This window comes from Nicotiana sylvestris, chromosome 7 (assembly GCF_000393655.2).
Source record: "Nicotiana sylvestris chromosome 7, ASM39365v2, whole genome shotgun sequence".
NCBI lineage: Eukaryota > Viridiplantae > Streptophyta > Magnoliopsida > Solanales > Solanaceae > Nicotiana > Nicotiana sylvestris.
Genome location: NC_091063.1, coordinates 90,875,908 through 90,947,996, shown reverse-complemented (window position 1 = coordinate 90,947,996; position 72,089 = coordinate 90,875,908). Strand labels below are relative to the sequence as shown.

At 38.8% G+C, this 72,089-nt stretch overlaps 1 protein-coding gene across 2 annotated transcripts; it reads left to right on the top strand.

The window, feature by feature from the left end:
- Window positions 1-54,416: 54,416 nt before the first annotated feature.
- Window positions 54,417-69,643, top strand: LOC104210247 (potassium transporter 7-like). Of its 2 annotated transcripts, none has more exons than XM_009759100.2 (10): window positions 54,417-55,033; window positions 61,960-62,188; window positions 62,287-62,535; window positions 62,689-62,739; window positions 63,625-63,885; window positions 65,578-65,630; window positions 65,788-65,902; window positions 66,096-66,350; window positions 67,641-68,163; window positions 68,604-69,643. In XM_009759100.2, the coding sequence occupies exons 1-10, from the start codon at window positions 54,743-54,745 to the stop codon at window positions 69,139-69,141; spliced, it is 2,565 nt and encodes an 854-aa protein (XP_009757402.1). In that variant the 5' UTR covers window positions 54,417-54,742; the 3' UTR covers window positions 69,142-69,643. The 2 variants fall into 2 exon arrangements, with proteins under 2 accessions (XP_009757402.1, XP_070006690.1); XM_070150589.1 differs by lacking the exon at window positions 54,417-55,033 and adding an exon at window positions 55,255-55,432.
- Window positions 69,644-72,089: the final 2,446 nt, after the last annotated feature.

The window sequence follows — 72,089 nt, the reverse complement described above, 5'->3', positions numbered from 1 at the left end:
AACTTACGTTTAAAGAAAGCTAAGAAGGAACAAGAGGGATTACTCTATCAATGATCCAGAGTTAGTCATGTTAAGAACACACTTAAGACTTCAGAATATTATCCATGCAACATATATGTTGACAATACTGCCGTAGAAGACTTGGGTATAAGTTAAAAGAAAGAACTGAGTCCAGGTCATAGATAAAGGATTGAATTGTTAGAAGATTATATCATGAATATTCCCTGACGCCCATGAAAGGCTAAGATAATGACCAATACCAGGAGCCGCAGATTGAAAGATAACTTAAGCCTACAAAAAGGATGACCAAAAGGAAGAGGAAACTAAAGAGTTACATCAACCAAGTAAATTAGGAGTCTGACTATTGGCCCCAGATAGTTATAGAAATCGTGATTGAGAACATTGCAGAATCATCCTTAATATCATAGGCACAAGAGAGATAGTACAACAAAACCACTGTCACACCTCCTTTTTACACACCTTAGGGTATACAAGAGAGTTTTTCCAATTAAAGTGACATTATTCGAAATGGAATTATTTATTTATTTTTAGAGTCGCCCTTTGAAATATTTTAATTGGTTTCCCAAGTCACCAATTTATTTTAAATCCCAAATTGAGGAAATTCGACTTTCCTTTTGACGTCTGCGAACCAGAAATTCTAAGTAAGGAATTCTGTTAACCCGGGAGAAGGTGTTAGTCATTTTCGGGTTCCGTGATTCTAGCACGGTCACTTAAACTATTATAATTGGCCTAATTATCTGATTAGTTACATGTTTTAAACCTATTGTGCATTTTAGCTTATTAACCGCTTTTAGGAAGATTCAACGTTATTTAAAACATGCCTTGAACCATGCCACATGAAATGCACCCGCGATTCACGACACGTTCTATTTAAAATTGTTAGGAATTGAAATTGGGTCACATGAAATGTACACCCGAATTTAGTAATTAAAAGAAAATCAATTTAAAGAACGCGCCTAAAGCAACTACGAAGGTTCAAATTAATAACAATGTTTGAGAGGGCCATGGAAAATTCAATTGATGGTGCACCTCAATTTATTACAAGGTTTGAATTAATTACATGAGGGTCATGGGTTATTTAATAAAAATGGCATACCTCAAATTTTCTATAAAAAAAACTAATTAGCTTTGTGAGGGCCATGGGCTTAGGGATTTTATTTGGCATGGCACGTCTTAATTTATTTCAAAAGCTTTTATTATTCGAAGTTGTTATAATCGGGTTACATGAAATGCACCCCCAAATTTGAGAATTAGGTATCCTGACTATGTCATGGGAACCGTACCCATAGTCACGATGGTTTATTAATCGCGCCTAAAGCAAGCTACGATGTTCATGATTTATTGGTTTTACTAAATTTGACATCGTTTGTAAGGTCGTAAACTATGGAGTTATTCGTAGAAGAAAATGGGAATTTGATCACTATGAATACATCTAACACTTGATAACAGAAGTAATCATACTATGGCTAAAGAGTAAATCAACATCGGTAATCATACTAGAGCAAAGATTAAACAAGAAACCAAAATCTGTTATTCTATAAAGTCTTTTTAATAATGATATCCCATCTTATAGAAATCAAGAAACCAAAATATCTGCAGAGTAAGGCTTATGGATACAAATTCATTAACGAATAACTAATTAGAGCCACAGTTAATTCTTTTTCCGATAAGCTCAGAAGCTACATCTATTTTTGTATGCAACATCATATTCGTATTAGAGGGATAAAATAAATCCTACAGCATTTCATTCGGACCTTTAGTATTTTACAGTACAATCACAATATTAGAGTTGGAACTTATGTGCAAAACCGCAAATTCCCTTTACCAGCGATAACATAAAAGATACAATTAATTGTCAAAACAAGATGTCAAATAAGAAATAAAAACTTTAATATAGAATCAAATTAATAAGATCTATTGTCCAGCATTCTCTTTCTCCATGGTGTAACTAATCAGAACACCAGCACCATATAATAAGATAAGAATAGTAAAGTTTAGATTCTAAATATGCAGATAGCAACAAGTGATTATAAATCATATCAAATTCTGCTCCATACAAGAAAATATTTTACTTGCACGATAGAAAAAGTACCCGTTTCTGTATGTCTGCAATCAAATGATGCTGCGACATCTCAATTCTTACATGAACCGAAGCACCTCTAATGAACGACAACTATTTGAGCAACAAATACAACGTCTAAGCTGACGATGGAAGCAACAGGAACCAAATAAATGCTTTTATATATGAAAATTTCTGGATTACAAAGAGGGAAATTCGACGAGCAAACTCGAGCAAGCTAAACCAGCAACAAAGAACTCCTCAACAACCTCTAATTGCTGTAAATCCAGAAATGGAAGATGAACCTCGAAATCCTATAACAACAGAAATCAATAGAAGAACTCGACCAAATAAAGGTCAAAAATGGAAATGAGAGTTCATCTGCTAGTCAGAAGATTCAACAGCAGGAAACCAGCAACCAAACTTCAATTTCAAATCCAGATAGCAAAAATGAAAACCCAACAGTTATGAACACAGAAGAATCGGAATTTTAGTTTTTCTAGAGCTTTTCAGAGGGGAACGACGTTGTTGTTCTGCTAGGTTGGAGTGTATGATTTTGTTTATGGTTTTTAGAAAAAATCGAGAAGAAGAAGAAGGGAGCTCCAGTGTAAAATGCCCCGTTTATTCTCTGTGTGTAAGTGCCTTAGGTGTAGGAGATGCTTGGTTATTTTATGTAGAGGGGGGTCTTGGGCTAGGCGGGTCAGGTCAGGCGGGTTTGGGTAGGGAGATTGGGCTTGGGTTAAGGGAAGTTTTGGATCAGATCTGGGCTGGGTGAGAATTGGCCCAATTTCACAAGACAAACCTTTTTTCCAATTCTTTCTTTTATTTTCTAATTTATCATTTTCTTTTAATTAAGATCCTAAAAATTAAAAATCCTAAATTATCCAAAAGTATGAAATTAAACTAAATAGCTAATTATAAAAATTATAAATAATACTTAATTCTAAATTAAAAGAGAAAAATCGATAAGCTAAAAATTAAAAGACAAAAAATGTAAAAAAAGAGCTATTTTTTGTGATTTTCGAATTTCTATAAAACACATAATTAATGGTTAATTTAAAAAAATATAAAAACAAATCTTAAATGCAATGCATGATATTTTGGTATTTTTTCATGATTAAAATAAAAATTAAACGTGCACAAAAATGCAAATAATTAATAAAAATCCTACAAAATCCTATAAAATGGCAAATAATTGGAAAAAATCTATTTTCTTTGATTTTATAGGAGCAATTTATATAGGGAAAAAATCACGTGTTCACACCACCATATTCCATAACGGCTCTACGGTAGAGACAGTTAGAAGAGTATCAGTATGGAGCTGCCACCAGATTGTGTATGCACTAGAGATGCAAGTATTATAAGAGAGTTTCAAGTTGTGGGTGTGAATTATACCTATGTGGAAGGGAGGTCATGAAAGAAATAGAAGATATGATGTGAGACTTTAAGATAAGTAAGGTAAAGGTAAACAACATGTGAGATACTCAAATTCAAAAGGGTGTTTATAGTCCATACTTCGGATAGAAGGCTAGAAGCACGAGGATTTAATTTCCAGGAATGATAGCGGCATCGTCAGTGGCATACTTTCCAGCCTATGGTTTCTAAGTACCGAAAAGTCTAATTAGAGAGTAAAAAAAGAGTTAGAGACGATGCGATATCTAGCTTGATGTCCCAGAAAAGCATAAGGAAATTAGTCGCAAGCTAAAGTATGGTAAAACGACAGGTTTTAGGAAGATAGAAGTAAGGATAAGAAAGGGCGAGTGAGGAGGTGACAAGATTATAAGTCCTCGGAATTAACCCCAGGAAAACAAGGGAGCTTATGGTTCCTTTAAGTTATAGAAAGCTCAGTATAGCCTGAACGAACTCAAAGGAGTCTAAGATTAGTAGCATTTAGAAGAGATGGAATGCTGCCATGGTAGTAGAGTGAGGGTGTGGTTATGATAGATAAAGAATGACGATTGAGCCTTAGATTGAGTAATGACTTGAAGAGGATCTCATGAATTGTAAGGGACTAAAATACCCATATAAGGTGAGTCACATTGGGATTCTATAAAGTACGGTTATGGAAGTATAGTATCACCCCTAGGTGGGTCAATCTAATTACTCCAGATGTCCCCGATGAGACGTAAGCCTTAGTGCCAATGTATTACGTAAGAGGTTTCAAGTTATCTGTAGTAGATTGCGGATCAATATTAAGGTGAATCAACAATGGATGGACAAAAGTCACAAAGTATAAGATGCGACTAGGCCGTCATTCTTAAACAATAATGAAGAAACATTAAAGGACTTAGATTTATACATATGGGATAAGCAACAAAAGTAACCTGGAGTTCGATAGAAGACCTCAATAACGATAAATCGAAGTAAGAGTTATGGTGTAGTATGACCTACCTAGATGCAGTAAAGTCAAACGAACGAATAACCGGGTCTATAAAATAAAATATAGCAATATTCGTAAGTTCAATGAAGTATCGGGCAAAGAACTTCAATATACCTATAAATGCCCAAAGAGACATATTTTCAAGCTCCGTATATGCTTACAAAGTGATGCTTAGAGATTGGCTAAAAACTATAGGAAAAAAAGAGAGAAGAGTCGCATAGGCGCATATACAAAAAAAAAGGCGTACATGCTGCATGACAGAAGGTAGCAAGAGTTACAAAATTGAAAAGATTCTGACCATAAGTCGTGGTGTGAGAAAGAGGCCTAAAGAGGTGAATGCCCTGGCCTTTGGAATTATTCACAGAATAGTTGCCTAGATGGCAAGGAGAGTTCTAAAGTATTCACAAGAACTATAGGTTATGATAATGATAAGTGCATCAGCCAACATTTGAGGACGAATGTTTCAAAGGGGGAAATGATGTTACATCCTGCATTTTTGTACGTTAAAGTTTCGTCGTAAGTTAATCGACGTAAGTGAAGGAATGAGATTATTTTGGAATTATAAGTATTATGCTATTTCAAATAAGGGATAAGTAAATTCGTGAAGGTGAGAGGGCAAGGAAATCGAAGAAAACGAGTTTCATCGAAGTTTGTCAATTTCGAATAAAATACGATCCGAGCTATAATACTCGGTATTTAAGGACTAGTGTCATACAAGTCACCACATGACCAAGATAGTAAAGTGTATGAAGTATGTTGAAAGTGAGTAGTATTTTAAGTAATTTGAGATAATTCTTAATTATGTGGATAATTGGTTAATTAATAATTTTTAGTATAAGATTAACTAATTTATTATAATCTTTGGATAAAGTTAGCAAGTGCCCCAACGTGGAAACAAACTAAAGTCTTGATCGAAGTCAGTTAGTGACTCTTTACACATGTAATAGGTGGCACCTTTAGAAGATTGTGTAGCTTAGTCATAACCTAGTGGGTCCCACACCCACCATGGTTAAAAACTTTCATTTAAATCACTTAAAGAGATTCTATATCTCTGCAAAATGAGCCATTTAGGATTCAGCCAAGCCATGAAAAGATTCATGTGATAGTAACGCTAATATATTGAAACAAAAATTCAAACGAGATTTCTTAGTACCATAGCAACGTGAGATTTTGCAATTTTAAGGGAATACAGTGTAATCTTCCTCAAGAATATCATACGAATTTTTTCCTACTTCAATTCGCCGTTACGTGTTGTTGCAATTGACATGTGTTAGAGGGATTGCCAAGAGAATCAGCTCAGGTATGATAAGGATATCACTTCTTTCTTTTGCATGATCTATACAATACAAACGAAACGAGCAAATGCATAATTTCTATAAATTACTCTATTCATAGAAATACTAGAGATGTTTATGTTCTTGATTCCTCATGTGTCATATTATTCTATCATCTGTTCATGGGTTTCAAAAATATGTAAATTGGTAAACTTTATTTCATGATATTAATCAGAGGCAAAATGGTCTTATGACACTCCGAAAGCCTTTATTGACGTACTTTTCATGCATTGCATTCATTTACACTGACCCATGACCATATGGCATTATATACGCATATATATGTATATTATATGTATATGGGATATGGGAAAAAGTTACGGCGTTATATACGCACCACCACCTGATCAGCTGGTATACGTTGATGATTTACCACAGTAGCCGAGATGATATGATGGGATGCCCTCAGAGGCTTGATGAAGTTATGAACACATATACCCATGCATGGTATGACATTTATACGTATACGCATGACATTTTAAATATTAAAGGATTTCACAGAGCTATTCAGATTTACATGTTCAGTCTTTTACTCCATGTTTCTCTCATGTCTGTTGTTTACTAATTTTTATTCCTTACATACTCGGTAAATTATTTGTACTGATGTCCCTTTTTCCTAGGGACGCTGTGTTTCATGCCCGCATGTCCCGATAGACAGGTCAGGAGTCCTTCAAGTAGGCTATCAGCTTAACGGAAGATGTTGATGCGCTTCATTTGCTCTGGAGTTGCTTATTTGGTCAGTATGATTAGTTCATGCATTGATTGGTTTGGCGGGGCTCTATCCTGACCTTTACAATATTGTCACACCTCCTTCTTCCGCGCCCGCGGGGGCGCAGGGGAGTTTTTTCCAATTAAAGGACAATCGAAACGGGATTGGTTTATTTATTTCAGAGTCGCCACTTGGAAGATTTAGGGTGTCCCAAGTCACCAATTTTAATCCCGAATCGAGGAAAAGAATGACTCTATATTACAGTCTGCGTACCAGAAATCCGGATAAGGAATTCTGTTAACCCGGGAGAAGGTGTTAGGCATTCCCGAGTTCCGTGGTTCTAGCACGGTCGCTCAACTGTTATATTTGGCTTATTTATCTGATTTTAAATACAATATGAACTTATGTGCAAATTTTATCTTTCAACCGCTTTTATCATTTACCGTTACTTTTATCAAGAATTGCAACGTTATAAAATATATCTCGAACCACGTTACAATCAATGTACCCGTGGTCGTCGACACACTTTGACTCCGTTGAGATTTGGATTTGGGTCACATCAATGTGCACCCGAGTTTAAGGAAATTAAATTATTAAAGGCGCGCCTAAAGCGACTAGCGTGTTTAATTTGGGTAAGACCGTGGAATTTTACTAAACGGTCCATCCCGAAGTCCAAATAATTTTTAAAGCAAATATTTACTGAGGGCCCCGCAATTTGTATTTTATTCGGCGAGGCTCATCTCATTCTTATTTTTTAACATGAATTTGCAACGTCATGGACATGCATCTCGAACCACGTCACAATCAATGTACCCGTGATTAGAAATACATTTCGAATCCGTCGAGATTTGGATTTGGGTCACATAAATGTGCACCCAAGTTTAGGAAGGTAAGGTTTATTAAAGCGTGTCCTAAAGAGACTAACGTGTTGTTATTTTAGGAGGGTTGTGAGATTTGCTAAACAACCCGTCCTGGAAACTAAATGCTTCAATAATTTACATTTAACAAGGGCCCCGCATCTGCGTGTTTTGTTTATTTTCATCGAGGCTCATCTCGTTCTTATTTTAAAAGGATATCCTATAGCAACTACGTTTCTTGTCGTGTTCGTCTCTATCAATTGAAAACGGTAGATAGTCCTAATTAATTACACGCTTGCAGGTTATTCATAACGGAATTCCGAGTGCCTTTGCAGAATAAGAAAACATGGCCATGCACGTGGGCAGCTAATCGGACATTATGGGCCCAAACCCAGCCAACATAGTATCGGCTGGGCCTGGGCCACTGCCTTTCTGATGAAAGCCTGCTGGGTTCGTTTGATTCGGGCTCGACCTTCGTGAGGTTGAGAAGTGCAGACTTGCGCTGTTTGTTTTAAAGCAATGGTTTGCCAATTATAAGGAGGCAATTTATCAAAAGGAAATGAAATTAACTAACATGGACGGTTTTATGCATTTAAAGACATGTTAAACGTAATTAGATAAAGTCTAAGATACAACCTATTGCATTGGGAATACTTTTATCTATCAACCCACATATACAAACTAACATTCTATCACCACACATTGATATCTACTAGGCATGCAGGCTAGCTTCAGTATCTAGACAAGAAAGTAAACTATTATACATTACATGAAGTTTAATATAACAGTCTATGTATGAAATAAACATCTTCAGCTCTTCTCTTTTATATTCATGCTCAACTTTCAAGTTACATTGACACTATTAATCGTGTACCTGGTATAGCAAAGAAAAAGAAGAAGGAGAATGGTCAGCTGAGTAGTATGCAGCAAATACAGCAACAGCAGATAAACATCAACAACACAGCAACAACAACCAGCCACAATGATGAAGCTCACAAGTGGTCGAGCAACAAACAAGCAGTCCCAGAAACAGAATGATGAACCAACAGAAAACCAGAGTATTCAATATAACAGCACCAGCAGTTCAACAATCACAAACAGCTCGGCAAATAACCAACAACAATTAGCAAAGACAGCTTGGCCAACTTGAACTCCTAAGCAGTTTTCAGACAGTGTTTGGTTACAATATTCTGAAAATTTCTTTATGTTTCTTTCTTTCTCTCAAGACTAAAAAATGTCCAGCCCTTTCTTAACTAAAAATAACTCTATTTATAAGCCAATGTAGGTCAGTCATACTGCCCGGATCTCCCCCAGGTTGTAACCTGCCCATACCCCTTAACTCCCCATGCCTAAGTGCACTTTCTTGAAGTGAATGGCATCTGCTCCCCATGCCTGTCCTATTGCTCTAATCAAGAGTTATGGGTGCATTAAAGTATTCATTTGACCCCCATACTCTTATGCTTTGTTCCCCACTGTTATTAGGCTAATGGTATTTTAATTACCACTTGACATATTCTTAAATTAAATCCCTAATCAGACCCTGTCTTATGCCAAGACTACCCCTAAACCTTTGCATATTACTGTATTGCCCTAACTCCTAACAGTTAGTATATAAATCCTTCTGATTTTAGCTAATTACTGACTACTAATTACCTAACTGAAACTCAATGCTCACTTCAGGTGGATCTGTTAGTTTTCCATAGCTAACAATCAATTTTCAGCCTAAATTCAGCCAATGATTCCAATTCAATCAAACAAGGGTGCCAATTAAAGGGTACGGGTTGGTCATGCTGATACAAGTAATACCAAACAGAAACAGTCATAGTAATCAATACTGAAATTCAACTCCTGATTCTCTAATCTTTTAATTGGAATTTAGGTGACGACACCTATTTAGACGACTATACGAACTATAATATACAACAAACAATCATCAAAACTGTAAAACAAACTAAACATTTAACTCAAAACTCACAGACATGGACAGACACAAAACAAACCAGAACATGAACGATGGATAGAATTTAGGAGGACGAAAGAAAAAAGGAAAAATACCTCAGGGAAATGAAACTAAGACTGAAAAAGCTTGGACTCGAACTAGATAATTTGGGGTCGAATGGACTTTAATCGAAGTGTTCTCAACTGAGAACACCTCGGCAAAAGTCTATTGGACCCTGATCCTGTTGCTGATTCGGACAGAACCCATAGACCTGAATCCTAGGGTTTTTGAGGTTCGATTTAGGATCTGTTTAGTTCCAGTCAAATTTGAACGAAACCAAAGTCATTCAGGGGGTGAGGGAGGTCAGGAGGGGCTGTGGTGTGAGTTTGGGGTCAGTCAGTGTAGATCTGGTTTTTGCTCGAATCTTCAATTGACGATTCGAGAAGCTACGGGGTGATTCGAGGTGAACGGTTAACAGATTCGTGTTCAGGGTGGTTGGGTGCATCGGGGGTGTTATTTTGGTGGTCATCGGAACTGTGGTTGCCAGGCTTATGGTGGGAAACCTAGGCTGCTAGGGTTTGAGAGGAAAGGGATCCTGGGACGATGGTGAATAGTGGCCGAGGAGGGGGGTGTGGCTTGGGGTGTGGGGTGTTAGGTTAGGTTTATATATGGGGGAGGGTGGTTCAATCCTGACCGTTGGATCGATTACAGTTGATGGCCAGGATTTGGGGAAGCTTAACAATACGGTACCGTTTGGTTAAGTAAGGGGTCGGTTTAAATGGGAATGGGTCGGGTCATGAGGGAAAACAAAGGCCATTGGATCAATATAGATGAATGGCTCAGATTAACTGTCCCTGAAACGACGTCGTTTCGACTTAGCAGGGGCTGCATTGGACCGTTTGATTGCCATGAATCAACGGCTCAGATTGAGGCGCTGATACGACGTCGTTTGGGACGTGTCCGGGCAGCCTGTGTTCGGACTGGATCTGTGTCCTGGTCTTGGGCCTATTTTTGTTTCATTTCTTGGCCCAAACCGATTTTCCCTACTCTTTGCTTTTGTTTTCTAATAAGAAATGAAATTAAAACAACCATTAATCTTACACTTTAACACAATTATCACACACACATTAAAATATTTAAATAGGTTAAATCACCACCTAAAAGATGCATATATATTTTTTGTGAATTTTTCTTTTAATGACCGAATTACGGTTTAATTACCATGACATACATATTTTGTATTTCGTTTGATAAGATTAAATGAAAAATGGACATAACCACAAATGACTACCAGCACATGTAACGTAAAATCGAAATAATGTACAGCGAGGTCATTTGTCATTTATTTTTTTGATTTGTTTTGGAGTGATTGTCCGTGAAGCAAAAATCACGTGCTTACAGCTGCCCCTCTTTGCCCGAAGACACGAAGGGTTTTCGCGCAAAGATAAGCGAGCGATTTTTGCCCGTCCGAATACTCCGTGTGAAGCATTTTTTGAAAAAGATTTGACCGAACCTTTGCTTCAGAGGTTTCCTACATATCCTGGGCTGAAACAGGAATCAGGTCAATGTAGTTCGGGAAATTTTTTGGTAGCTGGGACTACCGTGTGACTGTAGTGTTTGTTGTTGTTGTGCGTTGTTGCATGCTGCTGTAGGATGCTACCGCTCAACCGATCTCCCTATTACATTGCTCTAAAAGGAAAACAAGAAGCTAAGTTAAACTGAGGATCCTGAAATTTCATCCATCTTCAACTTGTTCTTGTTGCCTTGCTTTCTTGTCGGCTAATGCTTTCCTCCGACGCCTTTATTTTTGTGAACTTGGAGATGATGCTGGTCCTTCACCTTTTCTGAATGTCAGTTCTCATCAATTTGCTTGATTTGCTGGGGACACGGCTTTCTTCTTTAGATCTTCCAATGGTTTCTTCAGTGGTACGGCTTTTCATCAGAATTGCTATACTGGCATGCTACAACGTTCCCAAACTACTTCTTATGAGACGCGTTCCTTCTTCCCTTTGAATGTGCGCTTGCTTTTGCAGTTGTCTGCTTCTTGGTGCTGGGGATTTTATTGTTTCCCGTTTGGGGATCTCTGTTGTAACCTTCTGTCTTCAGGTGGGGTGACTGATTCCAAAATCTAGAACTTTAAAAGTATTCCCGCATTATACTGGTGGGCGACCTAGAACTTAAAAGTATTCCCGCATTATACTGGTGGGTGACCTAGAACTTAAAAGTATTCCCGCATTATACTGGTGGGTGACCTAGAACTTAAAAGTATTCCCGCATTATACTGGTGGGCGACCTAGGACTTAAAAGTATTCCCGCATTATACTGGTGGGCGACCTAGAACTTAAATGTATTCCCGCATTATACTGGTGGGCGACCTAGAACTCAAAAGTATTCCCGCATTATACTGGTGGGCGACCTAGAGCTTAAATGTATTCCCGCATTATACTGGTGGGCGACCTAGAACTTAAAAGCATTCCCGCATTATACTGGTGGGCGACCTAGAACTTAAAAGCATTCCCGCATTATACTGGTGGGTGACCTAGAACTTAAAATGCATTCCCGCATTATACTGGTGGGCGACCTAGAACTTAAAAGCATTCCCGCATTATACTGGTGGGCGACCTAGAACTTAAAAGCATTCCCGCATTATACTGGTGGGCGACCTAGAACTTAAAAGCATTCCCGCATTATACTGGTGGGCGACCTAGAGCTTAAATGTATTCCCGCATTATACTGGTGGGCGACCTAGAACTTAAAAGTATTCCCGCATTATACTGGTGGGCGACCTAGAGCTTAAATGTATTCCCGCATTATACTGGTGGGCGACCTAGAACTTAAAAGTATTCCCGCATTATACTGGTGGGCGACCTAGAACTCAAAAGTATTCCCGCATTATACTGGTGGGCGACCTAGAGCTTAAATGTATTCCCGCATTATACTGGTGGGCGACCTAGAACTTAAAATGCATTCCCGCATTATACTGGTGGGCGACCTAGAACTTAAAAGCATTCCCGCATTATACTGGTGGGCGACCTAGAACTTAAAAGCATTCCCGCATTATACTGGTGGGCGACCTAGAGCTTAAATGTATTCCCGCATTATACTGGTGGGCGACCTAGAACTTAAAAGTATTCCCGCATTATACTGGTGGGCGACCTAGAACTTAAAAGCATTCCCGCATTATACTGGTGGGCGACCTAGAACTTAAAAGCATTCCCGCATTATACTGGTGGGCGACCTAGAGCTTAAATGTATTCCCGCATTATACTGGTGGGCGACCTAGAACTTAAAAGTATTCCCGCATTATACTGGTGGGCGACCTAGAGCTTAAATGTATTCCCGCATTATACTGGTGGGCGACCTAGAACTTAAAAGTATTCCCGCATTATACTGGTGGGCGACCTAGAACTCAAAAGTATTCCCGCATTATACTGGTGGGCGACCTAGAGCTTAAATGTATTCCCGCATTATACTGGTGGGCGACCTAGAACTTAAAATGCATTCCCGCATTATACTGGTGGGCGACCTAGAACTTAAAAGCATTCCCGCATTATACTGGTGGGCGACCTAGAACTTAAAAGCATTCCCGCATTATACTGGTGGGCGACCTAGAGCTTAAATGTATTCCCGCATTATACTGGTGGGCGACCTAGAACTTAAATGTATTCCCGCATTATACTGGTGGGCGACCTAGAACTTAAAAGTATTCCCGCATTATACTGGTGGGCGACCTAGAACTTAAAAGTATTCCCGCATTATACTGGTGGGCGACCTAGAACTTAAAAGTATTCCCGCATTATACTGGTGGGCGACCTAGAACTTAAATGTATTCCCGCATTATACTGGTGGGCGACCTAGAACTTGAAAGTATTCCCGCATTATACTGGTGGGCGACCTAGAACTTAAAAGTATTCCCGCATTATACTGGTGGGCGACCTAGAACTTAAATGTATTCCCGCATTATACTGGTGGGCGACCTAGAACTTAAAAGTATTCCCGCATTATACTGGTGGGCGACCTAGAACTTAAATGTATTCAAATTGCTTTCCCGTTCTTCCGAGAAAATTTCGACAATTGGCAGAAAATTTTCTGCCCCGGTTTTTGGTGACTTCCATGGCGGTGCATCTTGCTGCCATCATCAATCCTTTGTTTTCCTGCAGCAGACAAAAGGATTTAATCAGTTTTAATCGTGGTGGTAGAGGGTGCCTTTCTGGCGAGCCATTTTTCTCTCTTCCCCTTCTCTTGCTCTTTGTCCCCATAATTGGTTGGCGGGCAAAGTTGCCTGTTGGGGGGGTTTCTAGCCTGCTGGGGATCGGTTTTCAGTTTATCCCCTTTTCTGCTTTCTCTTTAAGCATATTCTGTGGGAGTCCACTTCTACCTCCCGAAACCACTCCCTTTTGGAGCTTACTTCTTTCAAAATTTCCGAGCACATGTCCCTGCATTGCCTGGGGCCGGCTTTTAGGACTGTTTGTATTCTCCTGAATTGGATGAATTCCCCTTCGATTTCTGGTAGTAAGCTTTGAAAAATCCTTTAACGACACATTTTAGGAAAAGAAAATAAAGATATGGAAAAGAGAAAAACTTTGTGAACCAATATTTTGTGGGAGGAGCTAATCAAAAGAACTTATCTGGATGACACAACTGGTCCCCGTGATCATGACATGCACCATAGATTCCCGACCCAGTCTATTTGTATCAATCGATTTGTCCGACGGTCTGACTTGCTGGGGATGATAAATGGATGTTCATCTTGTTGCGAATGTGGTAGCTTTGCTGATCTGTTTCGTCGCCTCATAGTGCCCTTCGAGGGGTTTTCACTAATGAGACTCTCTCTTTTCTCTCATCTCCCGGCGCCTTATGGTGCCTGTGAAGGTTTTCACCAATAAGACTCTCTCATTTCATATCCCTCATCTTACATCGCCTCTCGGTGCCTGCGAAGGTTTTCACCGATGAGACTCTCTCATTTTATTTCTTTTCGAGGAATCGGGGTGTTGTAGATATGACCCTCTCTTCTGGAGATTCTTTTGACTATCAACTCATTCCCAGTCTTACGATCCTTTTCTTTGCTGGGGATCGGTGTATTATTCTCGGCCTTATTTGCCAGATTTGGCATCTCTCGAACATTGATCGGGAGGTCTTTTGGATGTCGATGTTGGTTTTGGTGTGGGATTGAAGGAAGGCTAAAAAATGAAAACAACTTGGAGGGTGATGTGCTACAACTTTTGGAATCAAACCTTTGTTGGAACTTAAAACATAACTTCTGCCCCAGTTTTCTTGCTTGGGGAATTTATTTATTTTTTTACTCTTATGTTGTGCTACGTGCGTTACGCACGCTGTGTCTATTATGCACACTATGTACATTATGCATCCTATATTTATTATGATGCATACTATGACCGAGCCGTGAGGCGCCTACGTATCCTCTTCGAGGAATCAGGTCAAACGTAGTTCCCACGGTTTTGTATTTCTTTATGATTTCATCTTCTTTTTCTTCTTTTTTTTTTTTTTTTCATGTCCTTTCCATTAGTGATTCCAAAAGAGGGGTATGAAAGAATTACTTAAGGCTCAAAGGGGGAAGCAAGGGTTAAACAGTGTTTGGATAGAAGAAAGAATTGCCTCCGTCATCTCATTATCCATCAAATGCCAAATACAAACAAATAAACCAAAAATTGCCATAATTAAAGAAATTACGCATAATATCTCTTGACTGCATCTGAATTGATAGCCATGTCGACACATCTACCCTCGATATCTGTCAAACACAGAGCGCCGTTGGACAATACTCTGGTCACGATATAAGGCCCTTGCCAATTTGGGGCGAATTTGCCTTTTGCTTCGACCTGATGTGGGAGGATCTTCTTTAACACCTGCTGCCCTACCTCAAACTTCCTGGGGCGCACCTTCTTGTTATATGCTCTTGCCATTCTCTTCTGATACAGTTGACCATGGCACACTGCTGCCAATCTTTTCTCATCTATCAGGCTCAACTGTTCCAATCGAGCTTTTACCCATTCATCATCATCAATCCCGGCTTCAGTGATAATTCGGAGAGACGGAATTTCGACCTCCGCTGGTATCACGGCCTCAGTCCCATATACCAACAAATAAGGAGTTGTGCCTATGGAGGTCCGGACGGTAGTGCGGTAACCCAACAAAGCAAAGGGCAATTTCTCGTGCCACTGTCTGGACCCTTCTACCATTTTTCGCAGTATCTTCTTGATATTCTTATTGGCTGCTTCGACTGCTCCATTTGCCTTAGGACGATATGGGGTGGAATTGCGGTGTGTAATCTTGAATTGTTGGCATACCTCTCTCATCAAGCTGCTATTAAGATTCGCACCGTTATCCGTGATGATCACTTTTGGGATCCCAAATCTGCAGATGATATGGGAGTGAACAAAGTCCACCACTGCTTTCTTAGTTACTGATTTGAAGGTTTTAGCCTCAACCCATTTGGTGAAGTAATCAATGGTCACTAGAATGAACCTATGACCGTTGGACGCTGCTGGCTCGATGGGCCCAATGACATCCATGCCCCATGCTACAAACGGCCAGGGTGCTGACATCGTATGTAACTCTGTTGGCGGAGAATGAATCAAATCTCCATGTATCTGGCACTGATGGCATTTCCTTACGAAAGTGATACAGTCGTGTTCCATGGTTAGCCAATAACACCCTGTTCGAAGGATCTTTCTTGCCAATATATATCCGCTCATGTGTGGCCCACAAACTCCGGCATGTACTTCCGCCATAACCGTCGTTGCCTGCCCGGCATCTATGCATCTCAACAATCCCAAATCCGGGGTTCTTTTGTACAATACTCCTCCACTGAGGAAGAAACCATTCGACAAACGCCGAAGGGCTCTTTTTTGGTCTCCAGAGGCATGTTCTGGATATATCCCCATTCTGAGGTATTCCTTGATATCATGAAACCAGGGTTCGCCATCTGCTTCTTCTTCTATGGTATTGCAGTAGGCGTGCTGATCACGGACTTGGATATGCAGAGGATCAACATACATTTTGTCAGGGTGGTGCAGCATTGATGCTAAGGTGGCTAAGGCATCTGCAACCTCATTGTGAACTCTCGGGATGTGTTTGAACTTCACCGATCGAAATTGCTTGCTCAGATCATGCAAGCATTGTCGGTATGGTATGAGCTTTAGATCTCGTGTTTCCCATTCACCCTGAATTTGATGTACCAAGAGGTCCGAGTCTCCCAAGACCAAGACGTCTTGGACGTCCATGTCAGCAGCCAAGCGCAGACCCAGAATGCAAGCCTCATATTCGGCCATATTGTTAGTGCAGTAGAAACGCAGTTGGGCCGTAACAGGATAATGCCGTCCTGTTTCAGAAATGAGTACTGCCCCTATTCCAACCCCTTTTGCGTTTGCCGCTCCATCAAAGAAAAGCTTCCAACCCGGTTCCTCGGGTAATTCCAACTCATTTGTATGCATCACCTCTTCGTCAGGAAAATACGTTCTTAAGGGCTCGTATTTTTCATCAACGGGATTCTCTGCCAAATGGTCTGCCAGTGCCTGGGCTTTCATGGCCGTCCTTGTCACGTAGATGATATCAAATTCTGTGAGCAGAATTTGCCATTTTGCCAACCTCCCCGTGGGCATAGGTTTCTGAAAGATATACTTCAATGGGTCCAAGCGGGATATGAGATAAGTAGTATATGAAGACAGGTAGTGCTTCAACTTCTGAGCTACCCAAGTCAGGGCGCAGCACGTTTTCTCGAGTTGAGTGTACTTGACCTCATGCACTGTGAATTTCTTGCTAAGATAGTAGATGGCCTGCTCCTTCCTCCCTGTGTCATCATGTTGCCCCAGTACACAACCAAATGAATTTTCCAAGACCGTCAGGTAAAGGATTAGGGGTTTCCCGGGCTTAGGCGGGACCAATACGGGTGGATTAGATAGATACCCTTTGATTTGGTCGAAAGCCTCCTGACACTCTGTCGTCCAACCTACTGCAGCATCCTTTCTCAGTAGCCGAAATATGGGTTCACAAGTTGCTGTGAGTTGAGCGATGAACCTGCTGATGTAATTGAGTCTACCCAGCAAACTCATTACCTCTGTTTTGTTCCTTGGCGGTGGCAAGTCTCGGATGGATTCAATTTTGGATGGGTCTAACTCAATCCCCCGTCGACTGACGATGAATCCTAGCAACTTTCCTGATGGAACCCCGAATGCGCATTTGGCCGGGTTAAGCTTGATATCATACCTTCGGAGTCTTTGGAAAAATCTCCTTAGGTCTGCTACATGGTCCTCCTGACGCCAAGATTTGATGATCACATCATCGACGTACACTTCTATTTCTTTGTGTATCATGTCATGAAACACAGCAGTCATTGCTCGCATGTACGTTGCCCCAGCGTTCTTTAAACCGAACGGCATTACCCGATAGCAGTAGGTTCCCCATGGCGTAATAAATGCTGTCTTCTCAGCATCCTCCTCATCCATTAGGATCTGATGATAACCCGCATAGCAATCCACAAAGGATCCGATCTCGCGCCCAGCGCAATTATCGATCAGGATATGAATGTTGGGTAACGGGAAATTGTCCTTGGGACTTGCTTTGTTGAGGTTGCGGTAGTCGACGCACACCCTGATTTTTCCATCCTTCTTTGGGACTGGTACCACATTGGCCAACCATTCGGGATACCGAGTGACCCGAATGACCTTCGATTGTAACTGCTTAATCACTTCTTCTTTGATCTTTACACTCATTTCTGTTTTAAATTTCCTTAGTTTTTGCTTGACCGGAGGGTATGCCGGGTCAGTGGGCAATTTGTGAACCACTAAATTGGTGCTCAATCCAGGCATATCATCATATGACCATGCAAAAACATCTTTGAATTCCCTGAGAGTTTTGATCAATTCTGCTTTGACATTCGGCTCAATGTGGATGCTAATTTTGGTCTCTTGGATGATATCAGCGTCTCCTAGGTTCACAGCCTCAGTGTCGTTTAGGTTAGGCTTGGGTTTCTCTTCAAATTGGCACAGTTCTCGGTTTATTTCTTCGAAGGCTTCCCCTTCGTCACATTCGGATTCATCATCACAAAAGACCTCTTGTATCATTGAGTCAGATTCAGATTGATTTATTAGACTAGGTCGAAGATCCGCTGTGCATGCCATGTCATTAGGACCAGTAAAAAGAGAACTGTTCAGAAAGAAAAAGAACAAAACAAGAAATTAAAATGGGACAAAAGAAAAGAACTTTATTAAATTCGCAGGATAAAAAGGGTTCACACTTTTACAAAACGAAAGTAAAGTTGGGATTACACCCTTGAATAATCCGATCAAACAAACAAACAAACAAAACATTAATCAAAGCCTACTACCAAGACTCCCCTCGGACAGGAAGAGGAGTAACCGTCCAATTGTTGATCTTGGCCTCAGGCCCCACAAATTGTATCTCTGCTCTGCTGGAACCTTCTCCAGCTTCCACCATACTGACATCCGCAAATAGCCTCTCAAAACTCTGATTGAGGTCTTCATTTATACCGATCAAAGGTCCTCGAATCTTTGGGATCGCTGACCCCTTGGCACTAGCTTTAACAAAAGACCTTGAGAGGCGTGGCACTGGTTTAGGCAGAAACCAGACCTTCTTCTTCATTTTTCGCGCTTGCTTCCTGTCTGCTGCGGTTGGTTTGAACCCCAACCCGAAAGTTTCCAGATTCTTAGGAAGGGAGACAGGTTGGACTATCCCTTGAAGTTCAACTCCCAGGCCTTTTCCCGGCACAAACCCATTACCCAGCATCTCCGATACCATCATGACTGTTGCGGCAGCTACCCTAGGGTGCGGGATGATTTCTCCTTCAGAGATTTTGTTGGCCGACCCTGTATCGAGAATCTGGTAGACCCAAGGACCCTTGTCATCAGTGGTCTCTATGAAAGGCACAATGGTTCCGCCCATGGTGCATGTTGTATCCTCACCGTGCAACACGACCTCTTGTCTTTCCCACTCGAACTTCACTGCCTGATGTAGGGTGGAAGGCACCGCTTTAGCTGCATGAATCCAAGGTCGTCCTAACAGCAAGTTGTAAGATACCGTGGCGTCCAACACCTGGAATTCCATGGTAAATAGGACCGGGCCAATGGTTAGTTCAAGTACAACATCCCCCACAGTGGCTGTTCCGTTTCCGTCAAACCCTCGGACACAGATGCTATTCTCCCGGATTCTTCCACGGTCAATCTTTAACTGGTCCAGGGTGGATAATGGACAAATATTGGCGCTTGAGCCGTTATCCACCAATACTCGGGTTACCACCGAGTCTTCACATTTGACAGCTAGGTATAGAGCTTTGTTATGCTCCGTACCCTCCACCGGCAGGTCATCATCTGAGAATGTCACTCTGTTCACCTCGAAAATCTTGCTAGCAATGGTTTCCAGGTGGTTTACAGAAATCTCACTGGGTACATGAGCCTCGTTCAATATCTTTAACAGGGCCCGACGATGTTCCTCGGAATGGAGGAGTAATGACAATAGTGAGATCTGGGCAGGTGTTTTTCTCAGCTGCTCAACCACAGAATAGTCTTGTACCTTCATCTTCCTCAGGAAGTCTTCAGCCTCTTCTTCTGACACTGGCTTCTTGGTTGCCACTGGGTTTGTTTTTCTTAACTCCACCGGGGCAAAGCATCGACCTGATCGAGTCAGCCCTTGCGCTTCACAACTGACTTCTTCCACCTGTTTTCCTTGGTACGTTACCACTGCCTTTTCGTATTTCCAGGGCACAGCCCTGCTGTCAAGCATAGGCAATTGGACCACCGGCTTTATGGTCACCCGTTCTCTACATACCCCTCTCAACATGACTGCCGGTGTGGGCAGGATCCCTGGTATTACCAATTTGCTTGGCTCGGGTTTGCTTGTTATGACGGACGGGTTCTTCCCCCATATTACTACCGGCTTGACGCCTTCTCCCTGCGACTGTATATTTGTTCCTCCCCTGGTTAAGACTTCTTTTGGGGCAGCTTGGATCATCATCACTGTTTGTGAGGGTTTTCTTAATTCGCCTCCCTCACACACCAACTCAATCATGTGAGCTTCGTGGTGCGCTGGCAGTGGGTTTTGGTTGATGTTAGGAGCCTCCGGTGTCTGGACCTCGATCTTATTGGTGTCAATAAGATCCTGTATGGCATGCCTTAACTTCCAACACTTCTCGGTATCGTGCCCGAGCATCCCTGAACAGTATTCACAACTGATTGAACGGTCCAAATTCTGAGGCGGGGGATTTGGTTCCCGGGTATGGACGGGACTAACCAAACCCAATTGCCGCAGCTTGTGGAACACAGCGGTGTAGGTTTCTCCCAGTTCGGTGAAGGTTCTTTGCTTCCGCAACCTGTCATTTCTGGCATCTGGATTTCCCCGGAAACCTGCCCCTGAAGGATTTCTATATGCCCTTGGTGGAGGGTAAGTGTTTTGTGGTGGTGCATATATGTTCTGGGGAGCCGGTGCGCGCCATTGTGGGCGAACCGGAGGCTGAGTGTATACCTGGGCTTGGTGTACGGAACAATGTGGTTCTCGAGGTGGATAGAAATTTTGTGGTGGGTTGTATGGGTAGTTTGACCTGTGAGGCCTGGGTTGGTTGTAGTGCGGCCTGCCAGCCCTGGACCAACTGCCTGCCTCGATCGTGGCAACCTCTTCTTTCTTTCTTCTTAGCGCACCTCCCGTGCCGCTTTGAATAGCCTGGGTTGTGGCCTTAAGTGCCGAATAGTTTAAGATCTTGTCCGACCTCAAACCTTCTTCTATCATGACCCCTATTTTGACCACCTCGTTGAAAGATTTTCCAACCGTTGTCACCAAGTGACCAAAGTAGGTTGGATCCAATGTCTGCAAAAAGTAGTCTACCATTTCTCCCTCTCTCATGGGAGGATCGACCCTAGCTGCTTGTTCTCTCCAGCGGAACCCGAACTCGCGAAAACTTTCCCCGGGTTTCTTCCCAGTTCTCAATAACGTGAGACGGTCAGGGACTATCTCTAGATTGTACTGGAAATGACCTGCAAAAGCCTGTGCCAGATCATCCCACGTGTACCACCTGCTGAAATCCTGCCTGGTATACCATTCCAGTGCAGATCCGCTCAGACTTTGGCCGAAGTAAGCTATCAAAAGCTCATCCTTGCCTCCTGCCCCTCTCATTTTGCTACAGAATCCCCGCAAATGTGCCATGGGATCACCGTGCCCTTCATATAAATCAAACTTGGGCATCTTGAACCCAGCCGGGAGTTGGACATCTGGGAAAGGGCACAGATCTTTGTATGCCACGCTGACTTGATTGCCCAGCCCGTGCAAGTTTCTGAAGGATTGCTCCAGGCTTTTGAACTTTCTTAACACTTCATCCTGTTCAGGGGCCTTAACCGGCTTCTCAACCTCTGCCGGTACTTCCAAATGGGGATTGTAAACCTGTGGTTCCGGTGCGTGGAAGGTAGGCTCAGGGGGATAGTATTGTGTATCGTGAGCCTGGAACAATGGCTCACTGGTCGTTCGCTGCAAAGGGGCTGATGCAGGTCCCACAAAAATGGGAATATTGGATGTTGGGAGAGGTTGATGGGGTGGTGGAGCTTGGGAATCATGAGGGCTTCTTTCTTGTTGATAGAGGGGGTTTGGGCGGCTTGTGGAAGGGCCAGAGTGAGGGTACTCCGGCACCTGCCCCAGTGTCTCAGGGCTCTTTTGCGTTTTGGCCAGGGCTAGCTGCATTGCATGCATCTCTAGTCCCATCCTTTCAATCTTTTCCATTGCCTCTTTTAGCAACTGGCTCATTGGCCTTTCTTCCTCATTACTATTCTCAGAAGTGGTCATGCTTGTTGCTACCGGTCCTTTGGATCTGGTTTGGTATGAATGTGTTGCCAGAATTCTTTAACAACTAACTGTCTGGTATCAGACAACAACAAACTTTGTTAGTGTTAGAGCTTAACAGATTTGATCATAACACATAGAGGATGCAATGCACCTAGGCAGTTAACCGTTTCTACATGCTTTGCTTCAAACCACATGCGTCATCCCGGTTTGTTCATTCGTCTCTTTTTTAGAGTATTATGCGAAACCCCGCGTTTTTATTTTATTTACATTTTCTTTTCTTTATTTATTAAAAGCGGTCGAATCTTATGGGGATTGCCTACGTATCACGTCCCCGCGTGAATCAGACCAGGCGTAGTTCTGCCCCAAAGTAAAGACACATAGAAATTCTTCCGGAGTCACTTAATTTCATTATCAAAATTTGCTATTACACATTGCTTCAAACAACATAGCAACAGTACAGACTCCACGGTTCTTTGACCCTATTTGATTGAAGGAAAAATGGAAAACAACATATGGGAAAACATCAAAGCTTAACTAAAACAAGACTCGACCAGAGGTTAATTTTCCAACTTAGGGACTCGCGAGGCATCGTTCGGCCTTTTCGCGGTTCTAGGTGCGAGATCCCTTTCGAGCTGCTCCAACTCGTGCATGGTCTGTTTGACATAACCCATCACTACTGGGAGAACGGTAACGCAGGTCATGTTTTCACACCGTCGACACCTTCTGATGATGGCATGGGCAATGGCCCTGATCTTGTCTCTGGTTTTTTTCTTCTCTATGAGTAGGTGTCTTATCTGATCACTGCACATCTTGAATACCTGTGAGTCCTGTATATGCTGATCCCTCAGCTGCCGCACTTCTTCCTTCATTTGGGCCAACAAGTCGTAACAGTATCTACTCTCCGATTGGAAATCCCCGGCCTGCTTAACTGCTTTAAACTCGAGTGTAGCCATCTCCCTCTTTATTTTGGCCACAGTCTTCTCGTGGTCACGTTTCAATTGGTTCAAACACCGGCGATGCTTATCTACTCTTGTTCCCCACCGTGCCTTGAACTCTGTCATGACCTTTTCGGATTCTTCTAACCTGTCTCGCCATTCCGCGATCTCCCTTTTCAAACCCTTTATCAACCGCTGGTCTGATCGACTTCTGGGCTGCTCGTCGAGAGACAATCTCAATTTTTGGATTTGGGCCTTAAGCTCTTCGTTCTCTTGGATCAATCTATTCTTTTCGCTTCGATCCGCCGCGACTTGTACGCTATTATCGAATTTCAGACTATCCATTTGTAGCTTCAAATCGCCAATCTCTGCCCGATAACCCTTCTCTTTTGCTAACCAGTTCCATTGCCCTTGGGATGATTCTACGAAATCTTTGAGATGCGGCCTCTTAGCCGGTCTTTCGTAGGACAGGCTACCTCTAAACCAAGCGTGATATTCTGGGGCGACTTCCCCTTGTGCCGTATTAATCACACAAGTGTTTGCTGTCAGATGTTGGCATTCACTCCATATTTGGCGGACTTCTTCTTCAGGGAAATGACCGTTCGGACTGATTTCAATCACTTGGGTACTCAAATCTTCATCTTTCGGTACCACTTGGTACCTCCCAAGTTGCCTCAAAACCCGATATGGTGCATAGGGTTGGATACTTTTCAGTCCCATCAACAGAAAGTGAGGCCGGGTTGCCGGCATGTATATGATTTCCTCGATAGGTGACCATCCGAGCGTCCACTGGACTTGGCTGGCAGTGAGAGTTCGGAGAAATGCGGTCCATGATGTGACTCCCTCAGGTAAATTGAACCCTTTGATTCTCGTGTAGAATTCTCCAATACAAGTTTTCTCTGGCGAACCATAACCCAAAAGTGAGGAGCGATGGCATAAATGATCGGTCATCCACATTTGCAACAGTAGGTTACATCCTTCGAAAAAGTCGCCCCTGGCTCGACAAGCAGTGAGAGCCCGGAAAATGTCAGCCATAATCATAGGCGCCAGAGTACTTTTATCTTGGGTAAGCAAAGTATTGACAACCCCGGCTATCCTTAGATCAATGTTTCCATCTTTCCTAGGGAACACTATAAGTCCCAGAAAGGCTGTCATAAAAGCCACTAGCCTGTGTTCGTCCCACTTTTGTCGGTTGCCTCTACTGCATAGCTTGAAATCCGGCTTATTGAACCCGCCCACGTGACCGGTATCTAGCATATATGAGGTGGAGACTGCAGAATCCTTTGGCAAGATCTGGATGGTGGAATGTCCGAGGTATTTTTAGGAAATCCAGAAACCTGTGTACCGTGACAGCTCTAGGTGCAATCAAGTATTTGAACCTAAAAGGGGCTTCATCAATCCCGATGTACCCTGCTATTTCTTCCAACGTCGGGGTGAGCTCGAAGTCCGAAAAATGGAACACGTTGTGTGCGGAATCCCAACAAGTGACCAATGATCTGATGATATCACCCCGAGGCTGAATGTTTAGTAGGTCCGGGAGACCTTTCAGATATTTCCTTACTTTGTCTTGCCCTTCTTTGCCTAAGTCGTTCCACCATAACCGCAACTCAAACGGGACCCTGGTCATTACTGAAAAGGGTTCGTTTTGTACCGTGCTCATCCTGCACATTTATTGGGGTGATTATGCCTAAGTGAATAATAAAAAATAAAAAAATAATAAAACTTTATTTAGACGTATACTTTTTATAAAACTTTATGAAAAACCCTGCACATTTATTACTTTCATGACTTTTGGCAAACCCAGTAATTTTGCCACAAATAAAGACATATATTTATATTTGTATATATATATGTAGAGATATATATATATATCAAAAATAAGACTCTTTTCCATCTTCATTTTTTGTGACAGGACAAACCATATATATATATATTTAAAAGTATATAAAAGTAGAACGACGACCCCTTTTTTTCTTCTTTTCTATTTTTCCTTTGCAATTAATAAAACAAAACTAATAAGACATTTTCCTTTCATTTTCTCAAAATTTCGGCAGAGTTTTGACGGTATTTTGGCATTGGCTTTTTTTCAAAAATAAACAATTAACTCCTTAACCGCTATTCCTTCCCCTTTTTTTTCGATTTCCATTATTCAAACACTGGTCAGCATGCGGGCTCGAGACAAATAGATGCACGGAAAATAAATGGGATGCATTAGGATGGTCCTTTCATACCAGGTTGCTAGTCCTAGACGGACCCAACCCCTGTGTTGAGTCCCCTAAGTCATATGCAACATGATGCAAATAAGCGCTCCTACTAGGGATCCGGCATGAAGTCACGTTATTCTATGTTCAAAACCTGGGTCAGTGTTCTAGACAGTGTACCCGAGCAGACAACTCGGGCCGAGGAGGGGCAACTTACCGGGAACCAAAAGGCCGTCCGGCTTCGTAACTTATCCGTCCTCTTTCTTATTTCGGGTATTGACACTAACAGAATAGGGAGTCTCGACCAGCGAGCTTCTCCCCGGAGGTAAGAAGAGAAGGGTTTCGGCACAGTTTATATACAGTCCAAATAATATCAAAGCGGTAAAAGCAGCATTTAGCACATTAGGCTCAAACATGTAAAAATCAGATAATAAATAAAGCCAAATAATAACAATTATTTTAAGCTCGAATTCTTAACCCTGAACCAGTGGTTCTGGGCACTAGGTCCCCAGCAGAGTCGCCAGAGCTGTCACACCTCCTTCTTCCGCGCCCGCGGGGGCGCAGGGGAGTTTTTTCCAATTAAAGGACAATCGAAACGGGATTGGTTTATTTATTTCAGAGTCGCCACTTGGAAGATTTAGGGTGTCCCAAGTCACCAATTTTAATCCCGAATCGAGGAAAAGAATGACTCTATATTACAGTCTGCGTACCAGAAATCCGGATAAGGAATTCTGTTAACCCGGGAGAAGGTGTTAGGCATTCCCGAGTTCCGTGGTTCTAGCACGGTCGCTCAACTGTTATATTTGGCTTATTTATCTGATTTTAAATACAATATGAACTTATGTGCAAATTTTATCTTTCAACCGCTTTTATCATTTACCGTTACTTTTATCAAGAATTGCAACGTTATAAAATATATCTCGAACCACGTTACAATCAATGTACCCGTGGTCGTCGACACACTTTGACTCCGTTGAGATTTGGATTTGGGTCACATCAATGTGCACCCGAGTTTAAGGAAATTAAATTATTAAAGGCGCGCCTAAAGCGACTAGCGTGTTTAATTTGGGTAAGACCGTGGAATTTTACTAAACGGTCCATCCCGAAGTCCAAATAATTTTTAAAGCAAATATTTACTGAGGGCCCCGCAATTTGTATTTTATTCGGCGAGGCTCATCTCATTCTTATTTTTTAACATGAATTTGCAACGTCATGGACATGCATCTCGAACCACGTCACAATCAATGTACCCGTGATTAGAAATACATTTCGAATCCGTCGAGATTTGGATTTGGGTCACATAAATGTGCACCCAAGTTTAGGAAGGTAAGGTTTATTAAAGCGTGTCCTAAAGAGACTAACGTGTTGTTATTTTAGGAGGGTTGTGAGATTTGCTAAACAACCCGTCCTGGAAACTAAATGCTTCAATAATTTACATTTAACAAGGGCCCCGCATCTGCGTGTTTTGTTTATTTTCATCGAGGCTCATCTCGTTCTTATTTTAAAAGGATATCCTATAGCAACTACGTTTCTTGTCGTGTTCGTCTCTATCAATTGAAAACGGTAGATAGTCCTAATTAATTACACGCTTGCAGGTTATTCATAACGGAATTCCGAGTGCCTTTGCAGAATAAGAAAACATGGCCATGCACGTGGGCAGCTAATCGGACATTATGGGCCCAAACCCAGCCAACATAGTATCGGCTGGGCCTGGGCCACTGCCTTTCTGATGAAAGCCTGCTGGGTTCGTTTGATTCGGGCTCGACCTTCGTGAGGTTGAGAAGTGCAGACTTGCGCTGTTTGTTTTAAAGCAATGGTTTGCCAATTATAAGGAGGCAATTTATCAAAAGGAAATGAAATTAACTAACATGGACGGTTTTATGCATTTAAAGACATGTTAAACGTAATTAGATAAAGTCTAAGATACAACCTATTGCATTGGGAATACTTTTATCTATCAACCCACATATACAAACTAACATTCTATCACCACACATTGATATCTACTAGGCATGCAGGCTAGCTTCAGTATCTAGACAAGAAAGTAAACTATTATACATTACATGAAGTTTAATATAACAGTCTATGTATGAAATAAACATCTTCAGCTCTTCTCTTTTATATTCATGCTCAACTTTCAAGTTACATTGACACTATTAATCGTGTACCTGGTATAGCAAAGAAAAAGAAGAAGGAGAATGGTCAGCTGAGTAGTATGCAGCAAATACAGCAACAGCAGATAAACATCAACAACACAGCAACAACAACCAGCCACAATGATGAAGCTCACAAGTGGTCGAGCAACAAACAAGCAGTCCCAGAAACAGAATGATGAACCAACAGAAAACCAGAGTATTCAATATAACAGCACCAGCAGTTCAACAATCACAAACAGCTCGGCAAATAACCAACAACAATTAGCAAAGACAGCTTGGCCAACTTGAACTCCTAAGCAGTTTTCAGACAGTGTTTGGTTACAATATTCTGAAAATTTCTTTATGTTTCTTTCTTTCTCTCAAGACTAAAAAATGTCCAGCCCTTTCTTAACTAAAAATAACTCTATTTATAAGCCAATGTAGGTCAGTCATACTGCCCGGATCTCCCCCAGGTTGTAACCTGCCCATACCCCTTAACTCCCCATGCCTAAGTGCACTTTCTTGAAGTGAATGGCATCTGCTCCCCATGCCTGTCCTATTGCTCTAATCAAGAGTTATGGGTGCATTAAAGTATTCATTTGACCCCCATACTCTTATGCTTTGTTCCCCACTGTTATTAGGCTAATGGTATTTTAATTACCACTTGACATATTCTTAAATTAAATCCCTAATCAGACCCTGTCTTATGCCAAGACTACCCCTAAACCTTTGCATATTACTGTATTGCCCTAACTCCTAACAGTTAGTATATAAATCCTTCTGATTTTAGCTAATTACTGACTACTAATTACCTAACTGAAACTCAATGCTCACTTCAGGTGGATCTGTTAGTTTTCCATAGCTAACAATCAATTTTCAGCCTAAATTCAGCCAATGATTCCAATTCAATCAAACAAGGGTGCCAATTAAAGGGTACGGGTTGGTCATGCTGATACAAGTAATACCAAACAGAAACAGTCATAGTAATCAATACTGAAATTCAACTCCTGATTCTCTAATCTTTTAATTGGAATTTAGGTGACGACACCTATTTAGACGACTATACGAACTATAATATACAACAAACAATCATCAAAACTGTAAAACAAACTAAACATTTAACTCAAAACTCACAGACATGGACAGACACAAAACAAACCAGAACATGAACGATGGATAGAATTTAGGAGGACGAAAGAAAAAAGGAAAAATACCTCAGGGAAATGAAACTAAGACTGAAAAAGCTTGGACTCGAACTAGATAATTTGGGGTCGAATGGACTTTAATCGAAGTGTTCTCAACTGAGAACACCTCGGCAAAAGTCTATTGGACCCTGATCCTGTTGCTGATTCGGACAGAACCCATAGACCTGAATCCTAGGGTTTTTGAGGTTCGATTTAGGATCTGTTTAGTTCCAGTCAAATTTGAACGAAACCAAAGTCATTCAGGGGGTGAGGGAGGTCAGGAGGGGCTGTGGTGTGAGTTTGGGGTCAGTCAGTGTAGATCTGGTTTTTGCTCGAATCTTCAATTGACGATTCGAGAAGCTACGGGGTGATTCGAGGTGAACGGTTAACAGATTCGTGTTCAGGGTGGTTGGGTGCATCGGGGGTGTTATTTTGGTGGTCATCGGAACTGTGGTTGCCAGGCTTATGGTGGGAAACCTAGGCTGCTAGGGTTTGAGAGGAAAGGGATCCTGGGACGATGGTGAATAGTGGCCGAGGAGGGGGGTGTGGCTTGGGGTGTGGGGTGTTAGGTTAGGTTTATATATGGGGGAGGGTGGTTCAATCCTGACCGTTGGATCGATTACAGTTGATGGCCAGGATTTGGGGAAGCTTAACAATACGGTACCGTTTGGTTAAGTAAGGGGTCGGTTTAAATGGGAATGGGTCGGGTCATGAGGGAAAACAAAGGCCATTGGATCAATATAGATGAATGGCTCAGATTAACTGTCCCTGAAACGACGTCGTTTCGACTTAGCAGGGGCTGCATTGGACCGTTTGATTGCCATGAATCAACGGCTCAGATTGAGGCGCTGATACGACGTCGTTTGGGACGTGTCCGGGCAGCCTGTGTTCGGACTGGATCTGTGTCCTGGTCTTGGGCCTATTTTTGTTTCATTTCTTGGCCCAAACCGATTTTCCCTACTCTTTGCTTTTGTTTTCTAATAAGAAATGAAATTAAAACAACCATTAATCTTACACTTTAACACAATTATCACACACACATTAAAATATTTAAATAGGTTAAATCACCACCTAAAAGATGCATATATATTTTTTGTGAATTTTTCTTTTAATGACCGAATTACGGTTTAATTACCATGACATACATATTTTGTATTTCGTTTGATAAGATTAAATGAAAAATGGACATAACCACAAATGACTACCAGCACATGTAACGTAAAATCGAAATAATGTACAGCGAGGTCATTTGTCATTTATTTTTTGATTTGTTTTGGAGTGATTGTCCGTGAAGCAAAAATCACGTGCTTACAAATATTATGTATTCTTAGAAGCTTGTAGACATATGTCATATATACAGATTTTTGTATGGCCTTGTCAGTCTATGTTCTGAGTATATAAAGTATCATGCCGGCCTTATAGGCCTGTACGTCATATGTATAAGTTTGGATTACATGTTGGATCGTCCAATGTCGAGTATTTCTCTATGTTTTATTCTACTTATCTTACGATAACCTCTCTGGCTCATTTACCTATGATAGTATGATACGAAACATACGTCACGTAGGTACTCGATTGAGTAAGATACCGGGTGCCCGTCGCGGCCCATAAGTTTGGGTCGTGACATGTGTGCCCAATATAGACGGGCTTCGGGAGTTGATTCTGGAGGAAGCCCATATCTCACGGTATTCCATCCATTTGGGTGCTGCGAAGATGTATCAGGATTTGAGACAGCACTATTGGTAGAGGAGAATGAAGATGGATATTATGGGATTTGTAGCTCGATGTCTCAATTGTTAGTAGGTGAAATATGAGCATCAGAGACCGGGTGGCTTGCTTTAGCATTAGATATTCCAGAGTGGAAGTGGGAACGGATCACCATGGATTTTGTAGTTGGACTCCCACGAAATTTGAGGAAGTTCGATGCTATTCGGGTGATTGTGGATTGGCTGACCAAGTCCGCGCACTTCATTCATGTGTGTACTACCTATTCTTCAAAGTGGTTAGCTGAGATTTATATCCGAGAGATTGTTCGCCTATATGGGGTTCTAGTTTCCATCATTTCAGACAGTGGTACTCGGTTCACTTTGCAGTTTTGGAGAGCCGTGTAGAGAGAGTTGGGTACTCAGGTTGAGTTGAGCACAGGTTTTCACCCTCAGACGAGCGGGCAGTCCGAGTGCACTATTCAGATATTGGAGGACATGTTACGCGCTTGTGTCATTGATTTTGGGGGTTCATGGGATCAATTTCTATCGCTCGCGAAATTTGCATATAATAACAGTTATCAGTCGAGTATTCAAATGACTCCATATGAGGCTTTATATGGAGACGGTATAGATCTCTAGTAGGATGGTTTGAGCCTGGCGAGGCTAGGCTTTTGGGGACAGACTTAGTGTAGGATCCTTTAGACAACGTGAAAGTGATTCAGGAGCGGCTTCGTACATCGCAGTCGAGACAAAAGAGTTATGCTGATAGGAAGGTTCAAAATGTGTCTTATATGGTTGGGGAGAAGGTTCTACTAAATTTTTCACCCATGAAGGGTCTTATGAGATTTTGGAAGAAGGATAAATTGAGTCCTCGGTTCGTTGGGCCTTTTGAGGTGCTTCGTAGGATTGGGGAGGTGGCTTATGAGCTTGCTTTGCCACCTAGCTTGTCGAGTGTGCATCCGATATTTCATGTTTCTATGCTCCGGAAGTATATTGGCGATCCATCTCATGTTTTGGATTTCAGCACTGTTAAGTTAGACGGTGATTTGACTTATGATGTAGAGCCAGTGGCTATTTTGGAGCGGCATGTCCAAAAGTTGAGATCAAATGATATAGCTTCAGTGAAAGTGTAGTGGAGAGGTCGGCTCGTGGAGAAATCTACCTAGGAGAACGAGCGGGAGATGCGGAGAAGATATCCTCACATATTTTAGGCTTCAGGTATGTTTCTTGACTCGTTCGAGGATGAATGTTTGTTTAAGAGGGGGAGGATGTAACGACTCGCCAGTCATTTCATGAGTTACAATCCCATTCTCCCCATTTCTACTTCTTTATGTGTTGTTCAGCTGTATTTCATCATATTGTGTTGGTTGTTCTATGTTCGGAATGTAATTTGGAGGTCTGTGGTAGATTTAAGCTTGAATTGGCGAAAATGGAAAATTGGCATTTTTCGGTCGGTAGTGGAAATCTTGATATCGGGGTCAGAATGGAATTTCGGAAATTAGAGTAGGTCCGTTGCGTCATTTGTGACGTGTGTGTAAAATTTTAGGTCATTCGGATAAGGTTTGATAGGTTTTTGGATCGATTGCGGAACTCAGAAGTTTGGAAATCCTTAGGTTTGAATCCGAGGGTGATTCGATGTTTTGATGTTATTTTGAGTGTTCCGAAGGTTGGTGTCAGTTTGAATGTTGATATGTGACTTATTGGTATTTTTGGTCGGGGCCCCGAGGGCCTCGGGATGAATTCGGAAGGTTGTCAGAATGATTGGACTTGAATTGGAGCAGCTGAAGCTGCTGCTGTCATATCCGCACCTGCGGATTGGGGACCGCAGGTGCGAGAGCAAGGTCACAGATGCGGAAGATTTGGAACTCAGGCAAGGCCGCAGTTGCACACTAAGGGACCGCAGAAGCGGAATTTTCAGGGTTAAGTGAAAACCGCACCTACGATGGTTTTTCCGCAGGTGCGGCATCATATAAGCGACTTGGAAACCACAGGTGCGGAAATCACTGGGCAGCAACTATATAAGCATCACTTCGCGAATTTCAGTCTTTTATCAACCATTTTTGGTCGAGTTGGAGCTTGGGGACCTCGATTTCAAGGGAGAATTTATGTGTTTTCAGTGAGGTAAGCTACTTTGGCTTTGTATCTTGTGTTTATGGTGATTATTCCATTATTTAGTCATGAAAATAGTGGGAAAATTAGAGAAGAAATTGAGAGATTAGGGCTTGAAGTTGGAGAGTTTAAATTGGGGATTTGAGGGGCCATTGAGGTCCGATTTTGATAATCTTGATATGTATAGACTCGTGGGAGGATAAGGATTCTAGTGATATAATTTTTATCGAATTCCGAGATGTGGGGTTGGGTTTGACCAATTTCGGATTTTTTGAGTTAATTTGATAATTTTCTATTGGTCTTTGTCCCTTAGCATGTATTGATATTATGATTCTGATTTTTGGATAGATTCGGGACGATTTGAGGGCGAGTCGAGATGTAATGGCATTGTGGAGTAGTTTTTCGTTCGGTTCGAGGTAAGTAACGATTGTAAATCTAGACCTGAGGGTATGAAACCTCAGAAATTCATACTATTTTGATAAATGAGGTAACACACATGCTAGGTGATGGGCGTGCTCCCGTAAGGATTGTGACTTGGTCCGTCCCGTGGCAACTGTAGTGTTGCATATTTTGATAAACTCTATATGATATCTATGTGTTTTAGAAATGAATCGGTTAACTTGGGCTGAATGCCATGTTTGGGGCCTTGTGCCGAACTGTTTGGACCCTCAGGTGTATTTTACTACTATCCTCACACTGTTTTGATTCGAAAGCATATCCTCCGTCATGATTTTACCTGTTTATTGTTTGATTCAGTTTCATTACTCTACTTTCAAATATATGAAAACTGTTTGGGCTGAGTTCGCTGATTTTTCGCTGGAATGCCCGAGTGGCTGTGAGGTTGATGACTGAGAGAGGTCGAGGACCTGATGGTGAGGATTATATATATTTATGGATCGAGCTGCACGCCGCAGCGATATTTATATGTATATGGATCGGACTGCACGCCGCAACAATATGTTGGATCGGGCTGCACGCCGCAGCGATATAGCGCTTGGGCTGTAGAAGGTCCTTCGGAGTCTGCACACCCCCAATGAGCGTAGTCCACTATATATATTTACGGATCGGGCTACACGTCGAAGTGGTTATTATTATGAGATATCTATTGAGCGGGAGTGCTGAGTGTGAGTGCTGATTGATGAGAGTTGAGTCACGAATAACTGGGAGGCTTGCCCGAGGGGCCATATATATATGAGTGATACTTTGCCCGAGGGCTCGTTTATGAAATTATTGTTTTCATTCTTCTTTTATAATGAGCCTCTATTGAAAATATATTGAACAAATGTTTTAAATAAACTTTCATTGAAACTGGAGTTTTTACGAGATGATCGGAATTGAAATACGGATTTGACTTTGTTATTTCTATTGAGATTCTATGTTAGACTATGTATATGATTTAAATGCTCGTCACTGCACTCAGCCTTTTATTTATAATTGTTACTTACTGAGTTGGCGTACTCACGTTACTCCGTGCACCTTGTGTGCAGATCCAAGGGCCAGAGCATCCGAGTGAGAGCATCCAGCAGCTTCTGAGTATTTTTCCGGAGATAGCAAGGTAGTTGCACGGTGTCCGCAACCTTGCCTTTCTCCTTCCTATCCTTAGTATTATATATTTCAGTCTTATCTTGTATTGAGTAGACAGTATTGGACTGTATCTTAGTGGCTCATAACTAGTGACACCAGGATCGGGCAGTGTTGATGTATTTGCGTATTCGTTTTACGCTTATTTTGAGATATTAAAATGAAAGATTTGCGATCATATCTGATTAGAATGAATTTACAAAAGACCTTTATGTTATTAGTGTTGAATCGGCTGGCCTAGTACTATGATAGGCGTCGGCTGGCCTAGTACTGTGATAGGTACTATCACGACCTGGGTGGTTTAGGGCCATGACACCAACTTCGAGGGTGACTAAGACTACAATTTGCTTAGGGGTGTAACTGATTTTGTGCGAAGTTTAGCAGACATTTTTAACATAAGCTCCATATTTTTGACTCATAGATTAACATGGTCCTTTTAGTATCTATTAATAGTAATTAATTCCGTTACAATCTTAAAATCTTACTTCCATAAAAGAAAATGTTCGGATGCATGGTTGTGTGATTGGACAGAAAAAAGAAAGTTCACTCCAAAACAAAGAAATAGTAGATTAATCAAAATGTAGTGGTTGAATAATACATTTTGGAAACAATTCATATGATATTTCTTGTTGATCATAGAAAAAGAACAATTGTATTTTGGTCTTGAGAGTTTCTTCCTTTGTTGAAGTAAGCTAACTAGGATCAATAATTTTTAGAAACTTAAACTTTTATTAATTTTTATTTTATAACTCAAACACAAATTTTAATATAATAGTTGTGTAATTTTCTAAAATTTTATATTCACTGAGATAGGATACACGTGCAATGCGCGTATCTTAAGACTAGTAGTAGTAAAATATAGAATATGAGAAGCAAATCAATATAATAATGCTAGGTGTCACAACAAAAATTCAACAAGTATCATATTTTAGGGTAAAATTAGTTAGGTTAGTTAATAATTAGTTATCCTTTTTTAATGAATTAAAAATAATTAAATATCTATATATTTTTAAGAAAACTATTATAAGAAAATATATAGATAAATAACTTGAATGTAGGGATATATAAAATGATAAGACTAATTTATTTTTTGAGATGAGAATGTTTTTGAATAACAATAATTCATATGATCATGATATATGGATAAGATCATGTATATAATAGATAAAACTAAAGACAAAACATAAATAATTTCAAGAAATAAATAAAATATAAGAAGATATAATTTAATTTATTATGTCGTAATTTTAAAAAAATAAACTTTCATGCTAAATACAAACGAAAGAAGAATTTAATTTAATATTTTATAAAAATAATATAAAAATAATAATAATTATAATTATTAGTAGATTTATGACATATAATAAAAAAAAACTTCATTGTTTAACCTTTAAACTAATTCATCACCATCCATTTAGAAAAATAATACAATAATATTCGTATTATAGATAAACACTAAATGAAAATAAAATAAAATATTGGACAACAAAAACTTGTCACGACCCCAATTTTCCTCTGTAGGATGTTGTGATGTCACCTAGTCTCTAAGACTAAGTAAGCCAAACACTTACAAAATAAATAGAGGAATTCAACCACCAAATAAAAACTACGAGATAAAAATCTTATACAAATTACAATTTCCAAAACCGCTAGTACAAGTCATACGCTCTACTGAGTTCGCTAAGAGAATCCTTAAGTACAACTGTTCAGAATGGAAATCAAATAGTACAATTATGAAATCAGAAGGTGACTCTGAGGCCTGCGAACGCGACGACAGGTTTACCTTGAGTCTCCACAGCTCGACCAACTAGCTAATAATCAACAACAACCGTGGCACCTGGATCTGTACAAAAATGTGCAGAAACGTAGTATGAATACACCATAGTGGTACCTAGTAAGTATCAAGACTAACCTCGGTGGAGTAGTGATGAGGGACAATCAATACACCTACCGGACTAAACGACCTGAACAAGTGTGTAAATGAACTAACAAAGAAACAATATTAATATAAATCTAAGCAGGATAAGGAATACAAAATAACATTTTTGATGATACACTAGCAACAACAATATTCAATAGGAAGCAGTCAAGTAATATTGTTGTAGAGTAATGATCACAATCTAAGTCCAGAGAAAACAAATAAAGGGAAAACCAACAACAACTCGATAAGAACAACCGCTTTCACACTAGATCTGTTCAAGCATTTCCACGAGGTGTCGAACCTCAAAATCACAGCTTACGGGTCATAATTCATGAACCCTAATAGCTTGGCATCTTTTGCCCACATTACAACTCATAACAATCCTCAAACAAAAGGCAAGAAGATTGGAGTACGTATATTGGTTAATAACATTAGGATTCATCTTTTAAAGTCAACATGGGTGATTTAACTACGTGTATGCTTGTGCAAGTGTTCTACCATAGTTCTAGTCAACAAACAAGAGTAGAGACAATGAATGATACATAAGAAAACAATCATCACGAAATGTACAGTGTAATAAAAGCAGCAATGAAGTTGAAACAACGACTAGCACAACAAAATTAGCTACATAGAACTGAGTAAATAGTGCAACACGGAGGAAAGCAATTAGTAGTATGCTAAGGAGAACAACAATTGAAGACAAGTGCATTGAAAATGGGAAATGACAATAAGAGCACTCTTGAGGTACCGCTTCACAGTCTCAAATCGTAAAATAAATCACAACTTTCCTTATATCACCGCAGGAGGCTTTATATTTGGTTTTGAAAATCATTTTCCCGAAATAACATCCTGCATTTTAGCCTACCTTATCACACCACATGGCTTCTAGTAGTTCCCCTACTAGCCACATGTTTCAAGCCCACATTATCTCTCCGCATACGTTTTAACACCCAGACCTTATACCACAATATGTGTATCAATAAAAACAGCACGACAGAAGCCTCGTGCAACACAATAACAATCGCACGGTAAAAACCTTGTGCAAACACAATAACAACGGCACGACAGAAATCTCGTAACACAATAACAACCACACAGAAGAAACCTCGTGCAAACATAACAATTCTCTCAACAACAACAAGTGTGTCAAAGCATAATAACTCAAATAAATAACTTTCACAATAGGTGCCCACACCCAGCCCTCGGCTCAGCAACACTGAATACAATAGCAACAACGACAATAACACGGGAATACGACAAGTAAATCAACTCAAGGATTATAAAGCACAAAGAGACGGAAGAACGAGCTCACAAGGATAGACACAACAGGAAATAATGGTACAACATAGCAATATCCCAACAAGGAAGAGATATTGTGTAGCAATGATTCCACATAATTACAATTCAATGATAAGAGGGATAATATGAATCAATGACTCCAATTAAGGGTATGTCAACAATGATAAGGGATAACAAGGATAATCAGATTATGGAAAAAATAATAATAACTTCAACTAATGATCGGCAATTACAGAAAAAATAATAATAACTTCAATCAAGGATAAACAATTATGGAAAGGATATCATAACAATAAAATAGGCAACAACTTCAGTTAAGGCACATAAGAGTTTAATCGGCAATAAAGGTGGAACATGAATCAATTAATTCCAATTAAAACACATAGAGGAGAAACTAGTAAATGGGGGATTAACATAACAAAATAATTTCATATCTAATGAACATATGAACCTAAGAGCCTTAAATGGTCAAATTTTCACAAATAAGCTCGAGCACGTACTCATCATCTCACGTACACAGACTTCATATGACACAATTAGCACCAAAGACTCAAATCCTAAGGGGGCAGCCCCCCTCTAAAGTTAGGCAAGATACTTACCTAAAAAAAGCTAGACCGTTACTCTAAAATGACCTGCTCGAGTGAAACAATCTCTGGACGGCTCAAATCTAGCCAAAATAACTTCAATTCATAAATAAAACTCATAGAAAATATTTTCATATAGTAAAGCTTCAATCTTTAACAAAAGCTTAAAAGTCAATCCCCCGAGCTCGCATTTCAGAACTGTTGACAGCCAATTTTGCCCTCACATTTTTTCAAATAGTATATATATTTTTAAAATGTCATTTTTTCACCATTATTTGATTTACAGGATTTATACAAGTATTTTCCATAATTTTTTGCAATTTTTAGAGTTTTTAAATTAATTTTCTTGCATTTAAATTACTTAAATATTATCCCTTTAAATTAAAGCACAATCCTATTCTCAATTGTAGGTTCCTCCTCAAGTAACATCTCCTTTACTTTCACAATGTCCTCCAGGATAGCCAACTGTTTGAAAATATCACCAAATTTATCCTTGCTCCATTTAGACAATGCTTCCTTCACCTTCTTCAACTTATGTTTGAACATTAAGAAAGGGTCTCCAATGAAATCAACATGGCAGTTTTGTCTCACCACATCCATGAAAGTATCATATTTTTTCCAGATGTTCAAAAATTTGAAGGGCTTAACAAAGTTAGTAGTCTGCTCTCCACAAGACATAAGCAATGGTGCATAATCTGATCCAGTTCTAATCAAATGCTCCACCTCAATTTAAGGAAGCATATTTTGAAATGGTAAGTTCACAAAGATCATGTCCAGTCTTTTGAAGATACACTCAGCATTAGGTCTCCCATTCCACCATGTAAATGGACTGCCTTTGTAGCCTTGATCAAATAAATCACAAGAGTTTACACAAAATGCAAAATCCTCATATTCTGGAGGGTGTACTAGTAATCCACCTATCTTTTCATCTTCATGTAAAACAACATTAAAGTCTTTTCCTACTAGCCAAGGTAGCTCTATATCACTTGACATATAGTATAAGTTATCCCACAATTACAGTCCTTCTAATACAGAACACTTTGCATACACAAATGTCATCATAATATGTTGCCCTATTTCATGATAAAACACCTTTACAGTTAGTTGTTGTGCAGTTTCCATTACCAACTCCCACTCTACCAAAGTATTAAAGAACAACCATATCTTCCCATTCAAATTAGAAAGAGCAGTCTCCATATTCAATCTTCTCATATACCTTTGTATATGACCTGCCTTCTGAAATGGTTCCATTAGTGCAATGATAAAGAGTTATGCTCCCTTTGCATGTTGATCACCCTAGGTAATGCCTGCTGTATATTCACAGACCTAATGTTCCAAATCAGTGTCTTGATCATCATTTAATTTGTGAGGTTTCCCTCCTGGGAATGATTCTTAGAGGTTGAAGGGCTTCTTTATTCTAAGTCTGCTTCTTTGTTTTCTTTCCTCCCTTTGCACTAGTTCTAGGTGATAAATCAACATCCCTTCCCTTGCTACTTATTTAAAATTTCCAGTAGTTGATTCATCATCTCCTTCTTCCTCCAGTTGTTGTTGCTCCATTAAAACTCTCTCAACAGGTGCAACATTATGTGTAACTAAATCATGTAATATTTGGAAAGGTGTCTTTAGGGGAACATTGAGCTATAATTGCATAATCTGATCAGTGCCTGATTCACATGCCATTGGCATTACCTCTACATCTCCAGATTTCCTTGGTACAATAGCCTGCTCCTTAGATACCTTAACATTCTGCTCCAGGTTGTTTATAGCTTCCTGTATCATCTGAATTGAAGTTTATAGACATTGCCTAGATTAGGGTTCGCTGTAGCAACTTGCCCAGGATTTACTGTTCCATTAGGATTAGAGGTCTTGCCATCAACTGCCTTTTGGTTTACTCTCATTGTATCCTCTAAGACACTAACATTAACATTGCCAAGGTTTTCCTTCACCAAAATCTCCATCGGATCCACACTAGAACTGGGAAAAACCTGAACAGTTCCCTTAGGTTTTACTGTTCCATTGGATTTCTCCTTCCCAGCTGATTCTACAATTGATCCACCGGTGATTCTATGTTCTTCTTGAGCTCCTGAAGTACCTCCAATTGGTTGCATATGTTGCTGCTCATTAGTCTTCTCAATAACTTCAACCCTAATTTCCTGCAATCTAGGGTTTACTGTAGACATGTTGTCTACATGATCACGCCCAACTATGCCTTATAAAAAATACTAAGTGGTCGTTGCAAATATAATCCGATTTACTAATCGAGAGTCGAATCCCACAGAGAACTAAGACTTAACTACAGTTGTTCAATATCACTAAAGAAATAAGCTCAAACAATTCCTAAGTTATAAATATTAAGATTCTTATATCTAATTAACTAAATAATTAAAGTAGTAGATTAACAACTAAAGATACTACAGTTAGAGAAAAGATTAAGGATGTCTAGAGTTATGATTTCCCCAATTGTTGGAATCCTTCCGGCTACGTCTTCTATAATTTTGCCTAAGTATTCTCTACCGATCATGAGCACTCTGAGTGTCGTAATTCTCTCCTAAGTAACTACCACAATTTATTATACATATTCTCCCAAATTACGCTAGCTGGCGTTAAGTACAGCTCACTCGGATCGCACCAAGGTTTCGTTATCTCTAATCCCACATTTAAACCCTCCGTATTGGTCCCTCATATATGTTAGGAGTGATGTTGTTCAACAACTACCTAAATATGCACTCTCTCCCGAGTAGTACACACTAAATAGGCACAATCAATTAAGAGTTCTTCAGCCAACCACAATAATAATGTAGTTAAACAAATAAAGAAAAAGCTACATCAAATCTGTATTAACGTAACAAGAAAATCATTCTCCAATAGGTTCCATCAGAACCCTAGAAAAAAATTAGCTATTCATAATAGTATGCAAAACTATAATACTAGAATTCATAACCAATAATAGAAATAGGAAGAAGGAAATGAAAAACTCGTAGAAGGATTCTCCGCCTTGCTCCTAGTGTGTTCTTGCCTCCTTAGGTAGATCCCCGGTCTCCTTAGTCTTTTTAGGTCTAAATTATGTCAAAAGTCAGTCCCTCATCTTTTTGGGCGAGTTAGGCTTCATATAGGTCAAGGTTAGTCATCTTTGAAATTACAAAATTGGCCTTGGACTATTTTTCCTCGGGCTCACGTGCGCGGCTGCGGATTGACCGCGCATTTTGACCAGTGTTCTACCTGACCTGCGCGGCCAGTGCACGACCGTGCATTGACTGCTCACCTGGAGGAGTTTTTGCCTTCATTTTTTCTTTCTTCTTTTTACGCGCGCTAACCTCCGATTGGCCTTCAATGTGTAAGTCCCCGTGAAAACTTGTACTCAAAACTGGGTAGCTCGTGGTGCAAGTCCCGAATATATGTTAGGAATGTGTAAAATTAAGCGAGCCACAGTTCGAACCCTTTTGGTACTGATCTATGTTATAAAAAGTCAAGAAATACTATTTTCCAGGAAATACAATTCTGCGGTCTAGAATGCGGTCGCATAACATATATGCGGACCGCATAATCGCCGCAAAGTGAGTCAGTGTGTTGGTCGAATTGGAGGTTAAATATGCGGTCCAATATGCGATCGCATAACGGATATGCGGACCGCATAGTCGTCGCATATTTCCCTTGGGATTTTGTGAGGGGCAGTTCTGCGGTCCACTATGCGACCGCATAATGGGTATGCAAACCGCATTTCTGCCACATACCCAGGCAGTGTGTTCAGATTTTGGGAGCACTTTTGCGGTCCATTCTGCGGACCGCATTTCCACTCTGCGATCGCATACCTAACTCGGGCTCCTATTTTTCTAAATTTTAAATTTCAATAAAACACCCCAACCCCTTATTTTAACATATTTTCTGAACAAAACTAGAGAGAGGGAAGAGAGAATTCTTGAGAGATAAAGTCCTACCTTCATCAATTTGATTCTTCAAAGTCACTCGGGCTGGGGAATTTCAAGTAATTGTCTTCATCTACATTCTTGCAGGTAAAATCCTCAACCCTTTTTCATTGTTTTCAGATTTAAACAAAAAGGGGGATTCTCATGCGTTAGTTCTTGAAAATGGAAGTTGAGATACACATGCATGTCCTTTAAAACCTAGAATCTAGTAAAAGGAATTGGATAGAACTAAAGATTTGCAAAAGAGGGGTTGATAACCTAAGTAAGTTCGTGCTGAGTTTGTGAAATTCAATTCTAAGTTATATGTGTTAACTTGTGAACTAGATTGATGGTACTAGGTTGTTGGTGAATTAGAAATAGAAGAAAAAAAAGAAAGGGGGGAATTCGACTCCAAGTATGTATTGCTAACTTTAACCTTTGTAAAGTCACCTTGTTTGGTGTACGAGTAATTGGTATGTGTTACTTATATGGACTATTTGCGAATTCTTGTGATTAATACGCCTTCAATGTTTTTGGTTAAGTCTCCCGATATAAGGGTGTAAGTAAATGGCAACAAACCAAGTGTGTGTGTGAATGTGTTTATGTGGTAAGAGTTGTGTAACAAATGATGGAAAGAAATCATAATTGATGCAATTGAAACAACTGTGGCAATATCATACGTGACTTGTCGCGGGCAATTATCGTTGTGACTTAAGTTGTACACGGGTTGTTGCATATGATGGAAATGGTATTGACGTTTATGAAAATTCTTTGTGAATTGTTGTTGTTGTCGTGTGAATTGTGATTGTCCGGTGGGATCGGGTTGCGCGCCGCAACACGAAGTTATAAGGTGTGGGTTATGGTGATAAGGGTGGCCGAGGTAATAAGGGTGGAAAAGTGATCGAAATCACTATTGAAATAAAAATATGTGAAAGTTGTGAAATCATTGATGTGATGAAATAATGTTGAAAGGGGAAAAGGAGAGATTGTGGAGTTTGTTTGGCTTTGGTTGTTCCTTTCATGTGCATTTGATTGTTGATTCTATTACTGTTTGTTATCTGTGTATTTCTTGATTTTACTTGGGGTAAAGTTTGTTCATACATACCAGTACAATTCAAATGTACTGACGTCCCTTTTGTTGGGGGCGCTACATTCGTGTTATGATTGTAGCTGGTTCCATAATAGGTACTCCAGCCCACCAACAGTAGCACTCATTCACCTCCCGTCAGCTGAATTGGTGAGCCCCTTTCCTCTCGGGGCCCTGCGTGGCTCATGCCGCTTATCCTCCCGAAAATTTTATTTTGATATTTGCGTAAGGTATAGCCGAAGCCTTGTTACCGACAAGTATTGTAACACTCTTTTGTATCTCTTGAGGCTCCGTAGACATGATATGTGGCTTATGTACTTATGTATTTTGGGCAGTATAACTTGTAAACCATGCTAAGTAACTACGTATGTTATGTAAATCTCGTAAGAATGTGTTTAAATTTATAAATGGCTATTTCACTTGGTTAATGGGTAATGGAAACACAAGGTATCACGTGGAATAGGAAAGGCACCCAGGTCCGCTTGGCTGGGGGATACCCGGTCGCGCCCCTCGGTTTTTGGGGCATGGCACAATGCTCCATATTAACTCCAAAACACTCTTTAACTTTCTCATAGCCCGGAATTGCTCCTGCAAAGCATAAAGTTCTTAGTTAGAACAATTTGCTATCATTTAACATTCAAATATCAATAAAGTGCAGGTAAGTTAGAGCGTAAATAGTAGCTAAACTACATAATTATAGCATACTATCAACACCCCACACTTAAACTATTGCCCGTCCCCGAGTAATCAAACCACACTCTACAGAGGCCTAACTTCACTAAGCGACTTTCCTAACTCATCATACCAAGAATATTTTACATAGATTGAGTACAGTAGTGTAACATCTTCACCTCAAGAGTTGACTCCTATGCGCCACACAATATTCCTAACTTACTCACTTACTCTAACGCAGAGGTCAAGATTTACCTTTCCTTCATGAATCAAGTGCCTGCTCATGACAAAAGAGACTCATTCCACATTCAAATAAAATTCATGCACAATGAGGAACTACAAAATAGACAGAATTCACTCACCCTCAGAACGATATTCTTGTGCCACAAAAAATGCTCCATAGGCTTTTCCGTAGTGTACTACTCTACTAATCGAGCTCATTTAGTCTAATATCAAATAAGACTTTATTTGGTTATAATGTAGGCTGCGGTTTGGGTAGAATATATTTGGATATAAGAGTGACTACACCTCCCTAAGCACTTTAATATATATACTTTAACATTCAAGTCCATACTTATGTCAAACCAACACTCCACCTTAAACACCACGTATATCACCCCATACTTCTTTAAGCACCATTAAAAGCCGCCAAAGGGATATTATTCAGCACAATCTAGCTATAATTTTTTTATTTTAAATGTATTTTTTCAATTCAAGTGGCTTTTTCAACACAGTGCGCCTTTCTCCTTATTTCATTAGTTCCACTCAAAAGCTCCACCAGCCACCCCACACTTTAACCTTTACAAGTTCATAGCAATGCAAGTGCTCACGAGAAGTGAAAATGGTTCACATATATGGTTAATTCAAACAAAGGGTAAGGCTTGTAATGTGATTGCCAAGGAAACTGGATTACAGGCTCAACGAGGTTAACTACGATACATAATAATTAGGCGGGTGGAATATATATATGGATCAACAAAGAAACACCTATATCACTTCCAAGACTGAACAAGAGTACTATTTCGCTTTCAAACACACGGGGCAAGTTCTAGGCATCAAATACAGTGCACAGAATACAACAAGCCTTACACACACATGACACATGAAACATGACTCACTCCAGATTAGATCATCAAAACACTCTAGTCAGGGTACTTAAGCCAAATTAAGAACATACAATTTAAGGCACTCTTACGAGAATCAACAATTGAGCCTAAGCGTCACACTAAAGCACCTGCTATATTCAAGGCATAACGATGTTAAGAGATTCTATTTCCATTTCAGCCCATAGCCCACGAGTTTCTAAAAAAATAAAAACTAACTACACCCGGTTCAAAGGAAACCCTTGGAAAAGAACCGCAACACAAAGAAAAACCAAGGGGGGTTGCTCCACTACCTATAAAGAAAATCTTTTTGTCTATTTTTATTTATACTTAAATGCCTCAAGAAAATTGTCTAATAGATCCATCGTCGGGAAAAGTCCAATCTTTTTAAAAAAAAACATTATTCAATTAAAATAACACAACTAAAGTAGCACAGAAAGTCACCCAGACAATCTCCTTACACCACACTTAAAATTGTGCATTGTCTCCAATGCACATCATAACTAATAAGAGGGTAAAAAAAACTCCCTAGTAGGCCAAAGGCCGAAGCACTAGCAGCTCATAGGGTACTTAGACTTCTCCTAGGCTTGGTCCTTCGTGCGGGTACCTCACACTTAGTTCCAACCATCTGGTTTGTTGTTGCATCCTTCCAATAGCTTTGCTTTTCATACTCCTAGAAAATAAACAATTGACACTACAAAAATAATACAATAAAAAAAAAGTAGTAAAGCTGGGTTGCCTCCCAACAAGCGCTTGATTTAACGTCGCGGCACGACGTGAATCACTTTCTACCTCCACCTTGAGCTTATGAATTGAACCCCATGTTATGCTTCAAGCTTATGATTATGCTCTTGGTGTGGTAAATTCTTGCAAGCCAAAAATTAGATAAAGTCTTATGCACTTTTTGGCTCTCGACCGAGGAGTGTCATCTTGCTTAGACGGCCTTGAGAATTTCAAAATATAAGGCTCATCTACCTCTTCCTTTGACTCTTGCATTGGCTTATACAGATCATTTTCCTTTTTACCATCTGAACATAATGTAGAGAAGTGTTTGGAATGAAGTCCAACACGCTTAAATACATGAACTTCAAGATTTTTAACCTCTCAATACCAATCACACTAGAGTCAACTAAGTTTGTACCTTCAACATCCCTGGTTGACTCTAGTATTACTTCTTCAACATCGGCATCCTGAAATTCTAGATGGTTAGAGTGTTGGGGTTCTACTTTGGACCCCTCCATTGGAACCTCAATTTCCATCTCTAATGCACGCTGCTCCTGACTACTATCTGTAATATTGACATATTGAGCATTAAAAGCTTCAACTAGTTGACTCACTTGAGCCTCCAAGTTGCGAATAGTTGCATCTTGCCTTTGTACCTGCAGTTGTATCTCATCATATTGTTCCATAAGGCACTTTAGTATATCCTTGATCTCTCTCAGGTTATCATCCATGGGTTCTTTATTCCTATTAACTTCACAAGAAAAAGAAGAACCATCAAAGTAAGGGGTTGAGGAAAGATAAAAAATATAAGCACAACCATGAAAGTGACCATCTTGACCACCACACATATCATATACATTCCACACGTAAGATTGAGTTGGTGCACATAACTCACTCTCGAGAATATTTTATCCCAGGTGATTTTTGCCACAATTCACACAAGGAAGATCAACAGTAGAATTACCAACATCAAACCTCCCCTAATTCCAGGATGTCATGTTTCTCAAATTAACAAGTAAAACAAAAATAAAAAAATCAAATACAACAAAACAAAAATAAAAGTTCAAACTTGCAACCTAGCAATATGTACACCTACAGCTACACCATTAGTTTTCTAGCAACGGCACCAAAATTTGATCACGTCTAACTATGCCTTATAAAAAGGACTAAGCGGTTGTTGCAAATATAATCCGGTTTAGAAGTCCGAAGTCAAATCCCACAAAGAACTAAGGCTTAGCTACAGTTGTTCAATATCACTAAAGAGATAAGCTCAAACAATTCCTAAGTTATAAATATTAAGATTCTTATATCTAATTAATGAAATAATTAAAGTAGTAGATTAACAACTAAAGATACTACGGGTTGGAGAAAAGATTAAGGAGGTCTAGAGTTATAATTTCTCCAATTATCGGAATCCTTCCCGCTACGTCTTCTATAATTTCGCCTAGGTATTCTATATTGATCATGAGCACACTGAGTATTATAATTCTCTCCCAAGTAACTACCACAATTTATTATGCATATTCTCCCAAATTACGCTAGCTGGCGTTAAGTACGGCTCACTCGGATCGCACCAAGGCTTCGTTATCCCTAATCCCACCTTTAAACCCTTCGTGATGATCCCTCATATACCTTAGGAGTGATGTTGTTTAATAACTACCTAAATATGTACTCTCTCCCAAGTAATACATACTAAATAGGCACAGTCGATTGAGAGCTCTTCAACCAACCACAATAATAACATAGTTAAACAAATAGAGAAAAAGCTACAGCAAATCTATATTAACGTAACAGAAAAATCATCCTCCAATAGGTTCCATCAAAACCCTAAATAAGAAATTAGATATTCATAATAGTATGCTAAACTACAATACTAGAATTCATAACCAATAATGGAAATAGGAAGAAGGAAGTGAAAAACTCGTAGAAGAATTCTCTGCCTTGCTCCTAGTGTGTTCTTGCCTCCTTAGGTCGAATCCCTGGTCTCCTTAGGTCTAAATTATGTCAAAAGTCAGTCCCCCATCTTTTTGGGCGAGTCAGGATTCATATAGGTCAAGGTTAGTCGTCTTTGAAATTACAAAATTGGCCTTGGACTATTTTTCCTTGTACTCACGTGCGCGGCCGCGGATTGACCGTGCATTTTGACCAATGTTCTGCCTGACCTGCACGGCCACACGTTGACCACGCACCTGGAGGAGTTTCTGCCTTCGTTTTTTTCTTTCTTCTTTTTACGCGCGCTAACCTCCGATTGGCCTTCAATGCTCCATATTAACTCGAAAACACTCTTTAACGTCCTTACAACCCGGAATTACTCCTGCAAATCATAAAGTTCTTAATTAGAGCAATTTGTTATCATTTTAACATTCAAATATCAATAAAGTGCAGCTAAGTTAGAGCGTAAATGGTAGCTAAACTACATAATTATAGCCTACTATCACTACATGTTTTGCATGTTTCAGCTGTGTGTTGCCCCTTTGATCCTCGACTCCTATGCTTGTATTTGCTTCTGAATTGTCCTCTAATTCTTGTACTTCATCACTCCATAATGACCTATCACCTCTAGCTGCTCCAGTTGACTTAGGTGATTCATTAAAAGTTTGTAAGGGCACTTCTTGGCATAAGTAATTTGTGGTGACATTTATATCTTCACGAGCTACCCCAAATCTCCTAGCAACCCAAACAACCGTCATTTCCTTACTTACATCATCCCTACTCCCATTAGCATTAGGAATTCATGTTGGAAAATATTAGCTGGAGGAATTCGTGTTGGAAAATGATTTAATAATTATGGAAGTACTTATATTAAAGAAAAAGTTTGAGAAGTTGGAAATAAATAAGGAAATCAAATTCTAAAAGAATTCTTTTCATTAACCGATTTCTTTTAGGTTTTGGAGCATAAATTGGAGAAGGATTTCGTCCAATCTCATGCCTATATACAACATCACATTTGTGTTGTAAATTGATTATCTTCGTTTGGGCTTCGTTCCCTTAGCATATTTTGACGCCGTGATTTTGATTTTTGATAGATTCAACGCGAGTGGAGGCCAATTCGAGGGGCAAAGGCGTCGCGAGCTAGAGATTTGACCAGATTGAGGTGAGTAATGATTGTAAATAAAGTTCTGAGGGTATGAAACCCCGGATTGCACATCATTGTGCTATATTGAGGTGGCGCACACACTAGATGACGAGCGTGGGGTCGTGCACTGTTGGGGATTGTGACTTAGTCCGTCCCGAATGACTATTTTGCCACGTATTTGACTGAAATCTATTTGCTATAATCATGATTTGGGCTGAATGTCATATTTGGGCTGAATGCCATATTTGGGATGAATTCCAACTACTTGAACCTTTAGGGGACTTTTATTGATATTTTCTCACTGTTCTGACTTTATACTTGAACTCAGTCATGTTATATTTCACTGTTTTCGCACTCAGCCATGTTTACTCTATTTTAACACTTAAATGATCTTTTAAATAATATGTTTGGCTGAGAATCATATTTTACCATTGCCCGAGTGGCTTGTGAGGATTTTGACTGAGTAAGGCCGAGGGCCTATATGGTGAGGAAACATTTGATATTGATTATGAGGCCGAGGGCCTGAGATATGTACACCACGAGGTGGCTTGTTGATATGAGGCTGAGGGCCTAGTGATGATGCCACGGGATGGCTTGATATTGCGTTTGGGCCGTAAGGGGCCCCTCCAGGAGTCTGCACACCTCGAGTGAGTGCGAGTACCCATTGTGATGTGAGATATAGCCCGAGGGGCTGGTATTGTTCTGAGATATTGCCCGAGGGGCGAATTTGTTGATATTGTGCCCGAGGGGCAAACCTTTATGTGTTTATTTTCCTTAATTGTCTGTCATTTACCTGCTTAAATTGTTGAAAAAGGTTTTCGTGAAGTTTAATTCGAGTTAAATGACTTTCACATAATTTTCACTGGTTTTACTGCTTCATTATAGTCTGCAAATGTGCTTACGTGATTTCCTGCTTTCGGTCTTTATTTATGATTATTACTCACTGAGTTGGAGTACTCACTTTACTCTCTGCACCCTGTGTGCAGATTCAGCCATATCTGGTCCCGCTCCCGAGTGCTGATCTTTCCAGCTCAGGCGGATCTGAGGAGTCTCTAGGTAGCTGTCGGCGTTCGCAACCCAGAGCTTCTTCCCTATCTTATTCTCCATGTTCTTAGTTACTGTATTAAACTCTATAGATTTCTCTGAGTATTTCAGATTGTTTAGAGGCTCATGACTAGTGACACCCCGGTATTGGGTTGTTTTGGGTTGTATTCTGCAAATTATGTTGTTATCTGCTTATACTTTGGATTATTTTATCATGCTTAGACTATTTCTTACCATTTAACTGTTAAATACTGAAATGGGAAGTATTAGCTGGCCTTGTCTTCACGAGAGGCGCCATCACGACCGGGTCCGGGTTTAGGGTCGTGACAATATAGGAAGGGTACTAGAGTTAGTACCCTTAATTATTGAGTTGTAACATAATATTGCTTTTTGAAGTTAGTGAAGTTTTGAAGGCAAATCCTATGAGAGTATGTCGTGGTTTTTTACTCACTTGAGCAAGGAGTTTTTCATGTAAAAATTAATGTTTCAGAATGAATTAGGACACTTAGTCCCAAGGTTGAAAGCCTAAGTTAAAAGAGTTAACCAGATATTGATTTATGTATAAATGATTCCAGAATGGAGTTTTGATGACTCTGATAGATCTGTATGGTGATTTTGGACTTAGGAATATGTCCGGATATTGATTTGGAGGTCCGTAGGTCACTTTGGCTTGAATTTGGCAAAAGTTTGAAAGTTGAAGGTTTGGAAGTTGAGAAGTTTGACTGATAGTTGACTTTATTATTACCGAGCTCATATTTTGGTTTCGGAAGTTGGAATAGGTCAGTTGTGTTATTTATAACTTGTGTGCAAAATTTGAGGTCAACCAGAGTTGATTTGGTGTGTTTCAACATTGGTTTTAAAAGTTGGAAGTTCAATAGTTCATTAGGCTTGAATTGGGGTGCGATTTGTGTTTTCGATGTTGTTTTATGTGATTTAAGGGTTCGACTAAGTTCGTATGATGTTTTAGGATGTGTTAGTATATTTGGATAGGGTCGCGGGGGCCTCGGGTGAGATTTGGATTGATTGCAAATTGAGTTTGGCCTTGTAGAGTTGCTGAATTGCTGGTGTCTGATTTCCTTATACGCGTTCACGAGAGAGGTCTCGCATTCGCAAAGAAGGCCACGCGTTCGCGAAGGTCTAGATAGTTTGTGGCTTGTAAGCCTTCACGTTCGCAGAAGATGGGTCACATTAGGCATTGGTTCAATGGTCATCGCTTTCGCGAGAGAGGCCTCGCGTTCGCGTAAGAGGAATTTTGGCAGTTGAGGATTTTGTGCTTCGCGTATATTATTTTCAAATCGAGGGTTTTGTCCCATTTTTCATCTTTTGAGCTAGAGACCTCGATTTTGGGCGATTCTTAAAGAGATTTTTAAGGAGTTGATTGGGGTAAGTGATTTTAATTCGGTTTTAATTAATATACACAAGTCTATCATTATTTTTACCATTTAATTAGTGTTTTGGGTTGAAAAATTGGAAAAATTTGTGGAAACCTTCATAAGCTATATTTTGAGGATTTGAAAGGCGATTTGAGGTCGGAATTGGCTGATTTGGTATAGTTGGACTCGTTATTGAATGGGTATTCGAATTTTATAAATTTTATCGGCTTCCGAGACGTGGCCTCGGGTTTGACTTTTCGACTTTGGTTAAAAAACTTAGCTTTATCATATGGAATCAATTCGTATAACTTGTATTGATTGTATTAAGTTGTTTGTGGCTAGAATCAAGTCGTTCGGAGCTGATTCACGAGGCAAGGGCTTATTGGAGTTGTAATTTGTGTGGTTTGAGGTAAGTAACACTTCTAAACTTGGTACTGAGGGTATAAATCCCTGGGTTTCGTGTTATATTGTTGGTGTTAAGGTGACAGGCGTGTGGGCGTGCACCGTGGTAAATACGACTCGGTTGATTTCGTGATACTGTATAGTTATCAAATCTTGTTGCTATTCATGTAATCCCTACGTGCTAGAGTAATTGAGTTGCGATCCATGTTAGAAATTATGCTTAGACTATATATTTATTCTGTTGGGACCCACTGAGGTCATTTTTGTTGTTGAGTAATTTGCTTAAATTGCAATTATGTACTCAGTCATATTCATCATTTGCATATAATATCTCAGTCTCTGTTATCATTTATTGTTACATCATGTTATCATTGTTTAGGCTGATTGACATAAGATTTGTGAGCCCGAGAGACTAGAGAGATTGATGACTGAGTTGGGGCATGGGGACCGTTTTGTGAGTGATATTTATGGGATCAGGCTGCACGTCGCATCAAGCTTTATTGATACATTTATGGGATCGGATTGCACGCCGTAATATGTCATGTTAGCTTATATTAGTGCTTGGGCAGGATCCGCCCCTCCGGAGTCTCACATACCAGCAATTAGCACAGGTACCGTTGAGTGTTGAGTGTGAGTACCGAGTGAGAGTGCTGAGTGATTGAGCGTACTGAGTGAGATTGAGTACTTTGAGAGTGTGAGTACATGAGTTTATTACTGTGTTGCATTACATGTAACATGCATATTTGACAAGTAGATATAGAGACGCAATATTCCTCATGCGGGCTATACTTGGTATATCCTATCAGTATTGAGCTTAAATTGTTGAACTTGAGAGCATGTCTACATCTCTGATATGTGTACGAATTGATTATGGGATTTCTCTAAGTTATTACTGTCATTTCCCTATTATATCTGTACTGTTATTATCTGGATTTGGACTGTAACTTTCTGAACTCGTTACTGCTTTCAGCCCAAGGTTAATCATATTACTTATTGAGTACATTAAGTCGGTTGTAATCATGCTACACTCTGCACTTCGTGTGCAAATCCAGGTACATCTAGACCCGGTGGTTGCTAGACTTGGAGCGGTATCTGCTGGGAGATTATTGAGGTAGCTGCTTTGACGCCCGCAGACCTCGACTCTCATTCCTTTCAGTATTTTTTTGTACGGTTCTATCTTTCAGAAAGTTGTATTAGACATTTAGACTGTGTTTCCACTTAGCAGCTCATGTACTTGGTGACATTCGAATTTTGGAAATTTTGTTGTTGAGTCGCAGTTATTCTAATCAGTTATTTATGAGATTTTTCACTCTTAAACTTATTACATTATGCTTTTAATTTAAAATATGTTGTTATTTTGTGCTTATCGACTTGCCTAGTAATGTGATAGGCTCCATCATGACATGTTGAGATTTGGGTCGTAACAACATGGTACAATGCACCTCTTCCCCTCTTGTGTGTAGGTACAACCTAAAATAACAAAAATATTTTAATTAAAACTTACACGCGTTTTTATGTTTACACGCATTTGATGAGTGTATGACATATATTATCACTAAATTATACCCCCTTTATTTTAATTTGTTTGCACCTTTTCGGAGTACGAAGGTTAAATTAACTAATTTTCGGTATGAATTCGAATGTAGATTTTCAAAATAAAATTTACATATTTTAAAATTATAAAAGGTGTACTATAAGATATAATAGGAATAATTAAAAATATTTAAAAATTATTTGTAAAAAAATATGATAAAAGAAAATTTTATTTGACTCCCCAAATAAAATAAGTTGATTCTTTTTGAAAGGGAGTAGTTAATTAATATATTTTTGCACCTGAATTTGTCATAATTAAATTTACTCACTTACTAAATTAATATTGTTTGAGATACACATCGAACGTATGTTTTACCCCCTATAGTACAAAATTAATAGCATATTTGTCTAAACTTCTAAAATCAACTTTTTTTTAGAAGCATTTTTTTCTTAAAAATACTTTTGAAAAAGTACTTTTTGTGAAAAATAGTTTGTGTTTGGTTAATTAAGTGAAAAATTATTTCTGAGCATCAATTAATGTTTGGTCAAACTTTTATAAAGTACTTTAAAATGCATTTTTCTTCAAAGTGCTTTTTGGAGATAAGCTTTTTAAAACTGCTTTTTTTTTTTTTTACTTCTAAAAGGTTGGTCAAAACTTCCAATTAAAAAAAATAAGCATTTTAAAAAATAAAAAAAAATGCTTTTTGCCTTGGCCAAACCGAAAGAAAACGGAAAAGGGTCAAATATGGCCTTATACTATTGAAAAAGGGTTAATATTATCCTACGTTATACTATCAGTTCAAATATACCCCTAACGTCATACTATTGATCCAAATATATCCCTTACATCATGAAAGTGGTACAAACCTACCCTTTCTCCGTTAACTGCCTCCCTTATGAACATATTTTATTGCTACCTCACCATTTCACCCTGTTTGCAACTACCAAATTCAATTACTTTGAAGTTCTATCATTATTTTGAAGAATTCACTGCCTCTACTTCCTCTTGCTTTTCAAAATACATGTTGCTTCTCCAGCCGATCCTGGAATTGTACGTACTTTTCAGTTGACCTTACAATTTTGTGTTTTATTTTGCATTTCCTTGTGTTGCCGCTGAATTTGTAAGACCTATTTAGGAAAAATTTAGTAGCACTTTTATTTTAACATAAAACGTAAAGAGAGAAAAAATGGTAGCCTTCCAGAAATGTGGTTGAAGAGAAAGAAACAAAAAAAATTAACTCTCGTGTCTGGGTTGTTTTTCTTTCTCACCATGGTCAATTTTGAAACCTTAAACTAGTTTGCCTGTATCTTTGCTTAGTTTTTTTATATAAAACAAAATGTATTTTCGTTCGTATAAGCATGAATTTTGAATAGCAAAATCATAATTTTCTCGGTTCACATTGTTTCATATTATCTTTAGTTGTTAGTATTTCTTTTGATATAGTTTGTTTGTATATCTATGATCTGTGATTTTTCTTCAAATGAACGGGAAAGAAAGGTTGTGGGGAAAGGATGAAAATGAGAGTATAATGGTGAGGTGGCAATGAAACGTTGTCATAGGGAGGCAATTAATGGAGTAAGGGCAGCTTTGTACCACTTTTACGATGTTAGGGATATATTTGAATCGATAATATGACCTTAGGGATATATTTGGACGGATAGTATAAGGGAGGACAATATTAGACCTTTTTCAATAGTATAGGGGCATATTTGACCCTTTCCCGGACAGAAAACGCAGCGTGTAAAAAAGTAGTTGCTACCTCCACCCCTTTACCCCCAACCCCCAACAAACTGCTTGATCCGTTCAAAGTAGTTTATAATTAAACCCAAATCTCTGTTAAATCTCATCCAAATCCTTCACAAATTTATAGGGCTTCGATTTCAATCCACTCTCTCAGTTTTTACACATTTTGATATACACAAATGCATACCTATACGTATACCTATACCTATAAGAAGACGCATAGTAAGAATTATTCAGTTGATTGATTTTGAATCGTACGAGAAGGACCTGTGAAGAGGATTTGACTATAGCATCAAATCTACATGTAAATCTCTTGAACATTTTTAAGATGGTGAATGTGGGATTGGAGAAGGATCGGGAGAATAATGGCGGATTAGCCTCTATGGATTCGATTGAATCGCGGTGGGTGTTTCAGGATGAGTATGATTCGGATATTAATAGTGTTGACCATGATACTGTCAATGGAGATGATGGTTCGACGCCGCGCAATGTCTTGGATTTGGACTCTGAGGATGAGGACGATAATGCCGTGCGTAAGCTGATCCGTACTGGCCCTCGCATTGATTCCTTTGATGTTGAAGCTCTTGAAGTCCCTGGTGCTCAGAAGAACGACTTTGATGTGAGTTTCTCTAGTTATGAATTTGCTGAATTGTGTGATCCAACTTTTATTTTCTTAATTATGCATAATTTAATTTGGTAAATTATTATATTTACATTCTAGAACCTCTTCACCTGTTTTCGGTTGAACTTGCTTGGTGAAGCTTGTGCATTAATTTCACTTGGTTACGTAATCAACGTTTTATAGAATATGTCTGCTGTTAGATGATATCTGCACTGTAAGGAAAGAACTGAAATGCAGAGGGTTGTGAAGCTTATTCGACCCCAAGAATGGTAACACTGATGGACAGAAAGGGAGAAAAAACAAAGAGGAGAGAGGGTAGTCAAGGTTAGAAGAAAGGAACAAGAAACTGAAGTATTTTTGAAGCAAAGGAGGGTACAAACGAAGTTGTTTGAACAGGTGCCAAATTAGTGTGAATTTAACTTTTTTGTAGGTAATGATAGAAGCAAAATACTCAATCAGGTTTTTACTTCTTTTTTTTTTGACAAGTAAAAGTTACGTTAAACTGTATACATTATCTAATATAGGACATATGTTATCTCTTTTCCTCACTTCTATTTAGTACCATGTCCTCTACCCAGTTTGTAAGCTAACATTTTCCTTAGCTTCTGAATTTCTGTGATCCTCCCAAAAGTAGTTATTGCATCACTTTTTGATGTTTGAGGTCATCCTTGAATGCTTATGCATCTCCAATTATTGCTTATTGCCTTATCTTTGATACTTGTAACTCTAACCATCACAAAGAAAATGTGTTCATTTTCTTGTTTTATCTTCGCATATGGTTGTTGTACCAAGAATGAAGAATGAATGCTCTTCTATAGTTTGCCTTAGCCAATATTTTTTTTTCCCTGATCAATAGTTAATAATTTAGTTTTGGCTAACGCTTTACTAAGAGGGAATTGCACTTGATAAAACTTAAAATTGGAAGAGAACTATAGCCAAATAGACTTCATCCTTAAAAAAGTGACAGGGTCACATGTAAAGACTGCAAGGTTATAGGTGGAGAAACACTAACCACACAAGATGAACTGGTAAGCAGATATGAAACAAAGAGAGGAGCGAAAAAAGAGAAAACTATCAGGCAACTGAGATTCTATGGTGAACACTAAATGGCATAAAGCAAATAGCATAGCACATAAGGACAATTTAATGAAGGAGGATCTGAGATTGGAAGCTAATACAGATATCCAGGAAATGACAAGTGCATTTAGAAAGTTGCAACTGAAGTTCGTGTGTATATGACTTAGGACCTTGACCACAAGTGTTCTATTGTTGGAATGAGGAGGTGCAAAAAGTTGTTAAAGCAAAAAAGAGTGGTACGGAAATTTGCTATAACAGAAAATAGAGAAGCCTTTTAAGAGTGTACGAGCACAGCCCCATTATGTTCCTTTAAATTTTTAAGATCAGCTGGGCCATCTCTGGGAAGTTGTTTCAAGAGTTGCGCTGGAATGAAGCTACATGAGACTCCCATAAAACAATGGCAAACTATCTCATTATGCATATTTTGGGTCCAATGGAAGGAGAGGAATAGTGGATGCTTTGAAGGAATTGGTTATCCTGTACATCAGTTGAAATATTTGTGTACCTCTTTTCTCGTATTGATCAAAGTATTAATGCATAAATACTCCTTCCTTTTCTATTTTATATGAAACTCTTTCGATCATAGTGTGTTCCAAAATTGGTTATCCTGTACGTCAATTGAAATATTTGTGTACCTCTTTTCTCGTATTGGTCAAAGTATTAATGCATAAATACTACTTCCTTTTCTATTTTATCTGAAACTCTTGTAGTGTGTTCCAAAAAAGAATGACGCTTTTATATACTTGAAAACTCTTTAAATTTGAATTTTAGTTATCCTTAATGACATACTCTTATAGCTATAGAAATGTAATGATATGTTTAGGACCTAAAAGTTCAAAGCGCATTTTTTCAGCAGTCTCTCTTTCTTAGCCTTTGTGCCGAGTGAAGCACTAACTATTAAAATGAAACGAAGGGAGTATCATAGGTCAAATGATAGATTTAACTTTATGAGTTGCTGGTAGAATAGTATCATGAACAATTTGTATATACTGTGATCACACACCTTTTTGGTGCGATCGTCATCAGTGAAATGCCCTTACCTTTTCTCAGTAAAGTGTATGAACAGTGTAGTGATAAGGTAAAAAGTTACTTAGTAGAGCTCGAGGTAAAGACTCTAATGACTTGTACTATAATTTAGGGACCCCAGGATGGAGAAAGAAATGCATAAGCAAGCACGACTAAGAGAGAAAGGAGTAAAGACTCTTCTTTATAAGTGAAGAGAGGACTTGAACCAAATTAAGTGTATTAAAAATGATTTTCAACCAGTTTTGACCAGGATATTGAGATCAAAGAGAGATGGCATGCTATTTCGATATCTTCGTACATTTGTGACAAATAGCCTTAACTACACTTGTACAATCAAATCTACTAAAGTAGAGGATGTTATAAAAAGTAGGAGGGCTAGAAAGCCTGTGGTTCAATTGGTATCCATGTTGAAGTTTGGGTAGTATGATTTATGACTAACCAAGCTATTCAATGTTGTATTTTGGGAACGGAAAATGCCAAATGAGTGGAGAAACAATATTTTGTTTTGGAGAAGTGATAAGGTCACATGTAAGAGTTGCATCTTATACTAGAATGAGCTCTAACCACCTAACATAGTCTGGTTGTCTTGGGCATGAAGTGAGAGAGAAGCTAAAAAGGAGAAGAGTTATTTACAGTCAAGGATTCGATGGTGGACACTAGAAAGGCACCTAACAACGTTTAAGGATAAATAATTGCCGGAGGAACATGAGAGTTAGAAGCTATCCAAGGGAAGGAAATGACAAGTTGTATTAAAAAATAGCAATTGAAGTTTTCCTCTTTATCACTGCGGTTTTTAGGGCGGTTGCAGACACCTCGAGTAGTCCACCGGGTGCTTGCTATCTCTTGCCAGTACATGTACCAAGTAATGCTGCACATCGGTGCTCAAACAGATGCAGTGATATCTAAAGTTGTTGATTCATTACTTAATGCGATGAGAAGCGAAGTGTTGTCACTTTATGGACGAAGCCGTGCACTTTACAAAAGTGTGTAATTCAAACAATGATGCGCAAATTGATCAGTTCTTTAAATCTCAACTTTGAGGAGTGAAATTAATATTGAAAATATTGAACTTTGGATTATAAAATTCATTATTTTAATTATTCCTTTTTAATGACTATTTTTTTTCATTATTATGGTACTAAATTCAATATTTGTTTTTTTTATATAATTTTTCATAATTTCCCGCTTCAGTCCAAATGTTGGTTAGCTCCAAGTCCCATGAAACTTGTCATTTTTTTGTGATCTTCACTTCTAATAGCCTGTTTGGCCAAGCTTCTTTTTGGCCAAAAGTGCTTTTGAGGGTGTTTGGCTAAGCTTATAAGCTGGTCAAACCAGCTTATAAGCACTTTTTAGCTTATCTACGTGTTTGGTAAATGAAAAGTGCTTATAAGCCAAAGATAAGCTATAAGCCATAAGTTGTTCACCCCCAACGTATGATTTTTCAACATATCAACACTTTTAGTTTGACGAAATTTTTTACTATTATATCCCTAAAATACTTCTATCTTTAAAACAAACTTCCTAACCCATCAATTGTTCCGTCACCTTCTTACCATTAACAAAAATCGGATTTTTCTTAGCATTATCTGGAGTGAGCAAGTTTGCATACTCTCATATAATGAATGTTTCCTATTAGAAATAAAGAAAATTTGAACACTTCTATTTTCTATATGAATATTTTGTGCACTATTTAAGTATATTTTTACTGACAAACTTTAGTCAAGTTATAATTATTGTATGTTAATTTATTATAAAAATAATTTATATTTATATAAAATAATCTTATCTAATAAAATTTAAACTAAAAAATAAATGAGACATAAAATAATTTCTATATGAAACAATGAATTTAAATCTTGCAAGAATAAGTTTCTAATTAGGGTAAATAGCTTTAAGGATATTTGAGTCATTTTAACCAAAAAAAAAAGAGCTTATCAGTATTTTTTACCAAACACTTCAGCTGCTTATCATCAGTGTCAGCACTCTTATCCAAACACGTAACTGTTTATTTATTAAATCAGCTTCAGCACTTAAAAGTGCTTTTCAACACTTAATGCTCATTAAAACAACATACCCAGTATTAAGTTCTTTAGGGTAAATGAGCATTAATGAGCACTTAATGCTCATTAACTTCTTTAAATCAGCTAAGCCAAACAGGTTTTTTTTTGGGTGTAAAGTATTTTTTTCCAAAGTTAAGATGTTTGGCCAAGCTTTTAGAAGGAACAAAAAGTGCTTTTGACGGGAAGGAGAAGCAGTTTTTGAGAAGTAAAAAAAACAATTTCTTCCCAAAAGCACTTTTTTGAAAAGTACTTTTGAGAAAAATGCTTAGAAGCACTTTTTAAAAGCTTGGCCAAGCACTAATTGTTGCTTAAAAGTGCTTTTCAAATTAATTAGTCAAACACAAACTGCTTCTCACTAAAAGTACTTTTCTGAAAATCACTTTTCAAAATAAGATGATTTTAGAAGCTTGGCCAAGCAGGCTATAAACATTGGAATGGAAAAGTATTCGCTTGGTGTTGCCAGTGCTAGGATTAGATCCACCTTTTTGGAGGCAATATCAATTGATGTTTGGGCATACACAAGGCCTAGGACCTGGATGCAATTGCTTGGTGGTGGAATGAAGAGGTGTAAAGAACTATTAAAATTAAAAGATTCTTTTATGGGAAGTTACCAATAACAGAAGATGGAGAAACCTTTGAAGAGTATAAGAGGGCAAAGAGAGAAGCTAAGAAGGCTATTAGCAAAGTCGAGGATAAAGCCTTAGACGACTTGTATGGTGTACCAAAAGTTTGGGATGCAGAAAGGGAGGGAAAAAATGCATAAGCTAGCAGGTCTACAAGAAAACATGGATAAAGACTTGAAATAAGTAATAGTTTTTAGACAAAAATGCTATTTCGATCAATTGCTCAACGCAATTTACGAGGATAACATTTCAGATTTCCATACATCTACGACAGGAAAACTTAGCTAAAAACGACTACTATGCCTCAATCCAAAAAAAGTTGGGGTCAATAGAAATGTCTATGGTCCGTAGTATCCCTATAAAGGTTTGTCATCAAGAGGTTGAGCAATATAAATGGTCAAGTTAATCCATATCATATTAATGAATGAATAAATACAAAATGATTGAAGAAAGGGTATCTTAGATTCTTAGTTCTGATATACAAGAACAAAACAGATATTGCAAAGCTTATATGAATTGTCATTAGTATTGAACTTATAAGTCATATAATGAAACTTTTGGAAAGAGTAATAAACAATAGACTTGGGCTAGCTTGGGCTTATTCTTGACAGATCCACTGCAGATTTTTGTTAAGAAGATTGAAGACTTTTTTATTCATTAATGGCGTATTGCTAAAGGTTACAAAATAGAAGCAAATATAGTCGTGGCTGTTAGCTCCAGTACAGATGATTAGCTAAAGACTAGGGAGCTAACAAAGTTAAATAACTATCAGGAGAATCTACAGGGATAGGAAGAAGAATATCCACACGATATTCATTGAGCTAGAGTTTATACAGATCAGAAGTGTGCCTTGAGTCCATACTTGTTACACAAGGTATGCATGTGCTAATCAGATGTATAGCCAACTTAAGAAACTCTGGCTACAATGTGGTTTTAGCTTTCTTGTTTTGCGAACCTTCATTTTATGGTTTCTCTTTTCTTTGACTTCATTCGGTGGATGTCCTTTCCTGAGGGTGAATACTAAATGAACCTGTGTACATAAGCTATCCTTAGACTTTTGTTTTGATTTGTTTTAGTAGGCATTAGACAGAATACTTGGAGTGTAAGTTCAGTGGTGCAACTTAGGTAGTGGACGAAGACGTGAGGCTTGATTCACAAGTCATACCTAGGAGGGCAAGTTTTAAATACCTTGGGTCAGTTATACAAGGGAATGGAGAGATCGACCGTCGACGAGTATGTTACACATCGTATTGGGGCGGGGTGGATGAAATGGAGACTTGCTTCCAGTGTTTTGTGGGATAAGAATGTGCCACCAAAACTTAAAGATAAGATCTACAAAGCGGTGGTTGGACCGACTATGTTGTATGGGATGGAGTGTTGGTCAGTCAAGAATTCCTATGTCCAGAAGATGAAGGCGATTGAAATGAGGATGTTGAGATGGACGGGCATACCAGGTTACATAGAATTAGAAATGAAGTTATTCGGGACAAGGTGGGCGTGGCCCCTATGGAGAACAAGATGCGGGAGGCGAGACTTAGATGGTTCGGGCATGTGAAGAGGAGAGGCACAGATGCACCGGTGAGGAGGTGTGAGAGTTTTGCCTTGGAGGGCCTAAGGAGGGGTAGAGGCAGGCCGAAAAAATATTGGGGAGAGGTGATTAGGCTAGATATGACGTTGCTCTAGCTTACTAAGGACATAACCAGGGATATGAAGGTGTGGAGGTTGAAAATTAAGGTAGAGGATTAGGACAGGTAGCCGATCGTTGTCCTTGTTGGTAACAATAGCTTTAGTACGTGATTTAGTGTTATTTGTGTATTCTCGTATCCCTTGACTTCTGCGATTACTTGTTATTGCTTTCTGATTACAATACCTAGTATATTTAGTTTTGTATTTTTGCTTCGGTTTTCTAATTGGTATGCTTGTTGTTGTTGCCCTTCCTTTTCCCTATCCTAAGCCGAGGGTCTTCCGGAAACAACCTCTCTGCCTTCTTGAAGGCAGGGGTAAGGTCTGCGTACACACTACCCTTCCCCGACCCCACTAGTGGGATTACATTGGGTTTGTTATTGTTGTTGTTTTAGTAGGCTTTCTTTTTAGAATACAGAGTGAATTATTGACTAATTTTCAAGTGTATTTGCAGGATGTCTCAGCAGGTAGGAAAATCCTATTGACCTTTCAGACTCTTGGAGTTGTGTTTGGTGATGTGGGGACGAGTCCCTTATATACATTCAGTGTGATGTTCAGCAAGGCCCCTGTCAATGGCAACGAAGATGTTCTTGGTGCATTATCCTTGGTTTTGTATACCTTAATCCTCATTCCTTTGGTTAAATATGTTCTTATTGTTCTCTGGGCCAATGATGATGGTGAAGGTGAGCTGACGTTTGAAATTTGGCGAGCTGTTTTACATCATTATGCTCTATACTTTGTATCTTCTGATTCATTCAATGAGTTTGGTTAATAACTGCAGGTGGTACATTTGCTTTGTACTCATTGCTTTGTAGGCATGCAAAGGTTAATCTTCTTCCAAACCAACTTCCATCAGATGCTCGAATATCAGGCTTCAGACTGAAGGTGCCATCTCCAGAACTTGAGAGGTCTTTGAGAATAAAAGAAAGACTTGAAGCATCATTGACATTGAAAAAGCTTCTTCTGATGTTAGTTCTTGCTGGTACTGCTATGGTGATAGCTGATGGAGTCGTTACACCTGCTATGTCAGGTATCTGTAGCCTTTCTTTACCTGTTAAATCTGTTGGTTGAGAGAAACAAGTCAGTACTGCCTTTTGGTCCTCTAAGGTCCTTTCTTTTTTTTGAATGAATAAGCTATTCTTTCCTATTTAAAGTTTAAGTTCTTTCAACTATGCTGATGCAGTAATGTCTGCTGTTGGTGGTTTAAGAGTTGGAGTTTCTGGGATTAAGCAAGGTAATGTAATCGTACTTCTTCCTTTTCATCTCCTTCCTTTTCTTTTTCTTTTTCTTCTCCTTTCGTTTCCTTGTTCTCCTTCTTCTTTTTCTTCTTGCCCTTCTTTCTTTATCTTCTTCACCTTCTCTTGAGCCGAGGGTCTACCGGAAACAGCCTTTCTACCTTACCAGGTAGGGATAAGATCCGCGTACACACTACCCTCAACCCTCCCTAGATCCCACTTGTGGGATTAGACTGGGTCTGTTGTTGTTGTTGTTGTTGTTGTAATGTAATCTTACTTATTGGCTGGGGAACCTTTACAGAATTGTTCACTTCTTGGAGTATATGTCTTCTGCAAGTATGTTGATCACTTAATTCTCTTCAACATGCCTTTCTGTAAACTGAAAACAGTTTTCTGGTAAATAGTTTGCTCTTAATTTCTGTTATACCATTCCTTTGGGACATCCATTACAATTGGAATGACACAAGGATGATTAGTGTGATATGTTCACGGATGACATGCACAAACTGAGGAAATGGTCCATGTTTTTCTTAAATGCAGTTTGCTTATGTGCATATGAGGTATAAACCTCGTTGACATTGCCTAGCTCAGTAATGAAAGGAATTTCTGGTTATATTACATTCTGTATCGTTTTGGTCATTGAGAATTCGTACCATTTAATAGTGGTGCTGCTCAAAATTGCTACGGAAGCTCAGTCGTGTGAGCTGATAGTTTTAGCCTGACAAGACTGATTTGTTGATGCACCTTGTATGAGGTGTTAGGTTTAACCTATGAGAATCAGATGATAGGATGGATATGATTTGCTCTTTCTACCATATGTGATATCATTATGCACTTGAAGTCCTTTTAGTTGTAAGATTCTTATACTCTAATGTCTTTTGCAGATCAAGTTGTGATGATCTCAGTGGCATTTCTTGTAATTCTGTTCAGTGTACAGAAATATGGGACAAGTAAAGTGGGGCTTTTCGTGGGTCCTGCTTTGTTTATATGGTTCTGTTCCCTGGGTGGAATTGGCATCTACAACCTCATTAATTATGATTCCAGGGTTTGGAGGGCATTTAATCCAGTTCATATATACTATTACTTTAAGCGCAATCCTACGAAGGCCTGGTACTCGCTTGGAGGCTGTCTTCTTTGTGCAACAGGTTAACTGTTGACCATGGATGTTTTTGATAGTTGACACTGAGCTTTTAATTGGAATCACACACAAAAATGCACTGTTATATGTTTCCTTTTTTCTTTTGTTTGTTCTTGGTTACTTGAGTGCACGGTGAACCTGACTTTTATGTTTGGACTTCTCTATTTATGTGCATGTACTGTTACAACGTCAGATGTTTTTTCAACCTCACTTCACTAACTTCTTTCTACAAATATATTCTCTTCTGCCAAAAAAATATTAAGTTATAGAACTGAATCATACCTGTTGTGGCATCGTCGGATAATCATTGAGTTGCTATTTATCCCTTGCAAATAGGGCTGCGGGATGAACTTGTTTCAGCTTTAAAAAGAGAACAAAAGACTTGAACTTACCCTGGATACCGCCTAAGTTGCTTCCTCTAAGAAAGATGGTTCTCTTATACCAGTTGTAACGGCCCAGGTCCAACTGTCACAGTTTTGTCCCCTTGGGCTTTGATAGAAAAGGCGCCTCAACAGTTGAATCTTGAACTTGCCCTTTTATGCCCCCTAATTTTTTCCTCCCATTGCGATGTGGGATTTATCCAAGACAAGCTTCATTGCGAACCCCCTTTTGAGTTCTACTACCACCGGTCCGTGGGCTGTACATCTGTTGCACATTTCAATAAAAAGGAAGTAATTGCAGTCTTTGAGTTGCCAATCATAAGGCAATATGCGAATTGATTTTTGTCAAAGAATTGTAGAGGAAAATTATGTTATGTACCATAAATTAAAACTATTCTTGAAAATATGCCTTTGAAGCATGAATGTATGGAAACATCATTTGAACTAAATAGTCCCTTTGGATCTTCACTTTTCCAGCTTTTCTGAATTCTGATCTTGAGCAATCAGGGCTTTTCACATATAGTTATTTTCTTTGTTCTTGTCCTAACCCAAGTTTCAAGTGCGCCTTTTATTTGTCCTCTATCTTTTGGAAGGTTAAATTCCATAAAAGTCTTGAGTAGTTTTGATTCATTATATGCAATAGAAAGGGGTTAAGCTTGTCTCTGTATCAGTGTGTTGTCATGGGGTACACCACAACTGAATGCTACTCTGCATCTGTTCTTGCATTATCTGTTAGTGATTGTGTCCTGGTAAACTTGTTTATGTTTTAGGATATTTATGTTTTAAGAACTTAATTTTGGGGTTTGGTCTAACAAAGTTAGGTGCAGCTCTTCCATTTTCTTGGTTAAAACATACACTTGAATTTTTTTATGACAAGTACTCAGATGAAATATATGTACAATAGATTTGACTCTTCGCCTCTCTTTTGAGAGAGAAATATCAATGGCTTAAACATTTCCATTTGGTATAGGTATCAGCCCATGGTAATTTCTTGATGTTTTTTCCCACTTGAATGAAGACATCTTATCCTCACCTTCTATGTCACCTTTTTTTTCTTCTTTTTTTAATCGGATGTCCCCGAGGGGTCACCTGTTTTTCTTCACTGTTGACATTTTCTTGGCCTTCTAAAGAAATATACTTCAGTGTGTGACTGTGTGTCTGTAAGCAATTTTCTCTATTTTCTTATTCTTTTTTCTCCATTAATTCATTTAAGAAACTTATAACTCCTCAATCTTCTTCCTCTTTTTTGGTAAATGTTGTTTTATATTTTTTGTCTTTATTTCTGGGATGTAGAGCTGATCATCATTTCTAAAACCCAGGTTCCGAGGCAATGTTTGCTGATCTTTGTTATTTTTCTGTGAGATCAGTCCAGGTATGCAGCAGCAGATCTGGTCATAGGATTTGTGGCTAGGGGGAGTGGGGTGGGGGGAGGTGTATAGATATAATTATACCTACCCCTTTTGTATTTTTGATAATTCTTTTTTCTGATTTTCATGGACGATTATTGAGTATCAACCTTCTTGTTACAGCTTACCTTTGTGTTCCTTGTGCTGCCATGCCTTCTCTTGGGTTACCTTGGTCAAGCAGCTTATCTTATGGAGAACCATGCTGACACAACACAGGCTTTCTTCTCTTCTGTGCCAAGTAAATTTCTGCATCTGTTCTTTCCCTGATAATCCTTTGTTTACTTAGTATGAAAAATAAGGATGACACATTTCAATATACTTTCTACTTGGAACTAATCAGTAATCTTCTATGATTTTGATGATAAAGGTTTATGAATCCAAAAGGAGCAAAAAATCAAGTCTTTTAGTTAAAATTTCCAATCATGTTGCAGGTGGAGCTTTCTGGCCCATCTTCTTGATTGCTAATGTAGCTGCACTGATTGCCAGCAGGGCAATGACTACAGCAACTTTCTCTTGCATTAAACAATCCACAGCCCTAGGCTGCTTCCCTCGCCTTAAAATTATTCACACGTCTCGAAAGTTCATGGGTCAGATATATATCCCAGTGATGAACTGGTTTCTTCTCGCATTGTCCTTGGTGATGGTCTGTTCTATCTCAAGCATATATGAGATTGGAAATGCTTATGGTAATGCCTGGTTCCTTGTTCTTTTAGAATTTATTTATTTCTTTGCTACTTCATTTGGTTCTTTTCTTTTGTTTATTCCTATTACTGCTGGATGTATGCTCTCTGGTGCATATGGCGAATAGTGAACGCCTTGATATTTATTTTTCAGCAAGTGTTTAAGGTCGTCCGATACAAAATTTAAATTTCCTGTTCATCTAAGATCTTGTTTGACCTTTGATTTGACCAAACTAACGTGAGATATGTCAAATCTCTTGGAAAACTTAGATCCCTTACTTTCTGTTCTTCTCAGAGAAGGGTTTTGCTCATATCATTTGGATTGACTCAGATCCTTTCATGTTGGAGAGGTTTTCGACGGGTTTTGAATTTGCATTGATCCAGGGGCCGTCTGCATGCACTTGGGCTTGCTTATTTATAATCTTTTTTGACTTTTGATTAAAACTTAGAAATTATATTGATTGATCTGGTGTTTGAAAGTATAAACCCTCCAAATTGCAGCATGTTTTCTAATTATTCATGAATGCTACAGTTTGATCCCTTTAATGGTTTCTATTTTTATTTTTAGTTTTTTAGTTATTAATCTTTATCATCACCAAGTTTCAATTAGTTAGGATATCAGTGTTACGTAACTAGAAGCTGCCACATAGATAAATCATTGGGGATCATTCCAAGTAACTAATAACTAATTGAAAGATTAAAGCTACTGCATCGTTTCAAGAAATAGAATTTTGTAGAGTGCATTTACCAGGACAGAAAAACAGTTGAATAAGTGTATATTAGAAAAAGAAACAACTTAACATCCAATTTCTTGTCCTTCATTGTTTTTTGTAGTTTGTCTTGAAATGATAAAAGTATGCATTTGATCTTGATCAGTTTATGATCCATGTTCAGTCAAATGTTGTTACGTAAAATGGGATGAATTAGTATTCAATCTTGTAGGTCGTGACTCTATATTTTCCATTTTTTGACAGGCATCTAAATATATCAAAGTGTATTGTACCAATCAGTTCCACAGGATGTAGTACATGTAATGACAACTGATTTGTGCGTGATGAAACTGAATATACTTAAGATATTAGGGTTTTGGCCTGTTAGGCAAGATAGCAGAAGAATATTCGTATGTTGCTTGAATAGTTAATGACAATTGCTTGGATTTCAATTTAGAGGTCCTGATCAGTTTGACTAGGAAAACAGTGGGGTGCTTCCAATTTTAATTAACTGATTTCTAGGCTGCATTATTAAATGAAGGCTTATACTGGCTTGTTCATGTCTGATGCATATCCTGTCTGACAGGAATAGCGGAGCTTGGTGTGATGATGATGACAACAATACTAGTCACTATTGTTATGCTTCTGATATGGCAGATCAACATCATTGTTGTGCTTAGTTTTGTCGTTATCTTCTTGGGGTTGGAATTAATGTTTTTCTCATCAGTTTTATGGAGTGTGGGGGATGGAAGCTGGATTATTCTGGTTTTTGCAGTAGTCTTGTTTTTTGTTATGTACATATGGAATTATGGAAGCAAGCTGAAGTATGAAACTGAAGTCAAGCAAAAGATGTCTATGGACGTGCTACGTGAACTTGGCCCCAACCTTGGAACAATCAGAGCTCCTGGAATTGGCTTGCTTTATAATGAATTGGCAAAGGGCATACCGGCTATATTTGGACATTTCCTCACCACTCTTCCTGCTGTTCATTCAATGATTATTTTTGTTTGTATAAAATACATTCCTGTTCCTGTAGTACCTCAGAATGAAAGGTTCCTGTTTCGGCGAGTCTGCCCGAGAAGCTACCACATATTTCGTTGTGTTGCCAGGTGATCATGCTAGCTTCTTTCATTCTCTGTTGGTACATTCTCTAGACTATCTGGTGTGATTTCTGTGGCCAAGGAGAACCTACTATAAATTTTACACTTGCATAGCTTTTGACTGACCTAATAAAGACTGCTGCATGACAGGTGATATCTGTAAATAGTTGTAGCATTTGGACAGTAATTTCTGTGATAAACCGGGACCTGTATCTTCAAGTGAACACCTACATTGTGATACCTAATTCTCGTTTGCAAACAAAATTTGCTAAATTGCCCAACTCTATGGGTAGTTCTTCTGTCATGATTCTCTTGGACCCATGCTTTGGATACAGATGAATTTCGACAGTTTTTCTTGGATAGATGCTTTCTCTTTTCTGCATTTGTTGTGTCTTTTTATGTGGAACCTGGCTACCTAATATTTCAGCCCTAACTCTTTGAACTGACAGATATGGTTACAAGGATGTTCGCAAAGAAAACCACCAGATGTTCGAGCAGCTACTGATTGAAAGTCTTGAGAAGTTCATTCGCCGAGATGCTCAGGAGCGGTCACTTGAAAGTGATGGCAATGGTGAATCAGATTCTGAAGAAGAGCATGCCTTTTCAAGGGTCCTTGTTGCTCCCAATGGGAGTGTTTACTCACTTGGTGTTCCTCTCTTAGCTGATTTTAGGGACACTGGAAAGGCAGTTATGGAGGAAAGCACTTCAGAAGAGATGAAGCCTGGCCCTTCCTCTGAGTCGCTCTTGTCCGATGCTGATCAGTCCTTTGAGAAGGAGCTCTCATTCTTACGCAAGGCCAAAGAATCCGGTGTGGTTTACCTCCTCGGTCATGGAAATATTAGGGCAAGGAAAAGTTCCTGGTTCATCAAGAAGCTTTTCATAAATTACTTCTATGCTTTCCTTAGAAAGAATTGCAGGAGGGAAATTGCCAGTCTGAGTGTCCCGCACTCGCATTTAATGCAGGTTGGCATGACATATATGGTGTGAGAATTAGCTTTCTGGAAAAAGCCCGTACTGATATATTTTGGCGAAAAAGGCAGTTTTAATGTCAAATTGCTGTTATGTCCCCCATATCAACTTGATGAGTGCAGACAAGTGTCCATATGTCTTCCTTGCACACACCACAGCTGAATTTGAAGTCCCTCGTCTTATAGCTTGGAAGTCTTTGCACTGATCCAGTTATAGTAACGAATATCTCTCCATAGTCGTTTGGGTTTCATTCTAACACTGCCTCGACCCCTTGCCTTATTCAGTGCTTCTCCATCAATTGAAGCTAGAAGAGCAGGGAATAAGGGAAGAATGGACAGGCAGCGATCGCCAAGATAGATACAAACTCATAATATTGTAATTCTTTTCAGTTACCCCTTGCCTTTATAGTAACTATCTCCATAGTCGTTTGGTTTTCATTCTGACATTGTCATTCTTATAATTTTCATGTCGAAACACCTTTTTAAATGTTGATGAAGTTTTCACTACATTGACAAGTTAATTCGTCTTGTGGAATTGTTGCCTTGCTCTTTATAGTAACTCATAATTTTGTTTTGTTCTTTTTATCTGTATGGATGGAATGTTAGCATTTTTTATGGTGCAACTAGTGTGTAAATACTGTCCTGGGAGGACATGTGGGACTGGAAGTTAGATTGGAACAATCAGCCACAAATGGTTGAAATATTTGTGCCAAAAAATCTAGAGAGATGTACCAGTTGTTCCATCTCGTGTCATGATAGGAAAAACTTAACATCCAACTTGATAAATCTCTCGACTGGTCGCTTCTTCATTACACACAACTATTACATAATGATTGAATATTAACTCATTAGTTAACGTTTTGATAGTTAATGAAGCGTTGATTTTTCTATGTTTTGGTTATTAATTTCAAATATTTCATTCTTTTAAGTAATCAATCACCATTCTTTCATTTTCTGTCTAGTAATTACCAGTAAACAAACTTGATTTTTGAGTTGTAAACTTGTAATGGGTGGATAACAGTTTGCCACATTGCTAACACATTTAGGTTCAATTTCCATTGCTAATATGGAAAGATACGATCACGAAATTAAAATTCTTGCTCCTAGCAGATTTAACTAGTTTTTTTCTTATAAAGTTTTTTAGTACTTTTAAATTTTTCTCAATATACCAAAAAAAGACTCCTTATATGCGAGTTTTGTTAGATATGCTTATAATTCTAAACTTGTGAGCTAGAATCTTTTGACATTCATCTTTTTCACGTAGAATGAATCACAAGTTTCACAACTAGTAAAAACTTTACTCTTTAGATTATATAGCATTTATTGATACAATTTCTAAAATATAAAACTTATTGGCATTTAGATTTGGTTTCCATGAAGTTTCTAAAAACTATTCTGGATAAAGTTTTGTGTGACTTAATTTTTTCTTCTTTTTAAGATGGAATTGGACAAGGAAAAGTATCAATTGTAACAACGCCCCACAAAAATTATAATTTACATTGATAATTGCTCCTGCCATTTCTTTTTTAATCTTGATTTGATAGTAATTTCGCAAGATAGTCAAAGGAAACAATGAGTGAAAGCAATTGTTGCTTTGATCTTTCCTATATTTGGAATGTATTAGTGTTTTTTTAAAAAAAGAAAAACATATTTGATGACAATTACTTTACATTCTTATATCAAATTTAATTTTTAATTATTTTTTGGCAAATTGATATTCAAATCCTATATTAAGTAATTCTTATTGATTAACTTAAACTTTTATTTTATTATGCGCATGAATTCCGTTTATGTACTAGTGACTATGGAGTTGGGGTTTATTAGTTATAACTAGACCTCTGGTGATATTCATCTCTTATAAGTGGATATTAAGTTGAAAACTACAAAATCAAAAAGTGATTCATTATATACAAATTGTTTCTTACCAATATATGTCATTTAATCAAAATCATATACATATAAAAAGATTTTTTTTGGTAACTAACTTATTTTATTTGTCACTAATGAAACGTTACAAAATAGTTAAACTAAATTCAAAATAAAATGCACCTCAGCATTCTCTGTGTCCAACATCATAAGACATCACATCTAAAACAAAAGCTTCTGTAAACAAAATCTAGTGCCAAGTGAGGCTCTTACATTATAAATATTGCTATGGCCTCGTAGCATTTCTTCTAAAAAATTCTCTGATTCGTCTCTATTCAAGTGGAGTGAATACATTCAGCATATATCATTTTGCACAGCTTGTGATCTTCCTTTAGTACTACTGATAATCCATATATCAGTCATTTGACTAATAATCTGTCAGCAGTTAACAGTTTGCCTTGCATTATAAGCTAGTAACCACATGGTAAATATAGTTTTTGGCCTAGCATCATTCTTGAACATTATACATTTTTAGACCATTAATTCTAGGATAATCTCACATAGCTGCAAATAGATATGCTTGATCATGCTCTTACCAGCATCCAGTTTGCACTAAACCTGTCCCAAAAATCCTCTAGCATTTAGTATATATTCTCCTGATCATTCAATATGCATGCATGTTGAGATACTGGATTGCTGCTGAGCATGCAGTTGCCCTTTAATAATAAGTATGAATCTGTTTCTATCCCAAATAAGAAGAGTTTTTTTAGTGATCGATCATATTTTTCCGTCACCAAACATAACTTCTACATATATAAGCCCTACATAATGCGTCAATAAACAATTGAGCTCAGTATGCGAGAGAGTATAATTTGTACTAATTGTATCCTACCCCCATATGACAGCTTTTTTATAGTCCATAATAAGATTTTAGTTATATTTTCTTTATTAGGTGCTCAAACTGTAATAAGATGAGTTCTTTTATAGATAGATATATACCAGGGTATTTGAAAGAAAGTTCACCACAAGAAAAATTTAAGTGTTGTAAGATCTTTTGTCTTTCACATTGTAGCATCCCACCAAAATATTGAACGATTAATT

Excerpts from the sequence above, each read along its gene's own strand:
- LOC104210247 (XM_009759100.2), top strand. The coding sequence starts at position 54,743 with ATGGTGAATGTGGGATTGGAGAAGGATCGGGAGAATAATGGCGGATTA. Across the intron at positions 62,740-63,624 it reads AGTTTCTGGGATTAAGCAAG|ATCAAGTTGTGATGATCTCA; the intron begins GTAATGTAATCG and ends TGTCTTTTGCAG. Across the intron at positions 63,886-65,577 it reads CTGTCTTCTTTGTGCAACAG|GTTCCGAGGCAATGTTTGCT; the intron begins GTTAACTGTTGA and ends TCTAAAACCCAG.